Genomic DNA, 72,089 nt, shown 5'->3' on the forward strand with positions numbered 1-72,089 from the left:
TTCTAGAAGGTTTCCAAAACCGGAAAAAACCAGCTGGAAACCTCTAGAAGGTTCCCAAAACCGGAAACCGGGAGCGCTGGAACGGGCCGGCCCGTTGCGTCGTTGCTCGGTCGCTCGCGGGTGCGAAGCGCCGGCAGTTTGACGGAACGAGCGGCAAATAGGAAATTCCGGCTCTAACATTACATGTACTTCCTCTATTCCTACGGAGGTAGTACGTCTTAGACTCGAATCTCTTCCTACACCCAAATTTTTGAAATTATTTTCTCTCTATCATATACTGACATGTGGGACCTACACTTATACTGTGCACTGACGTGCCAACAGGTTGGGTTATAGGGAGTTGTGTTAATATGCATGATTATCTGTAAATAACTCCCATATGAGTCACAGTGTCAGTCCAGTCATAAGCAGGCAGTTATGTGATTTTTTGGAGGCAAAATTATGTGTATATACTTAAAGTAATATTACTAGATTCGGGAGGTTCTTTTTCCTTTTAAAAATTATTTTTAAAATCCTCGTGATGTTTCTTGTGTTCCCCTTGTATGGTCCATATGTCACTCCGAATCGAACCATTTTACCGTAAGTATATACACATAACTTGTGGGCGAGATTAAGGCTCTTTTTTTCTTTTTAAAATTATTTTTTATTACTGCATTCGTTTTATTTTTATTTTTTATTACTGCATCAGACTGACATATGGGCCATACAAGGGGAATACAAGACACATCAGCAAAAGTCATCCATGATGGTTCGGACATTGTATATATAAAAAGAAAGGCTAGACACAGCTCCCCAATTCGTGACGGTTTCCGTGACAATCCCTTTCGGCCTGTCATAAGTGGGCTACCGTTTTGGGGCCTAATCTCGCCTTGCTCATCCATGACGATTTATGTAGTTTCCTTAAAGGTCAATCCTTCTTCTCAACTGGAAGCACTGGGGCTGCCCAAGGCGATGAGATCGGTCGAATATAACCTTTCTCTAGTAACTCCTTAATCTGTTAATATGCAACGGGATGAGATCATTTGCGGCCATCCGATACGGTCTCTTGGATATTGGTCCAGTGCCTGGCAATAACTTAATCAAAAACTCAATATCTCGATCTCGTGGCATGCCTCGCAACTCCTCCGGAAATACATCGGGATAGTTCTTCACCATTGGTACTTCCTCCTGAACAACTCCAGATAGTGAATTCACCTGTGTCATCCTTGGTGCATGCCTAGACACGTACTTGATCCTCTTTCCTTCTGGGGTGGTGAGTATAATTGATTTACTGGTGCAATCAATGTTCCCTTCAAACTTGGATAGCCAATCCATGCCTAGTATCACATTCAATCCTTGTGACTCCAGGACAATAAGGTCGGTGGGGAAAACATGTCTACCTATGGTTATCGGCAACTGATAACATCCCCTATTAGCCATATACTCTGCTCCTGGGGAACTTACCAACATAGGTGACTTAAGGGCTACGGTTGGCAACTTAAACTTGTCCACAAATCCCTTTGATATGAATGAATGCGATGCACCAATATCGAAAAGAACAACTGAGTTAAATGCATTAATCAAAAACTTACCGACAACTGCGTCGGGCTGCTCCTCAATCTCCTCCACACTGACGTGGTTCACCTGACCTTTGGTGAAGGGGTTAGGCTTCTTTGCAGAACTTCCATTGCCATTTCCATTATTTGCTTTAGGACATTCAGTGGCATAGTGTTTGGTCTTCCCGCACTTGAAACAAGTAATGTGATCAGATCCCTCTTGGCTGGTGTTGCGGGGTTGGAACGGTTCTGACTGTTGCTTCCTCCATTCCCATTGCCATTCTTAGGTCCACTGTGATTGTGTGAACTTCCTCCAGGGTGTGAATGTCCTTCATGGTTGTGAGTGTGTCCTCCCGAGTATGGGGCATAGCGAGGCTTCTGCTGAGCTCCAGAGGTGTATCTCCTCTGTCCGTACTTCCTCTTGCGGTTGTCAATCTGCTATTGCTTGCCTGCTATCATGAGGGCCCTGTCTACGAACTCCTAGTAGTTGTTGAAGGTTGCTACCATCAACTGCATGCTTAGCTCATCATTGAGTCCCTCAAGAAACTTCTCCTGCTTCGCGGCATCTGTGGCCACATCATCCGGGGCATAGCGTCCTAACTTGCTGAACTCATCCACATACTGTCCCACTGTGCGACTCCCTTGGCACAAGTTGCGAAACTCACGCTTCTTCAAACTCACGGCTCCAGCTTAAACATGTGCAGCGCGGAAGGGATGCTAAAACTGATCCCATGTAACTATAGCAATGGGGTAAGTGGCGGTGAAATTCTCCCACCAAGATGTTGCGGGTCCATCCAGCTGATGTGCGGCAAAGCGCACTCTCTCCACATCTGTGCATCCAACAATGGTCAGCTCTCTTCCAATCTTGCGGAGCTAATCATCTACAACTATTGGCTCGGTGCTGCTAGAGAACGCCGGCGGATTCAACCTCAGAAAACGGGCTAGGTTGTCAACAGGGGGTGGTGGTGGATTGTTGTTGTTGTTGCTGCCTTGGTTTTGGTTCTAGACTAACAACTGCATCAAGGCATTCTGCTACTGGATCAACTGGGTGAGCTCCGGTGGGAAAATGAATCCGATGTCACGTCTCGGAGGCATCTGATGGGTTTAGAGGGGGTGAGAAAAACAGAATAGAATAAGGTCTAAGAGAGATTTCACTACCCATATGCACATGAGGCAAATACAATCAATTCACTTCATTCAATAACAAACAAGGTTCACACAAACGATCTAACTAAGATTACAAACCGATCGATGCTAACTACTTGGGAGAATACTACTAGTAACATGGTGGTCGTCTAGAAATTTTGATCGGTGGAAGACTCCATAATGTCTCCTCCAGCTTCGTCTACGTAGTCGTCATTGCTGTCATCATCTGCATCACTGTCCGTGTCGGTATCGCCCAATATGATGTAGTCCTCTAAACGAATCTCCACTTCAGGCTCTTGCTTCGGGTTCACCATGGGTATTCCTAGCTTCTTCTTAAGTTCTTCTTGCTTCTCTTGTAGTACAACAATTTCTTCTTCATATCCATCGCGTGTTGACTTCAGTTCCTCTTCTAGCATGATATTCCTCTTCATCACCTTCCTGGTCTTCTTCATGATGGCGATCATCTGGTTCTCATATCGGCGAATGTGTTGATCCATCTCCTGAATGTATGCTGCAATTGATCCATCCTTCCTGGTACGAATCATCTCCCGGTGCTTGTCTCGACGTCCACATAGCTGATAGATGGTGTCTTCAAGATCCTTGTGGTACTCTTCACAAATGCGTCCAAATGAAATTTGGGCTGCCATGCTCTTTCCCAAGTTCCAAGTTGGTGCATCCAAGGTAAACTCCATGGGCTCGGTTGTCGGCGCAATTGTTCTTCCAGGTACACAAACTTTTATCCTCCAGCGCTCCTCTTCTTTAATGTTGCAGTGAAGGTTCCGGTGAAGCTTGGTAGTCCGATGTTCAGGTATTTGGTGACTTCCTTCATGTGTCGTCCGAAAGGGGTGTCGTCACCTGGCTGAGTGAACTTGTTCCTAGGATCCGCCATCTATAGAGTAGAAATAGAGGAGAATTAGAAATGAGCAAAGAAGAGAATCATGTGGCTTTTCCTAGTGGTTGCGTCCTACAGTCAGCGTGTGCTCTGATACTATCTTCTAGCGACCACGATCCCAATGGACCGAAGTCTTTGTGCTTAAGTGTCATCCCTGGATCGGTAATGCTGACACACACAGTACTCAAGGAATTATAACAAAGTTCAATCACACACTTATTACATCGAGGTCCTCATAAAGAGTATGATTACACAAATAATATGGCTGAAGGCCATCTAAGCAAAATAATTGTGGAAGTTTCGAAGGTAAATGAGTCCATCAACTCCAACGGCATAGCTGAGTGCATGACAACGACCTATCGCACCTTATTATTTGTCCGTAAAGTCTGCCGCATGAGACATTGCAGTCGTGTAGGTCAGCACATGTAATATGCTGGTAGTAATTGTAGAGCAAATGAATGCAAAGAACTATATCCACATGCATATTTGGCTGGTGGAGGCTCTAAGTTTAAATGTTTTGCATAAACCTATATCTTTCCTACAACAAAGGAATAAAATTTATTTACTACTCCCAAGTTGTACCAATATTCGAGAAGGTTCCTCCAACTCAAATCCCAATTAATTATAATCATTAACCCAATTCATTAATTAAAGAGTGATGAGATCAACAATAATATCCAATTCCAGATACTCAAGATGTCCATAACCGGAGACACGGCTAACCATGATTAGTTTATACACTCTACAGAGGTTGTGCACTTTTCCCCACAAGACTCGACCGCATCCATGATCGTAAGATCAAGACATAGTCTTTCTAAAGCATTAACTCTCTACTCTAGGTGGACTGGTAAACCTACTTTCCCCTACATCTGCTAGTCCACCTCTTCAAGAGCTCACACAACTTACTCAACTATGCCAGAGCCCATAATGGTTTGTGGCTACACACGGAAGTTTTTAGTCATGAAATATCATATGATACCTTTGAGCCTGGGTGGCGAACCAAGGAAAAATCACGGGTACTCCGAGATTTCCCTAATGGGCAAGCACTGGGTTCCCTAGGTGCCCCAACCAATCCACCCAGATGTGTATTAAAATTGCCACCTTAATGTTATTCCAAAATTATTAACTCTCACAACTTACATGTACAATCATGATCAATTCCCCGTCTACAACATGGCGAAGCAATAATTGAGCATAACGTATATTCCTGGGGTGATCAAAGGTAATAGGTTCCTACCTCAAGTACTACAACCAAACCACAATCCTTCCCAATCATACTCATGCAAATATTTGAGGGGCAAAACTAACGCATAGTAAAAACTAGGTATAAAAGAGTATGATCAAAGTGTAACTTGCCTTGCTGATGATCTACAAACTCTAGGGATTTGTGGTAATAAGCTTCGCACTCTGGAAAATCTAGAGTCGACAAACAATAGCATACATAAGAAATCAAGCAAACAATGCAAAGAAAAATCGAGAAAAGATCCAAATAAAACTCTAAACAAGCATATAGCTAACCTAAACGGAAAACCGTATCTAACAATTATTTTTATGTTGATTAGATCTGAACAGTAGGTACATGTGATTAGCTACGATTTGCAAAAAGAATCAACTCAAATGGAGTTATGAAACTCAAGATACAAACAAAACAAGATCGGATACTAATCTGAACTAAACTCAAATTTTAAATTGTCAAATCATGTTCAAGTTGGTTAACTAGAAAGAAGATATTGTTACGAAGATCTAGGCGTTGGTTTCATCTAATTTGGATAAACGATCTAAAAGTTACGCTAGTTTTAAGATCAGGGGATAAATCACGATAAAAAATATTTGCGGATAGGTCCCTGGCGAAAATAGACAGAAAAAGAAAAAAACTATCGGACGAACATTAGCTAACAGAAACTAAAGAACGAATTCGTTTGTTAACAGATTCTAACGGGTGAACGTTCGCTATTTAACAGACCTAAAAAAATAAACTGATCTAACCTAATAAACCGAAACAAAAAAACCAGAAACTAAACCGTGGGAAAAACTGATCTGTTTTTACCGGTTTTGACGGCGGCGGCTCGGGTCAACAGCGGGATCGGCGGCGTCGGGTAGGGCGGCGGCTCCGGCGAGGTGAGGCGCAGGCGGCGGCGTGGGCCACGGCAGCAGCGATGGCGCGGCTCAACAACAGCGGCAGCGGCAAGTAGCAGCGGCTTTAGGCGAGGGCGGCGACAGCTGTGAGTTGGGGAAGGAGAGGGGCGGCAGCGGCAGCTTATAAAGGCCTCGGGGGGATTCCGACTTGGGGAATGAGGCGGCGACGACGCGGCTCCGATCGAGACTCCACCGGAATCCGGCGGGACTACGGCGGCGAGGCGGTTTGGCGCTTGGGCTTCGGCCTGGCTCTTAGCTGGGTCGGCCCAGTTCAGCGCGCGACTTTTTAAAAAAATAGTGCCGCGTCAAAAAATCCTAATAAAATAAAATAAAAATTCTAAAAATTCCAGAAACTATTTTCGCCATCTCTACCTAATGTTTGGGACAAAGTGAACATTTTTCTGGACTAAATGCAATTTTTAAAAATGCATGTTTTTCTCTAATTCAACCGAATAAAATAATAAATAAATTAATTTGACTTCAAAACTTCTTTCCAACATTTCTCCTCTATTTTGAAGAAGTCATTTTATCTTCTCTCATTATTTTTATTATCTAAAATTATTGGAAAGAATTTGTTGAAATCAAATTGATCCACTTTTCAAATTTGAAATAAATTCAAAAACAAAATTTAAATGAAACCTCCAACTCTCTCCTTGGGTCCTTGAGTTGCTTAAGATTTCTGGATCACAACCAAATAAAATTGAAAATGCAAATAAAATACGTGCATATGAATGATCTATGTATAACATCCAAATTGAAAATTGGGATGTTACAAAAATGTTTGGCACGAAATTTTTGAATGATGAGCATGATTGCAATGTTGTTAGTATGAATTCTTTGAATATCTATGATGCTAATGATATGCAAAGCCACAAGCTTGAGGATGCTATGTTTGATGAATATGATATTTTTAGTCCCCCAAGTTTTGACGAACAAATTTATTATGATGAGCATGTCTCCTATTTAAGATGATTATGTTGATGAAAGTGGCTTTGGAAGAGTGTCAACTTTAAGAAGTAGTGATCCCACTATTTTGGAGGGTGTTGAATCTTATTGTGATAATTATGAAAGTGGATTTGGAGAGGTCATGACTTTATTTAGTGATGAATCCAGTATTTCGGAAGAAGTTCCAATTGATTATAAGAACAAAGTTGCTATATATGATGATTAGTGACGGCATTTATGCTATAAAGAATAATGATAACCATAAAACTTGTCATCATGATTTTAATTTTCAATTGGATTATGCCTCACATGATAGTTGTTTTGTTGACTTTGCTCCCACTACTATTCATGAGAAGAAATTTTCTTATGTGAAGAGTAATACAATTTCTACGCTTGTGCATCATGAAAATAATGCTTTATGTGATTGTTATATTGTTTAATTAATTCATGATGCTACTGAAAATTATTATGAGGGAGTAGTATATGCTTGTAGGAATTGCAATAATATCAAGTTTCCTCTCTATGTGCTTAGAATTTTGAAGTTATGCTTGTTTTGTCTTCCTATGCTAGTTGATTCTTGTTCCCATAAGTTATTTTCTCACAAAATCCCTAGGCATATGAAGTGGGTTAGACTTAAATGTGTTAGTCATATGCTTCATGATGCTCCCATTATGTTTCAATTCTTATCTTTTATATGAGCATTATTGAAATCATCATGCCTAGCTAAAAGGCATTAAAGAAAAGCGCTTGTTGGGAGACAACCCAATATTTAACCCAACTGTTTTTGTGTGTTCACATGATTAAGATACTGTAGTAATCATGTTTGATAGCTTTTGTTTCAATAAAGTGCCAAGTAAAGCCTTTGGGATAGTGTGGATGATAGTTCAGTTGATTCTGTGCAAAAATGGAAACTTTTGCGCTCAGTCCAGGAAATTTGAAAATTCACTGGAACATGATTTTGATCTGAATTTTTTACACAAGATTGATATAAAAATTTCCTAGATTTTCTTATTTTTTCAGAATTTTTGGAGTTATAGAAGTATGGAAAGCTTCTATATTACTACAAACTGTTCTATTTTTTGAGAGATTCCATTTTCTATGTGTTGTTTGCTTATTTTGATGAATCTATGAGTAGTATCAGAGGGTATGAACCATGGAGAAGTTGGAATACAGTAGATATAACACTAATATGAATTTAGAATGAATTCACAATAGTACCTAAGTGGTGATTTATTTTCTTATACTAACGGAGCTTACGAGTTATCTGTTGAGTTTTGTGTTGTAAAGTTTTCAAGTTTTGGGTAAAGATTCGATGGACTATGGAATAGGGAGTGGTAAGAGCCTAAGCTTGTAGTTGCCCAAGGCACCCAAGGAAATATTCAAGGACAACCAAGAGCCTAAGCTTGTGGATGCCCCGGATGGCATCCACTCTTTCGTCTTCGTTCATCGGTAACTTTACTTGAGGCTATATGTTTATTCACCACATGATACGTGTTTTGCTTGGAGCATCATTTTATTTTATTTATATTTGCTTGTTGTTATTCAGAGAAATGTTTTATATCTTTTAGTTCAATAAAAAAGTCAAGTATAGCCTTTAACATGCTTATTTTACAAGCCTATACGTTGTTGTTTTGAAAACATAAAGTTTGCTGTTTTGTTTTGAATATTGGTGAATAGTCAGAACAGCACTACTCGGGAAAACCCTAGCAGTAGCGCGGGTATTTTGCCTATCAGTAGTGAGGGATGCCGCGCTACTGATTAGGCACTACAGCTAATATATACTAGTAGCGCATGTCATCCACGCTACTGCTATACATGGCTAGCAGTAGCGAGCTTTAGTGCAGAGCGCTGCTGCTAATATCTATAGCGCTTTTTAGCAGGAAGCGCTACTGGTAAGGGAGCGCTACTGCTTACTTTATTCCCCTCGCTACTGCTAGTTTTTTATTAGTTTCTGCTTTTTTTGCATATTTGTTTTGTATTTGAATAGGTTTTATACAATAATCTTTAGCATATCATACACATACAAATGTAATCATAGCATATACATACAAATAGTCTCATCAAATCATGTCATCATCATAATCATCATCCAACACAAAGTGGTCTCTCGTCATCATCTCGAAAATAGCGATACAAGTCTCACTTACTTGCAACTACATCGTCATCCATCTAAACAATGATATACGCGAGAAGAGCTATCACTATGAGTGAGGGTGGAACTATGCAGTACATGAGTTCGTATCCCTCTCTTACATTAGCGTGAACCTAAACTAACTAGTGGCTACCACTCGGAAACCGGAAACCGATACACCTGGGCCTGACACTCCGGTCACTCATCATGTACTCCTGGTGTAGCACTTCTTCGCCATCGATGATCTATGCACCTGTATCGTCACATGAGTCGATGATATGCAACATATATAGTTGAGCAACAGAAAGAGACAGACTTGGAAAAAATAGAAGCAACATATCATAAGCATAAATAACAAGCAGGGACAATTTTGTTTTTGCCACTCTAGATTTTGCCAATTTTTCTTATGCCACTCTAGATTTTGACATTTCACTTTTGCCACTCTTAGATTTTGACAATTATCACAATTGCCATTCCTATGGCAAAAGCAAAATTTTCAGAGTGGCAATTGTGATAATTTTCAAAATCTAAGAGTAGCAAAAATGAAATAAAATTATTTTGCTTTTGACACAGAATGGCAATTGTGATAATTATCAAAAGCTAAGAGTGGCAGAAGTGAAATGTCAAAATCTAGAGTGGCATAAGGAAAATTCGCAAAATCTAGAGTGGCAAAAACAAAATTTTCCCAAATAACAAAGTTCATCGTACCCAAAATGCCCTAACTAAGTGATCTTCGCTAGTCGAGGAGGACGGTTTAATTACATCACAAATAAAGTTTCGTCGTGCATAACTCAAAGTTTTGTCATGAAGAAAGTATGGACTAAACAGACACATTGGCATATATCGACAATCACTCCAACATGTTGTGCCATCCATCCAAGTCAGGGAGATAGTCCCCGAGCTTAGTGAATGGCTTCAGGTTGAGATGCTGAGCGGCTACACGTGTTTGGACGTCTTCCCGCGACATTTGTCCTTCTTCGTAGAACATCCGTGTTTTTTCGACGACCCCCTTCATGATGATTTTGGCAAGTTCGCGCTGGATGTGATAGAACCCAGCTCGAAGTCGATGATCCTCGATATCTCCTAAGTTCTTTTCCCATTGCAGAATATGGGCATCGCCGGATCTAGGTGACATGCATAGGTTCTGGTGATCCCGTCTGTACTCCAGCATGTGGTGTTGGACATAGAATCCATCATTAAGAGAATCACTCGGTTGCTGGATGCAGCAGAAGTCGGTCTTATGGCTGAAGGCGGGCCTGCCTTCCCTTTTCTTCTTGTCCTTGACCTCTCCACTCCGTGTGCCATAGTAAAACATAGCACTGTCGAGAACAGACTTGATGGGGGTGTAATCATTTTTGTTAATGTTCTTTGACGAGTCCAAGTAAAGAGTGTGGGAGTATCGGGGGTAGAGGCTGATGAGGACGGATATCCGCGCAAAATAAGTACACCTGAAATTAATTAGCCTCCACCGTGCAAATGAATGATTGAAACTGAAGGAAGGATATCCGCGCTGATGACTTACAGGGGATGATAAGGCACGACAATTGGGTAGGTGGGGTGTTGTTGTTCATACCTAACTGCAAGCTCGTGGGTGTGCTCTCAGTCGCCTCCAGACGAAGTAGACTCTTTGGCCACAACAGGACCCACATCTTGCAATCGCCAGGCCGCCGCGGGGTCTCATCGTCATCTTCCCCTAGTAACGGAGGAACCAAATTCTCGGGGCCCAGTTTGACACTGGCCACGGAAACCTTGAAGACATACGAGGGGATCGGCCGGCCATGGAACAATGGTTCCTCAGCTTCATTATCATTGCCTTCCCCACGTCCACCTTCTGGTCGTCGATGTTGTACAATATGGTGCACGGTGTTACGTCGGCCAACAAAGACATGTCTGCGACGTGAGAAATCCAAAAGGCAATGGAAACGGGAGATTATACATTTATTGAAGAGGGCCGCTATGATAGATACCGTGAGGGTGTCGAGCTCATCCAAAGACGAAGCACCGCCGAGCACGTCCGGTGCTGAAGCCGGTGCCGGAGCAGGTGCGGGAACCGGTGCCGGAGCAGGTGCAGGTGCAGGTACTGGTGCAACGCTAGTCGAGCTGCTCCTGAAGAAGTCAGCAAGGGGAAAGTCCGCTGCATTTTTTTCTGGATTTTGCCTGCTCTAATTGAAAACAGCCGGAACCAAGACAGTAGACATATCTTCAACCACCTATTTTGCGGCAGCTACCGCTGTTGCGACTGTCTCAGATGATTTCTTCTCAACCGCAGTCTCAACCTTCTTGTCGATGTTTTCTTCAGTTAACCTTCATCTTTCCTTTCTCTCCTCCATGGTCTCACTGTAGTACTTCTTCCACGTGGCGCCATCTCCGACATCGTGCACGCATCCGTGCAACGATTTAGTCTCCACCGGGAGTCCTTTCAATGTGTTCAACCCTGGTTCAATAGATTGTCCCACTTGGGCCTCACCAACGCCTCAGACGGCGAGTCGCTTTTGGCCGCAATCCTGTGATGCTCTCTCTGCAAAAGGCACAACGATCCTTTACAAATATGACTAACATGCAGTCGAATTGCTCAGAACATAAAATTACAAGTAGTCTCATGAACTCCTCGTGACCGGGTCCGTCTTGAAAACCTTCTTGACTGAGTCCCAATGGTGTCGTGCCCTGAGGACGTCACGCTCCCGCGGGACGGTGACGCCAAGGGGTCTGGGATGCCTAGACTCTCGCGTTCCGCATCCTCCTTGGCCCATATGGACCTCTTCCTGCCGTTACCACGGCATCCGAGGTGGTGGCACCCCATGTTCCTCTGTTGAAGCCCCTTCATGTACTTTGACTTTTTTTTGGCAGCTTCGGCCTCACAAGCCGCCTTGAATATTTCAAAGTGCTCTTCCGTGATTGTCAGATTATCCTTTACAATATCGGCGTAGGGTTCCTTTTTGTTGACGATCCGATGTTTCACCCTTGCTTTCCAGGCAGCCAATGCGTCGCTAAACTTGGTCATGGCGTGTTTGTTTATCTTCTTCATTGTCGGGTCCTTATATGGATCTTTATAATCCTTTTCATTCCAGCCCGAAACAAGAATATCTGGTGCAGCTTCTTTAGGTTGGAGGGCCTCATATTATCTATCTTATGTAGTTTCTCATCATTGATGGTGGCAGTTGTCCGTACGATGCAACCTATTTGATTGTCATAGCACGCGCGCGCTTCCGCGGGCGCGTTTGGATCAAAAATGTCGTCGTCCACCTCCGTGATCACCAGTCTAGTAGTCCTGAGCTTATTAGAAAGTTGTTGCCTATTTGCTTTCGGTTCTATACCGGCTCCGCCACTCTCGATGCCGATCTCAGTCTCAGCGCCTGTCTCGATGCCGGTCTCAGTCTCAGCGCCGGTCTCAGTCTTAGCACCGGTCTCGATGTCAGTCTCAGTCTCCGATGTGACAGGTGGACCCAGCAACATCAACCGTTGATCGTCGGCTTTCCTCAAAAATTCGGTTGCCGTCAGGTAGACATTGTCCCAGTCACTAGAACCCTGTCCTTCATTGTTGCTAGCCATGTTTCCTATGATTAAATCTAGTCAATTAATTCTAGACCTAATAAATGAATAATGACATAAAAAGGCTTATGCTTTGCAGGAACGTGGACTCCTTATCAGTGCGGCAAATCCCGTGCACTCGATATGTCCTAGTTTGTAGCACAAGTCATGCCGAAATTCACGGAAAATTTCGGCATGACCTTTGCTAAAAAGTGGAAAAATCAAGAACCTGAAATTTTCCAGAACGGAAATGTATCAACATTCCGGCAAAATATAGGCCACTCGGCTTCATTCCATAGGAACAACAGAAGGACACTTGGGCACAATCGAACCACTTCTATGTTGCATATAACAGGACCACTTAAGAATATGTACATGAGAAACTACAATAGTAGATAAACATGTGCTAACACAATTGAGGAATTTGCATATATCCTGACAACTTCAAATTTGCATCTCCTAGCGTTTGACACTTCAAGAAAATCTACACAAATCTCATGCTCTCTCAAACTCAATTCAAAAACCAAATATAGATTATATTTAGTTAATTACTGAACTAAACTTTACTCTAAACGAAACCCTACTGCCCTAACTAACATCTAGTCAAACAAACTCAATTCAAAAACTAAACCCTACTGAACTAGTTAACATCTACATTATCTGCTACTTAACATCTATTATTACCCTAACTAAAAAACATCTACTATTAACCATACTGCCCTACTTAACTAGTACCATCACTACTACTAATTAACATCTACTACTACTACTAAAAATCATTATCTATGAACCCTAGTACTAATTAACATCTACTACTACTGCTAATTAACATGGCAGAGGAAGAAAAAGCAGAGAGAGGGCGTGGGGGGCTTACAGAGAAGGGAGAGACGATGGCGGGGAGGTGCTCGACAATGGAGGTAGGGGCGGCGAGGGTGGGCTCGGGATCGGGAGGCCGCGGTCCTGGGCGGGCTCGGGCGGCGGCGGTGAGGTCGAGGGCGGCGACGGTGAGGTGGAGGGCGGCGGCGGGTGGCAGCGGTGAGGTTGAGGGCGGCCTCGGGCGGCGGCGGTGAGGGCAGGCTCGGGCAGCGACAGTGAGGTCGAGAACGGCGGCGGGCGGTGGCGGTGAGGTTGAGGGCGGCCTCGAGCGGCGACGGTGAGGGCAGGCTCGGGCAGCGACAAAGGACTTGGGGGAACAGGGGGAGAGGGGAGAAAGGAGGACTTCACAAAAATTTGAGCCCACGGGTGGTTAAGGCGAACTAGCAGTAGCGTTGTTCGAGAAACGCGCTATAGCTAAGTTAGCTATAGCGCGTTTTATCAAAACACGCTACTGCTATATGAAGAAGTTATTTCTTTTGTTTACCCTTACATTTTCTTTTTTTCATTTCTCTGTTTTCTACTTCTTTCATTTTCATTTACTTTTATATTTCTTTTTCATTTTTCCTTTCTTTCTTATCAGTAGCGCTCTACGCAAAAAAATGCGCTGCAACAATACCATAGTGGTAGCACGCTTTACGCGGAATTGCTACTACTATTCCTAGCCTACCGCCAACACGGTGGGAATTATAGTGGTAGCGCTATTTTGTGCACATGCGCTACTGCTATAGTTGTAGCTATAGTGCGCTTTTATAGAACGCGCTACTACAAAGTAGCAGTAGCGCCATGTTTTAACCAGCGCTACTACTATACCTCTGTGTATAGGCTTTTCCCTAGTAGTGCATGATAAAATCTTGAAATTTTGACACAATGAGTAACAACAAATTTTCTACAGTGTGGTAATTTTTCAGAATTTTTGGAGTTAGGGAAGTATGATTCCTCTTGCATTCTTTACAGACTGCTCTATTTAGATAGATTGCTGTTATGTTTGCATTGTTTGCATATGTTTGCCTGTTTAATGATTCTATTTGAGGATAGGAGTGTTAAATATGCAGAGGCATTTAGTACGCAATATTAAATAATAATTTTAGTGATTTTCTACAGTAGAGAATGATAAGGTTATTTCGTTGATTTATACTAACTTATCTCACGAGTTCTTGTTGAGTTTTGTGTGGATGAAGTTTTTAAGATTTAGGGAAACCGTGATATTAGGGGAATTAAGGAGACACAAAATCTCAAGATTGTGGATGCCCAAGGCATCCCTAGTTAATATTTCAAGAAGTCTCAAGCATCTAAGCTTGGGGATGCCTCGATTGGCATCCCACCTTTCTTATTCAACAACTATCGGACAGTTTTGGTTGAGCCTAAGTTTTTTGCTTCTTCACATGATATGTGCTATCCTTGCAATGTCATTTTGTTTTATTTTGCTTGCTGCTTGAATAAAATATTAAGATCTGAAATTCTTAAATGTTAGAGAGTCTTCACATAGATGCACAATTATTCGACTACTCATTGATCTTCACTTATATCTTTTGGAGTAGTTTGTCATTTGCTCTAGTGCTTCAGTTATATCCTTTTAGAGCACGGCGGTGGCTTTATTTTATAGAAATAGATGAACTCTCATGCTTCACTTATAGAGAATCTTTTAGAACAGCATGGTAATTTGCTTAGGTTATGAATTTAGTCCTAATATGATAGGCATCCAAGAGGGATAAAATAAAAACTTTCATATAAAGTGCATTGAATACTATGAGAAGTTTGATTCCTTATGATTGTTTTGAGATATAAAGATGGTGATATTAGAGTCATGCTAGTGAGTAGTTGTGAATTTGAGAAATACTTGTGTTAAGGTTTGTGAGTCCCGTAGCATGCACGTATGGTGAACCATTATGTAACAAAGTTGGAGCATCAGATATTTTTTGATTATCTTCCTTATGAGTGGCGGTCGGGGACGAGCAATGGTCTTTTACTAACAATCTATCCCCCTAGGAGCATGCGCATAGTACTTTGTTTTGATGACTAATAGATTCTTGCAATAAGTATGTGAGTTCTTTATGACTAATGTTGAGTCCATGGATTATACACACTCTCACCCTTCCACCAGTGCTAGCCTCTCTAGTACCGCGCAACTTTTGCCGGTACCTTACACCCACCATATACCTTCCTCAAAACAGCCACCGTACCTACCTATTATGGCATTTCCATAGCCATTCTGAGATATATTGCCATGCAACTTTCCACCATTCCATTTATTATGACACGCTTCATCATTGTCATATTGCTTTGCATGATCACGTAGTTGACACCGTATTTGTGGCAAAGCCACCATTCATAATTCTTTCATACATGTCACTCTTGATTCGTTTCACATCCCGGTACACCGCCGGAGGCATTCACATAGAGTCATATTTTGTTCTAAGCATTGAGTTGTAATTTTTTGAGTTGTAAGTAAAAAAGAAGTGTGATGATCATCATTATTAGAGCATTATCCCATGTGAGGAAATAAAAAAAATAAAAAAGGAGGCCAACGAAGCCAAGAAAAAAAGGGAGAAAAAGGAAAAAAGAAAAAAAAATAAACAAAGAGAGAAAAAGAGAGAAGGGGCAATGTTACTATCCTTTTTCCACACTTGTGCTTCAAAGTAGCACCGTGATCTTCATGATAGAGAGTCTCCTATTTTGTCACTTTCATATACTAGTGGGAATTTTTTATTATAGAACTTGGCTTGTATATTCCAACGATGGGCTTCCTCAAATTCCCTAGGTCTTCGTGAGCAAGCAAGTTGGATGCACACCCACTTACTTCCTTTTTGAGCTTTCATAAACTTATAACTCTAGTGCATCTATAGAATGGCAATCCCTACTCACTCACATTGATATCTATTGATGGGCATCTCCATAGCCTGCTGATACGCCTAGTCGATGTGAGACTATCTCCTTCCTTTCGTCTTCTACACAACCACCATATTGTATTCCACCTATAGTTCTATGCCCATGGCTCACGCCCATGTATTGCGTGAAAGTTGAAAAAGTTTGAGAACATCAAAAGTATGAAACAATTGCTTGGCCTATCATGGGGTTGTACATGATTTTAATACTTTGTGTGATGAAGATGGAGCATAGACAAACTATATGATTTTGTAGGGATAACCTTCTTTGGCCATGTTATTTTGAGAAGGCATGATTGCTTTATTAGTATGCTTGAAGTATTATTGTTTTTATGTCAAATATTAAAATTTTGTTTTGAATCTTATGGATCTGAATATTCTTGCCACAATGGATAAGATTACATTGATAAATATGTTAGGTAGCATTCCACATCAGAAATTCTATTTTTATCATTTACCTACTTGAGGACGAGCAGAAATTAAGCTTGGGGATGCTTGATACGTCTCCAATGTATCTATAATTTTTTATTGTTCCATGCTATTATATTATCCATCTTGGATGTTTTATATGCATTTATATGCTATTTTATATGATTTTTGGGACTAACCTATTAACCTAGAGCCCAGTGCCAGTTTCTATTTTTTCCTTGTTTTGAGTTTCGCAGAAAAGGAATATCAAAGGAAGTCCAATTGACCTGAAAATTTACGGAGATTATTTTTGGACCGGAAGAAGCCACCGAGCATAGGAGATGGACCAGAAGAGTCCGAGTCAACCACGAGGGTGGAGGGTGCGCCCTACCCCCTAGGCGTGCCCCCTCCCTCGTGGCTGACTCGGGGACCACCCTGACTTGTTCCCTATGCCAACACCTCTTATATATCCCCAAACTTCCAGAACAGAACCAAGATCAGGAGTTTCGCCACCACAAGCCTCCAGAGCCACGAAAACCAATCCGGACCCTGTTTCGGCACCCTGTCGGAGGGGGGATCCATCACCGATGGCCATCTTCAACATCTCGGCGCTCTCCATGACGAGGAGGGAGTAGTTTGCCCTCGGGGCTGAGGGTATGTACCAGTAGGTATGTGTTTGGTCTCTCTCTCTCTCTCTCTCTCTCTCGTGTTCTTGATTTTCCACGATCTTGATGTACCGCGGGCTTTGTATTATAGTTGGATCTTATGATGTTTCTCCCCCTCTACCTTCTTGTAATGGATTGAGTTTTTCCTTTGAAGTTATCTTATCGGATTGAGTCTTTAAGGATTTGAGAACACTTGATGTATGTCTTGCATGTGCTTATCTATGGTGACAATGGGATATTCACGTGATCCACTTGATGTATGTTTTGGTGATCAACTTGCGGGTTCGGTGACCTTGTCAACTTATGCATAGGGGTTGGCACACGTTTTCGTCTTGACTCTCTGGTAGAAACTTTAGGGCAGTCTTTCAAGTTCTTTGTGTTGGTTGAATAGATGAATCTGAGATTGTGTGATGCATATCGTATAATGAAACCCATAGATACTTGAGGTGACATTGGAGTATCTAGGTGACATTAGGGTTTTGATTGATGTGTGTCTTAAGGTGTTATTTTACTACGAACTTTAGGGTTGTTTGTGACACTTATAGGAATAGCCCGATGGATTGATCCGAAAGAATAACTTTGAGGTGGTTTTGTACCCTACAATAATCTCTTTGTTTGTTCTCCACTATTAGTGACTTTGGAGTGAGTCTTTGTTGCATGTTTGGAGTGACTCTTTGTTGCATGTTGAGCGATTTTTATATGATCCAGTTATGTTATTCTTGTTGATAGAACCTATGCTAGTGAAAGTATGAACCCTAGGCCTTATTTCCAAGCATTGCAATACCGTTTTTGCTCACTTTTGTTATGAGTTACCTTGCTGTTTTTATATTTTCAGATTACAAAAACCTATATCTACCATCCATATTGCACTTGTTGTTGGGGAACGTAGGAGAAATTCAAAATTTTCTACGCATCACCAAGATCAATCTATGGAGAGACTAATAACGAGAGAGAGAGGGAGTGCATCTTCATACCCTTGAAGATCGCTAAGCGGAAGCGTTACAAGAACGCGGATGAAGGAGTCGTACTCGTAGCGATTCAGATCGCGGTTGATTTCGATCTAAGCACCGAACAACGGCGCCTCCGCGTTCAACACACGTACAGCCCGGGGACATCTCCTCCTTCTTGATCCAGCAAGGGGAGAGGAGAAGTTGAGGGAGAGCTCCCGCAGCACGGCGGCGTGGTGGTGGAGCTTGCAGTTCTCCGGCAGGGCTTCGCCAAGAACTACCGAGGAGGAGGTGGAGTTAGAGAGGGGGAGGGCTGCGCCAGGGGCAAGTGTGAAGCTCCCATCTGCCTCCCCACTATATATAGGGGTGGAGGGGCTGGTCTCTTTCCCGCCAAGTCCATTGGGGCGTTGGCAAAGGTGGGAGGAAAGAAATCCCATCATTTCCTTCCCCACCGATTGTTATCCCCCCTTTTTAGGGATCTTGATCTTATCCCTTCGGGATATGATCTTATTCCTTCTAAGGGGGGATCTTGGTGCTCCTTGACCAGGGGTGTGGGCCTTGCCCCCACTACCCACGTTCATGTGCGTCCCCCCATGTAGGTGGACCCTACTCCGGAACCTTCTAGAACCTTCCCGGTATAATACCGAAAAATCCCGAACATTTTCCGGTGGCCAAAATAGAAATTCACATATATAAATCTTTATCTTTGGACCATTCCGGAACTCCTCGTGACGTCCGGGATCTCATCCGGGACTCCGAACAACATTCGGTAACTACACACTAATTCCCATAACAACTCTAGCGTCACCGAACCTTAAGTGTGTAGACCCTACAGGTTCGGGAATTATGCAGACATGACTGAGACAGCTCTCTGGCCAATAACCAACAACGGGATCTGGATACCCATGTTGGCTCCCACATGTTCCACGATGATCTCATCGGATGAACCATGATGTCTAGGATTCAAGCAATCCCATATACAATTCCCTTTGTCAATCGGTATGTTACTTGCCCGAGATTCGATCGTCGGTATCCCAATACCTCGTTCAATCTCGTTACTAGCAAGTCACTTTACTCGTTCCATAATGCATGATCCCGTGACTAACTACTTAGTCACATTGAGCTCATTATTATGATGCATTACCGAGTGGGCCCAGAGATACCTCTCCATCATACGGAGTGACAAATCCCAGTCCCGATTCATGCCAACCCAACAGACACTTTCGGAGATACCCGTAGTGCACCTTTATAGCCACCCAGTTACGTTGTGACGTTTGGCACACCCAAAGCATTCCTACGGTATCCGGGAGTTGCACAATCTCATGGTCTAAGGAAATGATACTTGACATTAGAAAAGCTTTAGCAAACGAACTACACGATCTTGTGCTATGCTTAGGATTGGGTCTTGTCCATCACATCATTCCCCTAATTTTGTGATCTCGTTATCAATGACATCTAATGTCCATGGTCAGGAAACCATAACCATCTATTGATCAACGAGCTAGTCAACTAGAGGCTCACTAGGGACATGTTGTGGTCTATGTATTCACACATGTATTACGGTTTCAAGTTAATACAATTATAGCATGAACAATAGACAATTATCATGAACAAGGAAATACAATAATGACCATTTTATTATTGCCTCTAGGGCATATTTCCAACAGTCTCCCACTTGCACTAGAGTCAATAATCTAGTTCACATCACTATGGGATTGTAATGAATTCAACACCCATGGGGTTTGATCATATCTCGCTTGTGAGAGAGGTTATTAGTCAACAGGTCTGAACCTTTCAGATCCCTGTGTGTTTTACAAATCTCTATGTCATCTTGTAGATCCAGCTACCACGCGCTATTTGGAACTATTCCAAATAACTGTTCTACTATATGAATCCGGTTTACTACTCATAGTCATCCAGATTAGTATCAAAGTTTGCATCGACGTAACCCTTTACGTCAAACTCTTTTACCACCTCCATAATCGAGAAAATTCCTTAGTCCACTAGTTACTAAGGATAAGTTTGACCGCTGTCCTGTGATCCATTCCTGGATCACTCTTGTACCCCTTGACTGACTCATGGCAAGGCACACTTCAGGTGCGGTACACAGCATAGCATAATGTAGAGCCTACGTCTGAAGCACAGGGGACGACCTTCGTCCTTTCTTCTCTTCTGCCGTGGTCATGTTTTGAGTCTTACCCAATACTCACACCTTATAACGCAGCCAAGAACTCCTTCTTTGCCGATCTATTTTGAACTCCTTCAAAATCTTGTCACGGTATGTGTTTATTTGAAAGTACTATTAAGCGTTGTTGAGCTATCCTTATAGATCTTGATGCTCAATGTTCAAGTAGCTTAATCCAGGGTTTCCATTGAAAAACACTTTTCAAATAACCCTTTATGCTTTCCAGAAATTCTACATCATTTCTGATCAACAATATGTCAACAACATATACTCATCAGAAATTCTATAGTGCTCCCACTCACTTCTTTGGAAATACAAGTTTCTCATAAACATTGTATAAACCCAAAATCTTTGATCATCTCATCAAAGCGTATATTCCAACTCCGAGATGCTTACTCCAGTCCTTAGAAGGATTGCTGGAGCTTTGCATACTTGTTAGCATCTTTCAGGATTGACAAAACCTTCTGGTTGTATCACATACAACCTTTCCTCAAGAATATCGTCGAGGAAACAATGTTTTGACATCCTATCTGCAAGATTTCATAAATCATGCAGTAATTGCTAATATAATTCCAACAGACTCTTAGCATATCATAGTCAATTCCTTGAACTTGTCGAGAAACATCTTAACGACAAGTCGAGCTTTCTTAATGGTGATACTTACCATCATTGTCCGTCTTCCTTTTAAAATCCATCTGTACCCAATGGCCTTACGACCATCAAGTAGTTCTTCCAAAGTCTACACTTTGTTTTCATACATGGATCCTCTCTCGGATTTTATGGCCTCGAGCCATTTGTCAGAATCCGGGCCCACCATCGCTTCTCCATAGCTCGTAGGTTCATTGTTGTCTAGCAACATGACCTCCAAGACAGGATTACCGTACCACTCTGAAGCAGTACGCATCCTTGTCGTCCTACGAGGTTTGGTAGTGACTTGATCCGAAGTTTCATGATCACTATCATCAACTTCCACATCAATTGGTGTAGGTGCCACAGGAACAACTTCCTGTGCCCTACTACACACTGGTTGAAGTGATGGTTCAATAACCTCATCAAGTCTCCACCATCCTCCCACTCAATTCTTTCGAGAGAAACTTTTTCTCTAGAAAGGACCCGTTTCTAGAAACAATTACTTTTGCTTCCGGGTATGAATTAGGAGGTATACCCAACTGTTTTGGGTGTCCTATGAAGATGTATTTATCTGCTTTGGGTTCGAGCTTATCAGGATGAAACTTTTTCACATAAGCGTCACAGCCCCAAACTTTCAAGAAACGACATCCTAGGTTTCTCTAAACCATAGTTCATACATTGTCATCTCAACAAAATTATGTGGTGCCCTATTTGAAGTGAATGTGGTTGTCTCTAATGCCTAACCCATAAAAGATAGTGGTAATTCGATAAGAGACATCATGGTATGCCCCATATCCAATAGGGTGCATCTATGATGTTCGGACACACCATCACACTATGGTGTTCCAGGCGGTATTAGTTGTGAAACAATTTCCACAATGTCTTAATTGTATACCAAACTCATAACTCAGATATTCATCTCTATGATCATATCATAGACATTTTATCCTCTTGTCACGATGATCTTCAACTTCACTCTGAAATTACTTGAACCTTTCAATAATTCAGACTTTTGTTTCATCAAGTAAATATACTCAGCATCTACTCAAATCATTTGTGAAGTAAGAACATAACGACATCCACTGCGTGCCTCAGCACTCATTGGACTGCACACATCAAAATGTATTACTTCCAACAAGTTGCTTTCTTGTTCCATTTCACTGAAAACGAGGCCTTTCAGTCATCTTGCCCATGTGGTATGATTTGCATGACTCAAGTGATTCAAAATCAAGTGAGTCCAAACGATCCATCTGCATGGAGTTTCTTCATGCGTATATACCAATAGACATGGTTCGCATGTCTGAATCTTTTCAAAAACGAGTGAGTCCAAAGATCCATCAACATGGAGCTTCTTCATGCGTTTTATACCAATATGAATCAAATGGCAGTGCCACAAGTATGTGGTATTATCATTACTATCTTATATCTTTTGGCATGAACATGTGTATCACTATGATTGAGATTCAATAAACCATTCATTTTAGGTGCAAGACCATTGAAGGTATTATTCAAATAAACAGAGTAACCATTATTCTCCTTAAATGAATAACCGTATTGCGATAGACATAATCCAATCATGTCTATGCTCAACTCAAACACCAAATAACAATTATTTAGTTTTAACACCAATCTCGATGGTAGAGGGAGTATGCAATGCTTGATCACATCAAGTTTGGAAACACTTCCAACACATATCGTCATCTCACCTTTAGCTAGTCTCCCTTTATTCCGTAGCCTTTTATTTTGAGTTACTAACACTTAGCAACTGAACCGGTATCTATTACCATGGTGCTACTAGGAGTACTAGTAAAGTACACATCAATATAATGTATATCCAATATACTTCTGTCGACCTTGCCAGCCTTCTCATCTACTAAGTATCTAGGGTAATTCTGCTCCAGTGACTGTTCTCCTTATTACAAAAGCACTTAGTCTCGGGTATGGGTTCAACCTTGGGTTTCTTCACTAGAGCAGCAGCTGATTTGCCGTTTCATGAAGTATCCCTTCTTGCCCTTGCCCTTCTTGAAACTAGTGGTTTCATTAACCATCAACAATTGATGCTACTTCTTGATTTCTACTTTCACGGTGTCAAACATTGCGAATATTTCAAGGATCATCATATCTATCCCTGATATGTTATAGTTCATCACGAAGCTCTAGTAGCTTGGTGGCAATGACTTTGGAGAAACATCACTATCTCATCTGGAAGATTAACTCCCACTCGATTCAAGTGATTGTTGTACCCAGACAATATGAGTACAAACTCAACGATTGAGCTTTTCTCCCTTAGTTTGTAGGCTAAGAAACTCGTCGAAGGTCTCATACCTCTTGACGTGGGCACGAGCCTGAAATCCCAATTTCAGCCCTTGGAACATCTCATATGTTCCGCGACATTTCAAAAAACGTCTTCGGCGCCACAATTCTAAACCGTTTAACATTACTAAACTATCATGTAGTCATCAAAACGTGTATGTCAGATGTTCGCAACATCCACAGACGATGTTTGAGGTTCTGCACACCGAGCGGTGCATTAAGGACATAAGCCTTCTGCGCAGCAATGAGGACAATCCTCATTTTACGAACCCAGTCCGCATAATTGCTATTATCAACTTTCAACTATATTTTCTCTAGGAACATATCTTAACAGTAGAACTAAAGCGCGAGCTTACGACATAATTTGTAAAGACCTTTTTGACTATGTTCATGATAATTAAGTTCATCTAATCACATTATTTGATGAACTCACACTCAGATAGACATCCCTCTAGTCATCTAAGTGATACATGATCCGAGTCAACTAGGCCGTGTCTGATCATCACGTGAGACGGACTAGTCATCATCGGTGAACATCTTCATGTTGATTGTATCTACTATACGACTCATGTTCAACCTTTCGGTCTCTTGTGTTCTGAGGCCATGTCTGTACATGCTAGGATCGTCAAGTCAACCTAAGTGTTTCGCGTGTGTAAATCTGGCTTACACCCGTTGTATGTGAACGTTAGAATCTATCACACCCAATCACCACGTGGTGCTTCGAAGCAACGATCTTTCACAACCGTGCACAGTTAGGGGGAACACTTTCTTGAAATTATTATGAGGGATCATCTTATTTACTACCGTCGTGCTAAGAAAATAAGATGCATAAACATGATAAACATCACATGCAATCAAATAGTGACATGATATGGCCAATATCATTTTGCTCCTTTTGATCTCCATCTTCGGGGCTCCATGATCATCATCGTCACCGGCATGACACCATGATCTCCATCATCATGATCTCCATCATCGTGTCTCCATGAAGTTGTCTCGCCAACTATTACTTCTACTACTATGGCTAACGGTTTAGCAAAAGTAAAGTAATTACATGGCGTTATTCAGTGACACGCAGGTCATACAATAAATAAAGACAACTCCTATGGCTCATGCCGGTTGTCATACTCATCGACATGCAAGTCGTGATTCCTATTGCAAGAATATGATCAATCTCATACATCACATATATTTCATTCATCATATCCTTCTTGGCCATATCACATCACACGGCATATGCTGCAAAAACAAGTTAGACGTCCTCTAATTGTTGTTGCAAGTTTTTACGTGGCTGCTATAGGTTTCTAGCAAGAACGTTTTTTACCTACGCCAAAACCACAACGTGATATGCCAATTGCTATTTACCCTTCATAAGGACCCTTTTCATCGAATCCGATCCGACTAATGTGGGAGAGACTGGCACCCGCTAGCCACCTTATGCAACAAGTGCAAGTCAGTCGGTGGAACCTGTCTCACGTAAGTGTACGTGTAAGATCGGTTCGGGCCGCTTCATCCCACAATACCGTTGAAACAAGATAGGACTAGTAACGGTAAGCATATTGAACAAAATCAATGCCCACAACAACTTGTGTTCTACTCGTGCATAGAATCTACACAATAGACCTAGCTCATGATGCCACTGTTGGGGAACGTAGCAGAAATTCAAAATTTTCTACGCATCACCAAGATCAATCTATGAAGAGACTAGCAACGAGAGAGAGAGAGGGAGTGCATCTTCATACCCTTGAAGATCGCTAAGTGGAAGCGTTACAAGAACGCAGATGAAGGAGTCGTACTCGTAGCGATTCAGATCGCGGTTGATTCCGATCTAAGCACCGAACAATGGCGCCTCTGCGTTCAACACACGTACAGCCCGGGGACGTGTCCTCCTTCTTGATCCAGCAAGGGGAGAGGAGAAGTTGAGGGAGAGCTCAGCACGGCGGTGTGTTGGTGGAGTTTGCAGTTCTCCGGCAGGGCTTTGCCAAGCACTACCGAGGAGGAGGTGGAGTTAGAGAGGGGGAGGGCTGCGCCAGGGGCAAGGGTGAAGCTCCCATGCGCTTCCCCACAATATATAGGGGTGGAGGGGGCTGGTTTCTTTCCCTCCAAGTCCATTGGGGCGTTGGCAAAGGTGGGAGGAAAGAAATTCCATCATTTCCTTCCCCACCGATTGTTATCCCCCCTTTTTAGGGATCTTGATCTTATCCCTTCGGGATATGATCTTATTCCTTCTAAGGGGGGATCTTGGTGCGCCTTGACCAGTGGTGTGGGCCTCGCCCCCACTACCCACGTTCATGTGGGTCCCCCCATGTAGGTGGACCCCACTCTGGAACCTTCTAGAACCTTCCCAGTACAATACCGAAAAATCCCGAACATTTTCCGGTGGCCAAAATAGGACTTCTCATATATAAATTCTTATCTCCGGACCATTCCGGAACTCCTCGTGATGTCCGGGATCTCATCCAGGACTCCGAACAATATTCGGTAACTGCACACTAATTCCCGTAACAACTCTAGCTTCATCGAACCTTAAGTGTGTAGACCCTACAGGTTCGGGAATCATGCAGACATGACCGAGACAGCTCTCTGGCCAATAACCAACAACGGGATCTGGATACCCATGTTGGCTCCCACATGTTCCACGATGATCTCATTGGATGAACCACGATGTCAAGGATTCAAGCAATCCCATATACAATTCCCTTTGTCAATTGGTATGTTACTTGCCCAAGATTCGATCGTCGGTATCCCAATACCTCGTTCAATCTTGTTACCGTCAAGTCACTTTACTTGTTCAATAATGCATGATCCCGTGACTAACTACTTAGTCATATTGAGCTCATTATGATGATGCATTACCGAGTGGGCCCAGAGATACCTCTCCGTCATACGGAGTGACAAATCTCAGTCTCGATTCGTGCCAACCCAACAGACACTTTTGGATATACCCATAGTGCACCTTTATAGCCACCCAGTTACGTTGTGACGTTTGGCACACCCAAAGCATTCCTACGGTATCCGGGAGTTGCACAATCTCATGGTCGAAGGAAATGATACTTGACATTAGAAAAGCTTTAGCAAACGAACTACACGATCTTGTGCTATGCATAGGATTGGGTCTTGTCCATCACATCATTCTCCTAATGATGTGATCCCCTTATCAATGACATCTAATGTCCATGGTCAGGAAACCATAACCATCTACTGATCAACGAGCTAGTCAACTAGAGGCTCACTAGGGACATGTTGTGGTCTATGTATTCACACATGTATTACGGTTTCAAGTTAATGCAATTATAGCATGAACAATAGACAATTATCATGAACAAGAAAATACAATAATAACCATTTTATTATTGCCTCTAGGGCATATTTCCAACACTTGTATCACCATCTCTTCGCCGAACTAGTGCACCTATACAATTTACCATTGTATTGGGTGTGTTGGGGACACAAGAGACTCTTTGTTATTTGGTTGCAGGGTTGTTTGAGAGAGACCATCTTCATCCTACGCCTCCCATGGATTGATAAACCTTAGGTGATCCACTTGAGGGAAATTTGCTACTGTCCTACAAACCTCTGCACTTGGAGGCCCAACAATGTCTACAAGAAGAAGGTTGTGTAGTAGACATCATGGACCATATGAGATGTTCCAGGAGTTGAAGTTAGTATTTCAAGAAAATGTCCGAGTTGAGAGATATGAAGTCTCCAACAAGTTCTATAGATGCAAAATGGAGGAGAACAATTCTGTTAGCGAGCACATACTCAGAATATTTGGGTACCATAATCACTTGAATCAGTTCGGAGTTAATCTTCCAGATGATTGTGTCATTGACAGAGTTCTTCAATCACTATCACCAAGCTACAAAGGCTTCATGATGAACTACAATATGCAAGGGATGGAAAAAACTATTCCCGAGCTCTTCGAAATGCTAAAGGCTACAGAGGTAGAAATCGAGAAGGAGAATCAAGTGTTGATTGTTAACAAGACCACTAGTTTCAAGAAGAAGGGCAAGGGTAAGAAGGGGAACTTCAAGAAGAATGGCAAGCAAGTTGTCCCTCCTGGGAAGAAACCCAAAGCTGGACCCAAGCTTGAAACTGAGTGCTCTACTACAAAGGAACCGATCACTAGAAGTGGAACTGCCCCAAGTATTTGGCGGATAAGAAGGACGGCAAAGTGAACAAAGGTATATTTGATATATATGTTATAGATGTGTGCCTTACTAATTATCGTAGTAATGCCTGAGTATTTGATACCGGTTCGGTTGCTCATATGAGTAACCCGAAACAGGGACTATAGATTTAATGAAGATTGGCGAAGGACGAGGTGGCGATGCGCATTGGGAATGGTTCCAAGGTTGATTTGATCACCGTCGGCACACTACCTCTACATCTACCTTCGGGATTAGTTTTTGACCTGAATAATTGTTATTTGGTGCCAGTGTTGAGCATGAACATTATATCTGGATCTTGTTTAGTGCGAGACGGTTATTCATTTAAATAAGAGAATAATGGTTGTTCTATTTATATGAGTAATATCTTTTATGGTCATGCACCCTTGAAGAGTGGTCTATTTCGGTTGAATCTCAATCATAGTGATACACATATTCATAATATTGATGCCAAAAGATGCAAAGTTGATAATGATAGTTCAACTTATTTGTGGCACTGTCGTTTGGGTCATATCGGTGTAAAGCGCATGAAGAAACTCCATGTAAATGGAATTTTGGAATAACTTGATTATGAATCATTTGACACTTGTGAACCATGCCTTATGGGCAAGATGACTAAAACTCCGTTCTCCGGAACAATGGAACGAGCTAATGACTTTTTGGAAATAATACATACCGATGTATGCGGTCCGATGAGTGTTGAGGCTCGTGGCGGGTATCGTTATTTTCTGACCTTCACATATGATTTGAGAAGATATGGGTATATCTACTTAATGAAACACAAGTCTGAAACATATGAAAAGTTCAAAGAATTTCAGAGTGAAGTGGAGAATCATCGTAACAAGAAAATAAAGTTTCTACGATCTGATCGTGGAGGTGAATATTTGAGTTACGAGTTTGGCTTTCATTTAAAACAATGTGGAATAGTTTCACAGCTCACGGCACCTGGAACACCACATCGTAATGATGTGTCCGAGGGTCGTAACCGCACTTTATTATATATGGTGCGATCTATGATGACACCGTCAAAATCCGTTGAGATGACACTGTATGAACCGTGGTTTGGTAATAAACCTAAGTTGTAGTTTCTTAAAGTTTGGGAATGCGATGCTTATGTCAAAATGCTTCAGCCTGATAAGTTCGAACCCAAATTGGAGAAGTGCATCTTCATAGGTTACCCTAAGGAAACAATTGGGTACACCTTCTACCACAGATCCGAAGGCAAGATCTTTGTTGCCAAGAATGGAACCTTTCTAGAGAAGGTGTTTCTCTCGAAAGAAGTGAGTGGGAGGAAAGTACAACTTGATGAGGTGATTGTACCGTCTCTCAATTTGGAAAGTATCTCATTCGAGAAATCTATTCATGTGATGCCTACACCAACTGGAGTGGAAGCTAATGATAATGATCATGAAACTTCAGATCAAGTTGCTACAGAACCTCGTAGGTCAACCAGAGCATGATCTGCACTAGAGTGGTACGGTAATACTATTTTGGAAGTCATGTTACTTGACCATGACGAACCTACGAACTATGAAGAAGCTATGATGAGCCCAGATGCCGATAAGTGGCTTGAGGCCATGAAATCTGAGATAGGATCCATGTATGAGAACAAAGTGTGGACTTTGGTGGATTTGCCCGATGATCAGCGACCCATAGAGAATAAAAGGATCTTCAAGAAGAACAAAAACGTTGATGGTAATGTTACTATCTATAAAGCTCGACTTGTCGCAAAAGGTTTTCGACAAGTTCAAGGAGTTGACTATGATGAGACTTTCTCAGCCATAGCGACGCTTAAGTCTATCCGAGTCATGTTAGCAATTGACACATTTTATGATTATGAAATCTGGCAAATGGATGTCAAAACTGCATTCCTTAATGGATTTTTAAAGAAGAGTTGTATATGATGCAACCAGAAGATTTTGTCGATCCTAAAGGTGCTAACAAAGTGTGCAAGCTCCAATGATCCATTTATGGACTGGTGCAAGCATCTCAGAGTTGGAATATACACTTTGATGAGGTGATCAAAGCATATGGTTTTATACAGACTTTTGGAGAAGCTTGTATTTACAAGAAAGTGAGTGGGATCTCTATAGCATTTCTAATATTATATGTGGATGATATATTGTTAACTAGAAATGATGTAGAATTTCTGGATAGCATAAAAGGATACTTGAGTAAAAGTTTTTCAATGAAAGACCTCGATGAAGCTACTTATATATTGGGCATCAAGATCTATAGAGATAGATCAAGACGCTTGATAGGACTTTCACAAAGCACATACCTTGATAAAGTTTTGAAGAAGTTCAAAATGGATCAGTCAAAGAAAGGGTTCTTTCCTGTGTGATAAGTTGTGAAGTTGAGTTAGACTCAATGCCTGACCACTGCAGAAGATAGAGAGAAAATGATAGTCATTCCCTATGCCTCAGCCATAGGTTCTATCATGTATGCTAGTGTACCAGACCTGATGTGTGCCTTGCTATAAGTTTAGCAGGGAGGTACCAAAGTAATCCAGGAGTGGATCACTGGACAACGGTCAAGAACATCCTGAAGTACCTGAAAAGGACTAGGGATATGTTTCTCGTTTATGGAGGTGACGAAGAGCTTTCCGTAAGTGGTTACATCTATGCTAGCTCTGACACTGATCCACATGACTCTAAGTCACAAACCGGATACGTATTTTTATTGAATGGTGGAGTTGTTAGTTGGTACAGTTCCCAGCAGAGCGTCGTGGCGGGATCTACATGTGCATCGGAGTACATAGCTGCTTGGGAAGCAGCAAATGAAGGTGTCTGGATGAAGGAGTTCATATCGGATCTAGGTGTAATACCTAGTGCATCGGGTCCAATGAAAATCTTTTGTGACAATACTGGAGCAATTGCCTTGGCGAACGAATCCAAATTTCACAAAAACACCAAACACATCAAGAGACACTTCAACTCCATCCGAGATTTGGTCAAGGAGGGAGACATAGAGATTTACAAAATACATACAGATCTGAATGTGGCAGACGCGTTGACTAAGCCTCTTCCACGAGCAAAACAAGATCAGCACCAGGACTCCGTGGGTATTAGATTCATTACAATGTAATCTAGATTATTGACTCTAGTGCAAGTGGGAGACTAAAGGAAATATGCCCTAGAGGCAATAATAAAGTTGTTATTTTATATTTCCTTATTCATGATAAATGTTTATTATTCATGATATAATTGTATTAACCGGAAACTTGATACATGTGTGAATGCATAGACAAAACACCATGTCCCTAGTATACCTCTACTTGACTAGCTCGTTGATCAAAGATGGTTAAGTTTCCTAGCCATGGACATGTGTTGTCATTTGATCAATGGGATCACATCATTAGGAGAATGATGTGATGGACAAGACCCATCCGTTAGCTTAGCATAATGATCATTCAGTTTTATTGTCGGGTGGTAGGTGCGACATATGCCAACGGATGGCTTCTCATTGTGGGAGCCAATAAGACATCGCCGGTGCCTGGAAACAGGATGAGGCGAAGATATGCACGCCGGCGGATCTTACCTAGGTTGGGGGCTCTCCCTGGAGATAATATTCATACTCCTTCTCTATAGGGTCTCCGCATGATCACTAGATCAACAAGAAGCTACAAGAGGGTTTGAGATGTTCGGTGGAAGGAGCAAGAAGGGCAAGGCTAGCTCTCTTCCCTCCCTATGGTACTGTCTAAACCTCTATGAGATCAACCCTTTGCATGGGTGCCCTGGGGGGTTTATATAGGCCTACCCCCCAGGGGTACAATGGTAATCCGACTGGGCGCGGGCCCTAGCCGTTAGTGTCTATGGCCGCCGGCTTCTCCGCCGGCCGCTGGGGCCCGCCGACTGGTGGGTCCCGCTGGCCGCCGGCTCATTGGTCGATAGGCCGACCCCACCACTTGGGGGTCTTGTCGGGGGCTGGTTACTGTTGCCTTGCCTCTGATGATGAGGGCTTTGTCGAGGTAAGCATGGCTACAGTGCCGCCGCCTTGCGGGCTTTCACTGTAGCCTAACCTCGTCTTGTCTCCTTAATGGTGCGCGTGCCCCGAGGAGGGGAGCAAGCCGGCCATAGGAAGTCGGCCATGCCTCAGGCCGGCTGGGGGAGGCCAGGCCGCCTTCGGGCGTCTCTTTGACCGAAGGGGCCCACCGCCTGCGGGCCGTATTGGCAACCCGTCGTGGAGGGCGTCATGATCAACATGGAAACAGTGCCACGCCGGACAGGTGATGGCTGTCATGTACAGTGTACTGTAGCCATGTGTGCTCCGGGATTCAGGGATGGCAGGGTCCACCATTGCCACGCCCTGTCCCATCATCGTTATGGGGGTGCAGACTTTTAGGGCACGACCCCTGGCCGCCGTCCTGGGGCCGGCCTCTCGGAGTCGATCTTCTTGGGCCGGCTTCTTGGAGTCGGCCCCATCATGGCTTCCTCCAAGAGAGTTTAGGGCCGGGCCGCCTTCAATTAGCCGGCTTGTGAGACAGCCGGCCGGAGGAAGACGGCACCGCGTCCTGGGTGCTTCAAGGCTCGACCGGCCTGTTGTTTTTTCTAAGGGCCAAAGGGAGCCGGCTAGGCTACCCGTGGTCATTTACTCCGACATTTATTGTTACAACTTTCTTCATGTCAAATACATATTCCTCCGACTGTGAGATTATGCAACTCCCGGACACCGGAGGAATGCCTTGTGTGCTATCAAACGTCACAACATAACTGGGTGATTATAAATACGCTCTACAGGTATCTCCGAAGGTGTTTGTTGGGTTGGCATAGATCGAGATTAGGATTTGTCACTCCGAGTATCGGAGAGGTATCTCTGGGCCCTCTCGGTAATGCACATCATATGAAGCCTTGCAAGCAATGTGACTAATGAGTTAGTTGCGGGACGATGCATTACGGAACGAGTAAAGAGACTTGTCGGTAACGAGATTTGACTAGGTATGAAGATACTGACGATCGAATCTCGGGCAAGTAACATACCGATGACAACAGGAATAACGTATGTTGACATAGCGATTCGACCGATAAAGACCTTCGTAGAATATGTGGGAACCAATATGAGCATCCAGGTTCCGCTATTGGTTAGTGACCGGAGAGGTGTCTGGGCCATGTCTACATAGTTCTCGAACCCGTAGGGTCCGCACGCTTAACGTTCGATGACGATATGCATTATATGAGTTATGTGTTTTGGTGATCAAAGGTTGTCTGAAGTCCTGGATGAGATCATGGACATGACGAGGAGTCTTGAAATGGTCGAGAGGTAAATATTGATATACTGTAAGGTGGTATTCAGACACCGTAAGTGTTCCAGAATGTATCACGTACATACCGGAGTACCGGAGTGGTTACTGGAACCCCGGGGAAAGATATGGGCCATATGGGCCATAGGAGGGAGGCTAACCAGCCGACAAGGGGTTGGCTCGCCCCCCACAACAGGGAGAATCCAAATTGGACCCGAGAAGGGGGTGTTGCCCCCCTTTCCTTCTCCCACTTCCTCTCCTTCCCCCTTTCCCCTCCGGTAAAAGGAAGGGGGCGAATCCTACTAGGAGCCTGATACGTCCATTTTGCATCATGCTTTTATATCAATATTTATTGCATTATGGGCTGTTATTACACAATATATCTCAATACTTATGGCTATTCTCTCTTATTTTACAAGGTTTACCATGAAGAGGGGGAATGCCGGCAGCTGGAATTCTGGCTGGAAAAGGAGCAAATGTTGGAAACCTATTCTGCACAGCTGCAAAAGTCCTGAAACTCCACGAAACAACTTTTTGGAATTAATAAGAATTTCTGAGCTAAAGAAATAGGCCAGGGGGGCCACACCCTTTCCAAGAGACAGGGGGCGCCCCCCCCTATAGGGCGCGCCCCCTATCTCCTGGGGTCTCCGCATGATCACTAGATCAACAAGAAGCTACAAGAGGCTCCTTGAGCCGTTCGGTGGAAGGAGGAAGAAGGGCAAGGCTAGCTATCTCCCTTCCTATGGTAGTGTCTAAACCTCTATGAGATCAACCCTTTGCATGGGTGCCCTGGGGGGGTTTATATAGGCCTACCCCCCGGGGGTACAATGGTAATCTGGCTGGGCGCGGGCCCTAGCCGTCAGTGTATATGGCCGCCGGCTTCTCCGCCAGCCGCTGGGGCCCGCCGACTGGTGGGTCCTGCCGGTCGCCGGCTCATTGGTCGACAGGCCGGCCCCACCACTTGGGGGTCTTGTCGGGGCTGGTTACTATTGCCTCGCCTCTGATGACGAGGGCTTTGTCGAGGTAAGCATGGCTACAGTGCCGCCGCCTTGCGGGCTCTCACTGTAGCCTTACCTCGTCTTGTCTCCTTAATGGTGCGCATGCCCCGAGGAGGGGAGCAAGCCGGCCATAGGAAGCCGGCCATTCCTCAGGCCGGCTCGGGGAGGCCAGGCCGCCTTCGGGCATCTCTCTGACCTAAGGGGCCTGCAGCCTGCGGGCCGTACTGGCATCCCGTCGTGGAGGGCGTCATGATCAACATGGCAACAGTGCCATGCCGGACAGGTGATGGCTGTCCTGTATGGCGTACTGTAGCCATGTGTGCTCCGGGATTCAGGGGTGACAGGGTCCACTGTTGCCACGCCCCGTCCCATCATCGTTATGGGGGTGCAGACTTTTATTGCACGGCCCCTGGCCGCTTGCCTGGGGCCGGCCTCTCGGAATCGATCTTCTTGGGCCGGCTTCTTGGAGTCGGCCTCTTTATGGCCGGCTTCTTGGAGTCAGCCCCATCATGGCTTCCTCCAAGAGAGTTTAGGGCCGGGTCGCCTTTCGTTAGCCGGCTTGTGAGATAGCCGGCCGGAGGAAGACGGCCTCACGTCCTGGGTGCTTCAAGGCTCGACCGGCCTGTTGTTTTTTCTAAGGGCCAAAGGGAGCCGGCTAGGCTACCCGTGGTCATTTACTCCGACAGTAGTCCCTGAAGCTGGCCGGGCTTCGTGGATGAAAGGGGAATCGAGAAGCTCAGTCAGCTTCCTATCCCGAAGAGCCGACAGCTAGGAGCCGGCTTCTCTTATGCATGCCTTCTCGGCGAAGTTTCTTCGAAATTCGAAGGCGGGAACCAGCTGGCGCGCTAGCCAGGCTGCGGGCTGGCCGCCCGCCGCCTGCGCGCCACGTGGCTCCCTTCGGCTGGGTGGGCCTGCCATCACACGCGCGTGACAGGATGCCGCTGTAGACCGGGGCCCGCCACTTCCACGCCTCGGCCCGGGCGCAGATCTTTTGCGGCCTGAACTGACCGCACGTCTTCCGACGACGGTTTCCACTCATCGTAAAGGGGAGTAATCATGGGATGTGGGGGAGTGGGCGCAATTAATCCCCCCCCCCCCCGCACCTCGCCTCCTCAGCTTTGCCGCACGAGGCTATAAGTAGGGGTAGGGAGGGGGAGCGGCAGTCGCTCGCACGCTCGCCCTCGCTCCGCCACCACCTTCTTCTTCTTCCTCTCTGTCACCGTAGCGGCTCTCCGTGATGCCTCCGTTCCGCCATTCTTCTTAGCGCGCCGCAATCTTGCTGCCGCCGAACCAAGCACTCTTCGTCGTCGCGCTTTTCGTTGCTTTCCCGTCCTCATGGCTCCAACGTCGAGCTCATTGGATAGCTCCAACATCCGCGACGACCACATCGACTTCCTTCACAAAACACGGTGTTTGTCGGGTGAAGATCTCGTGCGGGTCTGTCTCGTGCTGGCGAGGGAGATTTCACCGGCGCCGGAGGAAGGTGAGTGAGTAATCTTCTACTCGCATTGCCTGCGCGGCGTCAGCCTTCCCATGAGCGGTTTCTTCCGCTCGTTTCTTTATTTTTACCATCTTCAGCCGCACCACCTCACGTCCAACACGGTGGTGCTGCTGTTGGCCTTCGTCACTCTATGCGAAGGTTTCCTTGGTGTCCTCCCCACCATAGAGCTTTGGGGGGAGTTCTTCCAGTCCAAGCTCGGTACGGTCATCGCGGGCATGCCGGCTCCATGCGGCGCCTCAATCGCTATTTGGAGATCGGTAGTCGACAACCCGTTTCCGCCCATCGCGCTGATCCAATCGGTGAAACTCTGGCAGAAGCCCTATTGTTATGTGAAGAACGTCGCTCCGCACGGCGACTACGTCAACTTGCCGGCTTACGTAGCCGGCCCGCCGCCTGGGAGGCAGCCCTCATGGTCCTACCGGGCCAGGTCGCTGACGCCGGCTGGGGCTGGTGCCGTCGCCAGGCTTCAGGTGCTGATCCAGCCGGAGCGCCTGACTGGGCCCGACTTGATAGCCGCCATCGTGGAGCGCCGGGTGCTCCTGCTCCAAGGTCGCCCTCATCTGATCTGCCAGATGAGCGGCCGCTTCGACCCGAGCCAGCTGAGAACCAAGGAGATGCCTCACGACGAGGTACCTTACATGGTGAACTACATCGCCAACTGCAAGCTCACCGAGGAGTGGCAGTACGGCAAGGAGCCGTACTCTCGCGCCAACCCCCCGCCTATGGTAAGCCTTCCTTCTTTTCTTCTTTTCTTGTTGCCGAGCTCTCTCTGGCCGGCTTCTGACCAGTCGGCTTGTTTTTAATCAGAACCCCCTCCTTCATCCTTCGGCCGGGACTGCAGGGCCGGAACGCGAGTTCGCCCCCGACCGCGAGGCAGATGACCTTGACGACCGTGACTTGGGGGCGGCCGCCTTAGACAACGACGCCGTGGGGGGAGGCGGCGATGCAGGCGGCTCCGGGTTCACCGCCGGCTTCGATGACTGGCCTGATGATGACGAGGCCGAACCTATTCCGCGCCGCCAGCCGGCTTCCGACCATCAAGGAGCGGGCCCTTCTGGTGGGCCGGCTGCACGAGGCGGCGAGCACAAGCGCCGGGCGGCGCCGACTCTCTTCGGCGGTCGGCCGAAGAAGCCCAAGGGTTCTGCGATGGTGACCAAGCGGGACGAGGCGGCCGCAAAGGCGGCCTGCTTCCGCTAGGTGGTGAAGCAGCCGCAGGCAGTTTTGGCGTAAGTATTGACTCTTGCACGCCTTTCTTTGTTTTTCTTCAGTAGGCGCTCTTCTAAGCCTTTCCTTGTTTTATCAACCAGGGCTCCGCTCTCTCTTGAGCGGACTACTGCCACCTCCATAGTCGGAGGGGCGGGAGGATGTTCAAGTTCCCGCCGCGTAGACCCCCGCGCCGAGCTCTAGGCGGAGGCGGAGCGGAACGCGCGGGAGGCGTGGGAGGAGCGGGAGGTGGAGGAGCAGAGGGCTGCCGCCGCCGAGGAGCAGCTTCTGGCGATCCAAGCCCGCCTCCAGCCAGCCTACCGCATGCTCCGCCGGCTTCAGCGTGCCGGAGCACAGGTGCTAGCCGCCCTCCGGCCTGGCGAGGTGATTCCTCGCACCCCCAGCTGGACTGCCGACTAGCTGGAGGTAGCAGTCGGCCGCCTCGAGACTTGGAAGGCTTCGGCAGCCCAGTCCGGCGCTCGACGGGCGCTAGAGTTCGTCCGGGCTTGGTATCCTGGGCTGAACTTGGACCAGCTGCGCACCTGGCGGCAGGAGGCTGACGACGAGCTGGAGGCGGTGCGACCAGCTATCATCCAGCGCGCCTCGGTGATTGCCGACTTCACCGACACCAGCACCTTTGCTCCTAAGGTAAATGAAGACGGCGTCTCTCAGCTGGAGGAATGGTTCGGGCTGAACCCGGCCGACGGTGAAGACTCGGCGGAGGAGATCGACTCCAGCGACGAAGGAGAAGAGGAGGAGGAGGAAGACGGCAAAGACGTTGTGCCGGAGGGTGAAGCAGCCAGCCAGCCTCATCCTGATCGTGCCTCCAGCAACGAGGCGTGTGTGAATGCACCGCCTGCCGCAGGTGATGATCAAGCCGAGACTTGCCAGCCGGCCACTCCTCCAGCCGCCGCCGTCTCCACCGATCTGCCCGACGCCCCAGTTGCTCCCGTGGCCTGACTCGTCGTCTTTGCTTTCCTGCTCGTTACTCCTTGAACAACTTTTTATTAACTTTGCGCAGTTCCACCCACTGGGGGTATATTCAAACTATGTTGAATGCCGGCCTTTCGAAGGCCTTTTGTGTAAATATAAATATGCATGTGCTTGGCTTCCATTCCTACTTGCTTTTTATCTTTTGGTTGTTTTCCTTTGCCGCCCTCCCTTGGTTGCCGCCTTCCCAGCCGAACAGCTGCTCTGCAGTCTATGGCCGCGTAAGGACTTGGCCGTCTGGGAGGGCAAGTACTCGAGCTTTCTTAGATTGTAGTAGTGTAAGGAGGGAAGCCGGCCAGCCGACTGTTCTGACAGCCGGTTGGCGGGGGGGGGGGGGGGGGGGGGGAAGCCGGCTTGTGTTATGTAAGTTCGTTATTCCTTAGCCGTTTTTCATGTGGGCCTCCTTTTCCGCCTTTGGCTCTTACCAGTTGGACAACCGATTCTTCGAGCTGCGGCTTTCACAAGAGAGGGCTTGGAGCCGGCACATTACTTGTCTGGCTGCAGGTAGAACTTGGACATAACTCAAGGCGGGAAGTCCCCGGGCCGACTAGTCGAACCCGGTGCCGGACAAAGAAAAAATGAATGTAGTGGCATAACCATGGGTATGATACCCATCATTCATAGATAAAAGAGGGTAGTCCCCGAGTACTCCTTGGGGGGGCCATTGTCTTGTACTTAATACAAAGGGTAGCATGGTACATACTGCATTTTTAACTGTAAAATCTTCAGAGAAGGTTGGCGTTCCATGGTCGCTCCGAGTCCTTGTCGAAATCATCTCTCTTGCGTGCCTTCGGCTTCTGCGCGTCGATCAAGTAGTAGGAGTCGTTGCCTAGAGCCTGGCTGATGACGAAGGGGCCTTCCCAAGGGGCCGAGAGCTTGTGCTGGCCGGCTGTTCGCTGGATCAGCCGGAGCACAAGGTCACCCTCTTGGAAGGATCTTGGCTTGACCTTCCGACTGTGGTAACGGCGTAGACCCTGCTGGTAGATGGCGGACCGGCTGAGGGCTAACAGCCGGCTTTCTTCCAGCAAGTCTACGCCGTCTTCTCGTGCTTCCTTGGCCTCCGCCTCCGTGTACATGGAGACCTGAGGTGAGTCGAACTCGATGTCAATTGGGATGACAGCCTCGGCACCATATACAAGGAAGAAAGGGGTGAACCCGGTTGACTTGTTCGGAGTAGTGCGCAGACTCCCGAGGACGGTCGGCATCTCATCCAGCCAACAGCCGGCCGAACGCTCCAGCGGCGCGACTAATCGAGGCTTGATGCTAGAGAGGATGAGGCCGTTTGCTCGCTCGACCTGGCCGTTTGACTGCGGATGGGCAACGGACGCTAAGTCCAGTCGGATGCCCTGTGTCGCGCAGAAATGTGTCAGTGCCCCCTTGGCAAAATTCGTGCCATTGTCGGTGATGATGCTGTGTGGTACTCCATACCGGGTTGTAATATCTGCAATGAATGTCACGGCAGTCGGCCCATTTAGTTTCTTGATCGGCTTCGCTTCAATCCACTTGGTAAATTTGTCGACGGCGACAAGAAGATGTGTCATGCCGCCACGCGCCGTCTTGAATGGGCCCACCATGTCCAGCCCCCAGACGGCAAAAGGCCAAGTGAGGGGGATAGTCTTGAGTGCAGAAGCCGGCAGGTGCTGTTTGGAGCCGAAAATTTGGCACCCTTTGCAGTGTTTGACTAACTCCTTGGCGTCCTCCAAAGCAGTCGGCCAGAAGAATCCATGGCGGAAAGCTTTGGCGATGAGTGCCCTTGAGGCTGCATGGTGGCCGCATTCGCCCTGGTGGATGTCCTCGAGGATTGCTATGCCTTTCTCTGGCTCGACGCGGCACTGGAAGACTCCAGTAACACTGCGCCTAACAAGCTCTCGGTTCATTATCGTGTATGCTCCGGCTTGGCGTTCGACTTGTCTTGCCGAGATCTCATCAGTTGGCAGTTCTCCGTTTATTAGGAAGTGGAGGATGGGCTGGGCCCATGATGGAGCTGTGACTTCTTGTATCGCCAAGACGGCTACTGCAACCAGGGCAAGTGGGCTGGGCTCCGAAGAGTTGGAGTGGGCCTCCACCTGATGTGTCGGTGCAGTCCCCGGGCCGGCTGTAGTAGTCCCCGGGCCGGGTTCGACTATGGCAGTCACCGAGCCGCCTTCTTGATTCCCGAAGTCGGATCCGACTGTGTCGGGATCAGGCGTCACGAAGATGGAACTGGATTTCGGAGATGGCTTGTCAGACAGCTTGAGGAGGCGTTGGAGGGCGACGCCGGTTGGTATAGCTTGTCGGGTGGAGCCTATTCATGCCAGGGCATCTGCTTGCTCATTATCGGCCCATAGCACGTGGAGGAACTCACACCCCTCAAAGTATCCGCTGATTTGCTGAACGAGGAAGCGGTAGCTTGCCATGTTTGTGTCCTTGGCGTCCCAGTCGCCGGATGATTGCTCGACCACCAAATCTGAGTCGCCACAGCACAGTATCCGGTGGATGCCGAGTTCCTTGGCTAGCCGAAGCCCGTGTATGAGTGCCTTGTACTCGGCCACATTGTTGGAGGCGGCAAAGTGGATTTTCTATGTGTATCTGAGTTTGCCGCCTTTCGGAGAGGTGAGGACAATGCTGGCTCCCAACCCGGTGCGCATCTTGGATCCTTCAAAGTGCATCCGCCAATGAGTGGAGTCGGGGGCCGGTGGCAGGTATTGGGTCTCGGCCCAGTCGACGAGGAAGTCGGCCAATGCCTGGGACTTGATGGCGGTGCAGGGCTGGTAGTAGATCGTGTAAGGAGCCAGCACGATGGCCCATTTAGCCACTCGGCCGGATGCATCCCGGCTGGCTATGATCTCGGCGAGCGGGGCGGTGCATACGACCGTGATGGGATGCTCTTGAAAGTAGGGCTTGAGTTTCTTGGAGGCCAAGTACACACCATAGCACATCTTTTGATAGTGCGGGTAGTTCTTCTTTGAAGTGGATAGTACGTTCCTCAAATAATATACCGACCTCTGGACTAGCTGAGCTCGGCCTTCTTCTACGCGCTGAACCACGATAACTGTGCTGACCACCCGGCTAGTGGCGGCAATGTAGAGGAACATGGGCTCTTTCTCAGTCAGTGCCACCAAGATAGGCGGCGTGGACAACATCTTCTTTAGCTCGTGGAAAGCTTGGTCCGCATGGTCATTCCACTCGAAGTGAGTGGACTTCTTCATGAGTCGGTAGAGGGGGAGAGCCTTCTCTCCGAGCCGGCTAATGAAGCGATTCAGAGATGCCAAGCATCCGGTGAACTTTTGGACGTTTCGCAGCTTGGTAGGAATTTTCATTCTCTCTATGGCCTTGATCTTTACCGGGTTGCATTCGATGCCGCGTTCGGAGACCAGGAAGCCTAGAAGCTGGCCGGCTGGTACCCCGAACACGCATTTCTCCGGGTTGAGCTTGATCTGAAACCGGCGCAAATTCTCAAAGGTCTCCTTGAGGTCTTCCAGCAAGGTGCCGCGTTTCTCCGTCTTCACCACAACATCGTCTACATAGACGTGGGCATTTATGCAGAGTTGCTTGAGGAGGCATTTCTGCATGAAACGCTGAAAAGTGGCACCGGCATTTCTGAAGCCGAATGTCATAGTCAGGTAAAAGAAAACTCCGAATGGGGTGATGAAGGAGGTCTTCAGGCGGTCAGCTGGGTCCAATTTTATGTGGTGGTAGCCTGAGTAAGCATCCAAGAAACTCAATAGCTCGCATCCGGCTGTAGAGTCTATCACTTGATCAATCCTTGGCAGAGCAAAGGGATCTTTAGGGCAGGCTTTGTTGAGGCTGGTATAGTCAATGCACATGCGCCGCTGCTTGTTCTTCTTCAACACCAGGACCGGGTTGGCAAGCCATTCCAGAAAGAATACTTCCATAATGAAGCCGGCTGCCAAAAGTTGGGCTATTTCTTCTCCGACTACTCTTCTCTTTTCTTCTGACAGGCGGCACAAGGGCTGCCTGACCGGCTTGGCGTCAGATCGGACGTGTAGCTTGTGCTCGGCGAAATCCGTCGGGACACCCGACATGTCCTTGGGAGACCACGCGAAGATGTCCCGATTCTCACGGAGGAAATCGACGAGCTTGCCTTCCTATTTGCTATCGAGGCCGGAGCCCACAACAGCGTACCTCTCCGGGTGCTCCGGGTCTAGGGGTATCTTCTTTGTCTCTTTGGTCGGCTGGAAAGAACCTTGGGCATCACATTCCTTAGGGTCAGGGGACAGGGCCGGCTGCTTGCCAGCCATGGCCACGACTCGATTCAGCATCTTCTTCTCTTCAGGAATCACAAGGGACTCGGCCAGCCGGCTGCTAGCTGCTGCACACTCAGAAGACTTCTTGTAGTCTCCGGCTATGGTGATGATGCCCTTGGAACTCGGCATCTTCATCTTGAGGTAGGCGTAGTGAGGCACATCCATAAACTTGGCCAAAGCGGGTCGGCCAAGCAATGCGTGGTACAGGCTCTCCAGATCCACTACCTCAAACCATATTGCTTCTCAGCGGAAATGGTCCTTACCCCCAAAGAGGACATCCATCTTGATCTTGCCAATTGGTGAGCAGGATAGGTCAGGTAGGAGGCCATGGAACACAGTCTGACTTGGCATGAGCTGCTTCGGCTTGATGTTGAGCTTCTCCATGGTATCTCGGTACAGTATGTTGATGCTGCTCCTGCCGTCTATCAGCATGCTGGAGAATCGGGCGGCCCACCTTTCTGTCGCGAGGGTCGCGTCCAACACCAATGCATAGGAGCCAGGAGACGGCATCACCACTGGGTGATCATCCTGGCTCCAGCTGATAGGCTTCTTCGACCAGTGCATAAACTCGGGTTTGTTGGAGGCGACCGCGTTGACTTCTTACTGCTGTCGGCGCCGGCTGCGCCGATCTTCTGTCTGGCTTGTAAAGACGATGTAGGCGGCATGTTCATCGGGGAACTTGTCTTGAATAGCTCCGACTGCTGGCCGAGCGGCCGGCTGCTGCGGGGCTGGAGGTGGCTGGCCTGCTGGCGGAGGCAGCAACTGCCCCTCGCCCTTGGAGATTCGTGTGAGCTAATGGCACTTCCGAGTTGTGTGGTTGGACGGCTTCGCGCCGTTGTGGAACTTGCAGGGGGCATCAAGGGTCTGCTCGTAGGAGAAAGCCAGCTGCCAAGCCGGCCTGCTACCCTTTTGCTTCTCGGGTGTCGGCCGCCCTCCAGGTTTCTCATCTTCGACTGTGGCCACCTGCCGGCTAGTGGAAGACGGCATAGGGGCCTTGCGCTTGTGGTCGCTCTGGTACGAGCATCGGCTGGATTCTCCAGCCGGCGTCTTGGGAGCCAGAGCCAGTACTTTCCTGAGGCGTCTACTCGGAGCTCGGTATTCATCGAGGAGTCAGCCGTGGCGTACTTGTCTGCTATGATCAGCAGCTCGTCGAGGGTAGTCGGCTCGTCGCAAAGGAGTCAGTTCTTGAGGAGGGTGCCTTCTCTGCACCCGGTGGTGAAGTACTGTATAGCTTGAACCTCGTGCACCCCTTCGCAGGAGTTGCGGAGCTCGGCCCAACGCGTGTGGTAGTCGCACGTCGATTCGTTGGGCTTTTGAACACACAAGGAAAGCTGGCAAGGCTTGGGAGGCCGCGTGTATGTGCTGGTGAAGTTGTGGATGAAGACTTCCGTGAAGTCTAGCCAGCTGTTGACACTGTAAGGCTTGACGTTGTTGAGCCAGGTGCGCACCATGCCTTGGAGCATGAGGGGGACATATTTCACGGCGACACGCCTGTTGCCACTTGCAATGCGGACTGCAGTGGAGTAGTCGATCAACAAATCTTCCGGCTTCACGGAGCCATTGTACTTGGGCGTGTTTCTTGGGAGCGAGAACCCTTTGGGGAAGGGATCGTCGCGGATGCGGGGGCCGAAATAAGGCGGGACGACATCATCTTCTTCTTCCAGGGCCAGGGATCGTGCCAAGCGGTCGATCCAGTGGCAGGCATCATTCTCGCCGACTCCTTCTCGGTGGCCAAGTCGGCCACTAAGAGTCGGATGCGTGACAGGTGGCAGGGTGGGATATCTCTCCCCACGATGCGGAGGAGGAGGCGGGTCGCCTCGCCATTCCACACCTCGAGGGCGGCCTTCTGCGTCACGCTCGATGGTGATTCGAGTCCGGCTGCGGCTAGCAGCCGGCTCGTTTTCTTGTCTCGCGCTGACGCCGCCTGCCGTCGGCGCACGCGATGTCGCGCCGTGCTCTCAGCGAGGGGGGCTTCCAGCTCGGACGCCGGCTTCGTGCCGCTCTGCGGCCACGTCGATTAGCTGCTGGATGCGTCTGGTCATGTAGGGGAGTTCATCGGCCCCCAGTCCATTCAGCTCCTCTATGATCGACTGAGCGGCGTGTAGGTTCTCGAGAGGCGTGAGGTAGACTAGGCGGTCCGCTCCCAGCATGCTGACGATGGCCGCGCCGCGTTTCTTGACGACGCTGGCTCGGCTTGGCCCTTCAGGAGGCGGCGTGCCGAAGGCACCACGGTCGACTTTGCGCTGATGAGCTTCTGTGAGGCGTCTCATGGAGGCTATCTTCTGGCCCTCCGCGAGGAGAGCAAGGCGGCGTGCCTCCAGCGTCTCGGTGTCAGCACCGGCCGGGATGGGGGGTGGACAGATCATGCAGCATCGCTTGGAGGGCATCGTGGGCGTTTTTGTCAGAGGTGACGCCATGGCTGACGACAAGCACTTCAGTGATGGTGCTGCCGCCACTGTCAGCTTGAGGAAGAGGGTTGTCGAAGATGATCACGTTGGTGGGGAAGGCATCGAGCGACGCCGTGTCGTAGTCGACAAGCATCGGGTCAGTGGAGCCAACCGATTCCAAGTCCGCGGTCGAGGAGGCTGATGAGGCGGCTCTTGGGGCAGCCTGTGCCCGCGTCGGATGCGGGCTCATTGGAGATGTGAGCCTCGCCAAGAAGATCGGCGAGGCAGCTCGCTGCGCAGGCGTCGTCGACACTTTGCAGCTCGTTGGGGCAAGCGCCATCGGGCGTGCCAGGCTGGCTACGCTCGCTGGGGAGGAAAAGGGTTCCCGTCCAGAGCAGGTCTCCGGACGACGGTGCACCTGGCTCCATGGTGGGCGCCAAATGTCGGGTGGTAGGTGCGACATATGCCAAAGGATGGCTTATCATTGTGGGAGCCAATAAGACATCTCCCGTGCCTGGAAACGGGACGAGGCGAAGACATGCACGCCGACGGATCTTACCTAGGTTGGGGGCTCACCGTGGAGATAATACCCCTACTCCTGCTCTGCAGGGTCTCCGCATGATCACTAGATCAACAAGAAGCTACAAGAGGCTCCTTGAGCTGTTCGGTGGAAGGAGGAAGAAGGGCAAGGCTAGCTCTCTTCCCTCCCTATGGTAGTTTCTAAACCTCTATGAGATCAACCCTTTGCATGGTGCCCTGGGGGGTTTATATAGGCCTACCCACCGGGGGTACAATGGTAATCCGGCTGGGCGCGGGCCCTAGCCATCAGTGTCTATGGCCGCCGGCTTCTCCACCGGCCGCTGGGGCCTGCCGACTGGTGGGTCGCGCCGGCCACCGGCTCATTAGTCGACAGGCCGGCCCCACCACTTGGGGGTCTTGTCGGGGGCTGGTTACTGTTGCCTCGCCTCTGATGACGAGGGCTTTGTCGAGGTAAGCATGGCTGCAATGTCGCAGCCTTGCGGGCTCTCACTGTAGCCTTACCTCGTCTTGTCTCCTTAATGGTGCGCGTGCCCCGAGGAGGGGAGCAAGCCGGCCATAGGAAGCCAGCCATGCCTCAGGCCGTCTGGGGGAGGCCAGGCCGCCTTCGGGCGTCTCTCTGACCGATGGGGCCCGCCGCCTGCGGGCCGTATTGGCAGCCCATCATGGAGGGCGTCATGGTCAACATGGCAACTGTGCCACGCCGGACAAGTGATGGTTGTCCTGTACGGCGTATTGTAGCCATGTGTGCTCTAGGATTCGGGGGTGGTAGGGTCCACTGTTGCCACGCCCTGTCCCATTGTCGTTATGGGGGTGCAGACTTTTAGGGCACGGCCCCTGGCCGCTTGCCTAGGGCTGGCCTCTCGGAATCGATCTTCTTGGGCCGGCTTCTTGGAGTCGGCCTCTTTATGGCCGGCTTCTTGGAGTCAGCCCCACCACGGCTTCCTCCAAGAGAGTTTAGGGCCGGGCCGCCTTTTGATAGCTGGCTTGTGAGACAGCCGGCCGAAGGAAGACGGCCCCGCGTCCTGGGTGCTTCAAGGCTCGACCGGCCTATTGTTTTTTCTAAGGACCAAAGGGAGCCGGCTAGGCTACCCGTGGTCATTTACTCTGACATTTATTGTTACAACTTTCTTCATGTCAAATACATATTCCTCCAACTGTGAGATTATGCAACTCCCGGACACCGGAGGAATGCCTTGTGTGCTATCAAACGTCACAACATAACTGGGTGATTATAAACATGCTCCACAGGTATCTCTGAAGGTGTTTGTTGGGTTGGCATAGATCGAGATTAGGATTTGTCACTCCGAGTATCAAAGAGGTATCTTTGGGCCCTCTCGGTAATGCACATCATATGAAGCCATGCAAGCAATGTGACTAATGAGTTAGTTGCGGGACGATGCATTACGAAACGAGTAAAGAGACTTGCCGGTAACGAGATTGAACTAGGTATGAAGATACTGACGAACGAATTTCGGGCAAGTAACATACCGATGACAACCGGAATAACGTATGTTGACATAGAGATTCGACCGATAAAGTCCTTCGTAGAATATGTGGGAATCAATATGAGCATCCAGGTTCCGCTATTGGTTATTGACCGGAGAGGTGTCTGGGCCATGTCTACATATTTCTCGAACCCGTAGGGTCCGCACGCTTAACGTTCGATGACAATATGCATTATATGAGTTATGTGTTTTGGTGACGGAAGGTTGTCTGAAGTCCTGGATGAGATCACGGACATGACGAGGAGTCTTGAAATGGTCGAGAGGTAAATATTGATATACTGGAAGGTGGTATTCAGACACCGGAAGTGTTCTAGAATATATCACATACATACCGGAGTACCGGAGTGGTTACTGGAACCCCGAGGAAAGATATCGGCCATATGGGTCATAGGAGGGAGGCTAACCAGCCCACAAGGGGTTGGCGCGCCGCCCACAACGGGGGGAGTCCGAATTGGACCCGGGAAGGGCGCGTTGCCCCGCTTTCCTTCTCCCACCTCATCTCCTTCCCCCTTTCCCCTCCGGTAAAAGGAAGGGGGCGAATCCTAATAGGAGCCTGATACGTCCATTTTGCATCATGCTTTTATATCAATATTTATTGCATTATGGGCTGTGATTACACAATATATCTCAATACTTATGGCTATTCTCTCGTATTTTACAAGGTTTACCATGAAGAGGGGGAATGCCGGCAGCTAGAATTCTGGCTGGAAAAGGAGCAAACGTTGGAAACCTATTATGCACAGCTGCAAAAGTCCTGAAACTCCACGAAACAACTTTTTCGAATTAATAAGAATTTCTGAACGAAAGAAATAGGCCAGGGGGGCCACACCCTTTCCAGGAGACAGGGGGTGCCCCCCCCCTATAGGGCGCGCCCCCTATCTCCTGGCCCCCCTGGTGGGCCTCCGGTGTCCATCTTCTGCTATATCATCACTTTTACGCTAGAAAAAATCGGGGGCAAGCTTACGGGACGAAACTCCGCCGCCACGAGGTGGAACTTTGGCGGAATCAATCTAGGGCTCTGGCAGAGCTGTTCTGCCGGGGACACTTCCCTCCGGGAGGGGGAAATCATCACCAACGATCCTCTCATCCGGAGGGGGTCAATCTCCATCAACATATTCACAGCACCATCTCCTCTCAAACCCTAGTTCATTTCTTGTATCCAATCTTGTATCTAGAACCACAAATTGGTACCTGTGGGTTGCTAGTAGTGTTGATTACTCCTTGTAGTTGATACTTATTGGTTTACTTGGTGGAAGATCATAAATTCAGATCCTTAATGCATATTATTACACCTCTAATTATGAACATGAATATGCTTTGTGAGTAGTTACTTTAGTTCCTGAGGACATGGGTGAAGTCTTGCTATTAGTAGTCATGTGAATTTGGTATTCGTTCGATATTTTGATGAGATGTATTCTGTCTTCTCCTCTAGTGGTGTCATGTGAATGTCGACTACATGACACTTCACCATTATTGGGCCTAGAGGAGGGCATAGGGAAGTAATAAGTAGATGATGGGTTGTTAGAGTGACAGAAGCTTAAACCCTAGTTTATGTGTTGCTTCGTTAGGGGCTAATTTGGATCCACATGTTTCATGCTATGGTTAGGTTTACCTTGATACTTTTGTTGTAGTTGCGGATTCTTGCAATAGGGGTTAATGATAAGTGGGATGCTTGTACAAGTAAGGGCGGTACCCAAGCACCGGTCCACCAACATATCAAATTATCAATGTACCGAACCAGAAACATATGAGCGTGATGAAAACTAGCTTAACGATAATTCCCAATGTGTCCTCGGGAGCTCCTTTCTCATCATTAGAAATTGTCCAGGCTTATCCTTTGCTACATAAAGGATTGGGGCACCTTGCTGCACCTTATTTACTTTGTTTACTTGTTACTCGTTACTATTTATCTTATCACAAAACTATCTATCACCTACAATTTTAGTGCTTGCAGAAAACCTTACTGAAAACCGCTTATCATTTCCTTCTGCTCCTCGTTGGGTTCGACGCTCTTACTTATCGAAAGGACTACGATAGATCCCCTATACTTGTGGGTCATCAAGACTCTTTTCTGGCGCCATTGCCGGGGAGTGTAGCGCTTTTGGTGAGTGGAACTTGGTAAGGAAACATTTATATAGTGTGCTGAAATTTTTGTTACCTGTTACTATGGAAACTAATCCTTTGAGGGGCTTGTTTGCGGCATCTTCGCCCCAACCATAAGAGCAAAGAGGTGCTCCTCAACCTACTGAACTTTATGAAAATATTTACTTTGAGATTCCTTCGGGTATGATAGAGAAACTGCTAGCTAATCCATTTGCACGAGATGGAACATTGCATCCTGATTTACACCTTATCTTGGTGGATGATATTTGTGGATTATTTAAGCTTGCAAGTATTCCTGATGATGTTGTCAAAAGGAAGATCTTCCCTTTATCTTTGAAGGAGATGCATTGACATGGTATAGGCTATATGATGATACGAGATCTTGGAATTTCACCAGAAGTTCTATCCTATGCATCTTGTTCATCGTGATCTTAATTAGATATATAATTTCTGGCCTCGCAAAGGAGAAAGCATCGCTCAAGCTTGGGGGAGGCTTAAGTCAATGTTATATTCATGCCCCAATCATGAGCTCTCTCGGGAAATGATTATTCAAAAATTTTATGCTCGGCTTTCTCTTGATAATCGCAACATGCTCAATACTTCCTGTGTTGGTTCTTATATGCTGAAGACTATTGATTTCAAATGGGACTTATTGGAAAGAATTAAATGCAACTCTGAAGATTGTGGTTCCGACGATGGTAAGGAGTCAGGTATGACACCTAAGTTCGATTGTGTTAAATCTTTTATGGACACCGATGTTTTTCGTGGATTTAGTGCTAAGTATGGACTTGACTCTGAGATAGTAGCTACTTTTTATGAACCTTTTGCTACCCACATTGATCTCCCTAAAGAGAAGTGGTTTAAATATAATCCTCCTGTTGAAGTTAAAGTAGTTGCACCTATTACAGTCGAAGAAAAGACTATTACCTATAGTGATCCTATTGTTCCTACTGCTTATGTTGAGAACCTCCTTTCCCTGTTAGGATAAAGGATCATGCTAAAGCTTCGACTGTTGTTCGTAAGAGTAATACTAGGACTTATACACCTCCTGAGCAAATTAATGTTGAACCTAGTATTGCTATGGTTAAAGATCTCTTGGATGAGGATTTAGATGGGCATGTTATTTCTTTCTTGGGCGAGACTGCTAATATTGCTAGAACTGGTACTAAGACACATAGACATGTTGTAGGCATGCCTGTTATTTCTGTTAAAATAGGTGATCATTGTTAACATGGCTTATGTGATATGGGTGCTTGTCGGTGTCAAAACCGGCGGATCTCGGGTAGGGGGTCCCAAACTGTGCGTCTAGGCGGATGGTAACAGGAGACAAGGGACACGATGTTTTACCCAGGTTCGGGCCCTCTTGATGGAGGTAAAACCCTACGTCCTGCTTGATTGATATTGATATTGTAGATGTTTACAAGAGTGGATCTACCACGAGATCAAGGAGGCTAAACCCTAGAAGCTAGCCTATGGTATGATTGTAATGGTTGTTGTTCTACGGACTAGAGCCATCCGGTTTATATAGACACCGGAGAGGGCTAGGGTTACATAGAGTCGGTTACAATGGTAGGACATCTACATATCCGTATTGCCAAGCTTGCCTTCCGGACACGGGACGAAGTCTTCAATCTTGTATCTTCATAGTCTTGGAGTCCGGTCGATGATGATAGTCCGGCCGATGATAGTTCGGCCGATGATGGTAGTCCGGCTATCCGGACACCCCCTAATCCGGGACTCCCTTAGTAGCCCCCGAACCAGGCTTCAATGACAATAAGTCCAGCATGTGTGTAGTCTTCGGTGTTGCAAGGTAGGTTCTCCTTCAAGTTCTACGTACCTGCCGAACAGTGTCCGGCTTCCTCATCAATGTTGCGCGTCTTGGCTTTCACACCCAATAATGGCCCTCTTCCACACGTCGCGTGAATGTTAAAAGCCAGGGTGTCTTTTATGTTTTACCCCCTAGTTGTGCGAATAATCTGCCTATAAGGGAGGCAAGAATCCAGATCCAAATCATCATCTTCCTCCCGCAAATACTCATCGGAGCGCTTTCGACCAAGAATCCATTCCATCATGGACCGTCAACGCGGCTCCTCTTCTCGCGCTCCCAGCCCTTCGCCAGGAGATTGGAGGAGATGCTCTGTTCCGCACAACAAGCTGGTGAAGCTCCAAGCGGGGGGATATCTCCCTCCGACCTTCATGGTTCCGGTTCGAGCCGGGCTGGCCACCTACAAAGGTGGGAAGCAAGCGGAGGTTACCCCAAATCCCAACAAAGGGGAGCGGGTATGCTTCGTCCCCTATCTGATATGGGGGCTCGGATTTCCTGTACATCCATTCCTCCGCGGGCTCCTGGAGTTCTACGGACTCCAGCTTCATCACCTCACGCCCGTCTCAATACTGCATATTGCGGGTTGCGTAGCTCTTTGCGAGCTATTCCTGGGCATCGAGCCCCATTTCGCGCTCTGGAAGAGGTTGTTCTGCCTTGTACCCCGTTCTCACGAGGGGTCCATATATCAAGTGGGCGGCACCGAAATATGGCGCATTGCCGGGACCGAATATCCATCCGGAACCCCTAAGAAGGCGTCCGAAGACTGGCCTTCAGAATGGTTTTATATAGAAGACGCTCCGCTGTCGGACCCTGTTCGGATCGGCCTCCCGGAGTTCAGCAATGTTCCTCTGAAGAAACGCCTTAGTTGGCGTCCGTGGAGCCCCCAACTGGAGGAAGACAAGAGCGTCCATTATTTGATGGGCCGAATAAGGTTACTGGCCCATGCCGGGTTGACCATGATTGGAGTCATGGCGACATGCATTATGCGGGGGGTGCAGCCACTACAATACAGGGGCCACCCCATGTGGGATTTCAACGGGGAGGACGATGCCACCCGTCATGGCCGCAAAGGGCCGGATTCGGTCGAAGATCTGGTGACGATCCTGTCCGGCCTGTATAAGGGGGAGAAGGAGGATTTCCTTCGGACGAACCCGTTAAATGGGTTATCCATGAATAATCCCCGGCCTTGGGTAAGAGAACACTCTGCGTGCCCGGCCCATGCTTTTTGAAACTTATGTTTCTTATATTGTGTTCTTCTTCCGACGCAGGAGCTGCGCCGGATCGTGGAGGACATGCTAAGTCCAGCTCCGCAACCCGAGGATCCAGAGAGATCCCGGGATCCAGCCTCCGAAGAGGATCCGGACATAATGGTGGAGCTAATCGACGGGGTGTTCCATCAGCTCAGCATGGACAATGCTTTAGTTGCCATCATGGCCAACTATCCCGGACTATATCCGTCTTCCCAGGTGATTGCAACCGAAGTCCTGACACCGTCATTCCTTCCTTGCTTATTTCTGACCACCGTATACGATGGCGCTGTGCAGGAGGCGCCCCTAGGGCGAGAAGCCGAGCCCGCGGCGGCTGGCCAACAAAGGCCAGTCCGGACCAGTAGGCGGAAGAGGAGCGCGGCGCGGACTGAAACGTCACCGCAAAGGTGTAGCTCACAATTCATTATTTAGAGCAATGTTCCTAGGAAGCGTTTGAGTGCTCATGACTTTTGTAGGGAAAAAAGCGTCCGCCGGACTGCGGGCGTGGAGGTTGCCAATCCAACCTCTACCAGCCAGGCTCCAGCACCTGGTCTGGAGGGGGAGGCGAGCGCAAGGCGCGAGCCGGACATTCCTCCGCGGAGGATGCCGACAGACTGTCCGCCACCAAGTCTGAGGTGGAGAGTGCCCTGAATCACGGGCGCCGCCGGACAGTATTTCGTGACGCGTGCTTCTCCCCCGAGGCGTTGAATGCCTTTAACGCGGGGGACGCGCACCTTCGTGCTGCTCAAGATGGTTTTACCAGAGCCACGGAGCAGTATGTAAAAGACATACGGGTAAGAGAATTTAATAGTTGTATATGCCAGTAGCCCCCGAGACTTAAAGTAGTTATATTAACTGATTTAAGGATCATATGAAACGTAGGATCTTACCAAGAAGAATACCCAACTGTCTCAGGAGCTGCAAGAGTGCAAGGCCCAACTTGAGGCCGCACTCTCTGGCGCAGGAGGAAACACAGGGACCTCTCCTGGTAACGCATTATTTTAGAAAGATAAGTAGCGTTTGGCCTTTGCGCAAGTCTAAAAAATGCCGTTGCAGGTGCTGCCGGACAAGATCCGGACAGGCAAGAAGTTCTGCACCAACTAAAGGCCGGCGAGAGGGTGCTGCATAAGGTGCAGCATGAAAGGAACAAACTCCAGGATGCCCATGCCCAGCTTGGGGAAGAGCTGAAAGGCGTTCGGGCCGAGCTGTCGGGCTCCGTTAAGGAGAATCAGCGGCTTCTTCGCGGCATCTATAGTAAGTGCTTGAGCGAACTCCTTTGAAAAGAAGAGTTCGGCGAGGAAGTCAATTTGACAGAATATGTCTGCAGGTATGCTCATAGGTCGCCCTGCGGAGGAGATGCTCGTATCAACGGGTGATCAACTTCCCGAATTGTTGCAACTGATCGAACGAGTTTGGCAGGCAATGAGCGGCGCCATCCAGGCTTTATGGCCAGCCTTCTCCTTACCCGAGGGTCTTGGGAGCTTGCGGAGAAGCTTCAGGGAGTGCGGCAGCGCTTCCATTTATGGAAGATTTCGGCCTGCCGCCAAGGTGCCAGGGAGGCCTGTGCCATGGTAAAGACGCGGTACAAGAAGGCGGATCCCAACCACATGGCCGAAGTCAGACCTGTGGGACCCGATGGGAAGGAGATCCCTGTGAGTTTAGTATACGGCCAAGTAGAGCTGGCCGCTAAATTTTCCCAACAGAACTGTAAATTAGACAACCTATTAGACGGGATTGAGGAAGAATACAATCAGTCGATGTGACAATGTATTATAAAATGACATATAAAATGCCTTCTAGTCGGATTGTAGATCATTTGTCTTTGCCGACCTTTTCGCTTCGACCTCGGGACCCTAGAGTCCGGAGTGTGTCCGAATACCTTCTCGGTTATGAGACAACCGGGGTATGCATGGAGACCAGGCGTAGGGGTCATTAGTGCTTTATCAGACAAGTGCCCAACTAGTTATGTTATATTACATGGGTAGTAAGAAACATCTTCCAGGGAGAATAGTTCCGTTAAGGGTTCCTTTCCTCTAGGGGTGGCATGCCCTAAAGTGCATGTCCGGACTGCGAAAAAAGCAGAAAAACATCTGGGGGCAGATAAATAAGTGGATAAAAAATCATCTTTTAAGTCACCGACCGAATATTCCCTTAAGAACGCTAGCTTTCGGCTTCACCCAGTCTGAGGTACACATCCGGCTGACCCGGCAGTAACAATCACAGAGGTGCTCCCTTTACCTCCTAGCCGAACAATCGGGAACGTAGGGGTAAGCACAGGAGCCAGGCAACCCAGCTTGGCCAAAACTTAAGTCATATCGATGCATATAATGGTGAATAAAAGGTACATGTGGAGGCTTGACACATGTGCTGGGCATGAAGCCCTTATAGTTAAGCTTCTGGTAAAGAAGCCCCTAGGTATAATGAGTGCGGATAGCACATCAATTGCGTGCGAACGTTGTGCAAGTAGGCCCTTTAAGGCTTGGATGAATAGGGTTGAGAAGAAAAAGATAAACAAAAGGCAGCTGAAGTAAAAAAAAATTGGACGGGGGTAAAGGGACGAACTCTTAGTCCGGCGCTAGGCATAGAATCTTCGGAGGCGGGCTGCGTTCCATGGGTTCGGCTCGAGTCGGTTATCCGATGCATTTCGTAGACGGTACGCTCCGCCGGTCAGGACTTGATCGATGATGAAGGGGCCTTCCCATTTGGGCTTGAGCTTGTCCTTTTTCTTGTCCGACAGGCGTAGAACCAGTTCGCCAACATTGTAAGTCTTGGCCCGTACTTCTTTGCTTTGGTATCTTCGAGCCTGCTGCTGATAGAATGCGGAACGAGCCTTGGTGACGTCGCGTTCTTCCTCCAATGCGTCCAAGCTGTCCTGCCGATCCAACTCGGCTTCTCTTTCTTCGTACATGCGCACTCGAGGTGAGTCATGAATTATGTCGCAGGGCAAAACTGCTTCTGTGCCGTATACCATAAAAAATGGTGTGAATCCGGTAGTACAGTTAGGCATTGTCCGCAGCCCCCAGAGTACGTAGTCGAGCTCCTCTACCCAGTGCGTGTTAGATTTCGTAAGGGACCGCACTAGTCTGGGTTTGATGCCGCTCATTATTAGACCATTTGCTCGTTCCACTTGACTGTTGGTTTGACGATGATAGACTGAAGCGTAATCGAGCTTGATGCCCATATTTTTGCACCATGATTTAACCTCATCAGCCGTGAAGTTCGTGCAGTTATCGGTGATGATGCTGTGGTGGACACCATAACGGTGTACTACCCCGGATATAAAGTCTATCACTGGTGCGAACTCTGCCGTTTTAACTGGCTTGGCCTCTATCCATTTGGTGAATTTATCCACCATGACCAATAGGTACCTTTGCTTGTGGGTTCCCCCTTTAAGTGGTCCTACCATGTCAAGCCCCCAGACCGTGAACGGCCAGGTAATGGGTATAGTTTTGAGGGCGGTGGGTGGCATATGGCTCTGATTAGCAAAGAGCTGACAACCGACGCATCTTTGGACTAAGTCCTGAGCATCTGCTCGGGCCGTCGGCCAATAAAATCCTGTATGGAATGCCTTTCCTACAAGGGCCCGAGCTGCGGCGTGGTGTCCGCCTAGTCCGGCATGAATTTCAGCCAAGAGGTTTCGCCCTCCCTCTTCGGAGATACACCTTTGCAGGACTCCGGTTGTGCTTTTCTTATAATGTTCTCCCTCATAGACCTTGTAGGCTTTAGATCGCCGGACAATGCAGCGGGCCTCATTTTGGTCTTCGGGAAGCTCCTGCCTAAGCAAGTAGGCGAGGAATGGTTCTGTCCACGGGGCAATTACTGCCATTTTGTCGTGGGCTGAAGGTGTTATGTCATCGGCTGAATCGCCGGTTGGTGCGGCTTGTTAGGTTTGTTATTTCCGGACTCCTCTTCCCATAGTACGGATGGCTTGAAGAGCCGTTCCAGGAAGATGTTAGGAGGGACAGCGTCGCGTTTTGCGCCGATGCGTGCCAATACGTCGGCTGCTTGGTTATTATCCCGGGCTACGTGATGGAATTCAAGTCCTTCAAACTGGGCTGACATTTTTAGGACAGCGTTGCGGTATGCTGCCATTTTCGGATCTTTGGCGTCAAAGTCTCCGTTTATTTGGGATATTGCGAGGTTTGAATCCCCGCGCACCTCTAGGCGTTGAATGCCCATGGAGATTGCCATCCGGAGACCATGTAAAAGGGCCTCGTATTCGGCTGCGTTGTTGGAGTCCGTGTACATTATCTGAAGTACGTATTGGACCGTGTCTCCGATCGGGGATGTCAATACGACGCCAGCCCCCAATCCGGCTAACATTTTAGAGCCGTCGAAGTGCATAATCCAATTGGAGTACACGCCGTACTCTTTAGGGATTTCGGCTTCGGTCCATTCAGCGACAAAGTCAGCCAAAACTTGTGACTTTATAGCTCGCCGAGGTTTGTAAGTTATATCAAATGGTAAGATGTAACACCCACGATGCGGCTATATCTCCCACGTGTCGAAGCACGACTTAGAGGCATAACCGCATTGTGGTTTTGTCGCAAGAAGGGTCATCTTTACACAATCCCATGTAATGAACAAGACTAGGATAAAGAGTTGGCTTACAATCGCCACTTCACACAATGAACACAAATAAATCATACATCATTCAGAGTACACACATAGTCCGACTACGGACGAAGCCAAAAGAAAATAAGATAACCCAACTGCTAGATCCCCGATCGTCCCGACTGGGCTCCACTACTGATCAACATGAAACGAAACATAGCAACAACTAAGATCTTCGTTGAGCTCCCATCTGAGCTCGGTTGCATCACCTGTACTGGTATCATCGGCACCTGCAACTGTTGTGATAGTATCTGGTGAGTCACGAGGACTCAGCAATCTCAAAACCCACGAGATCAAGACTATTTAAGCTTATGGGAAAGGAAGGGGTAAAGTGGTGAGGTTGCAGCAGCGGCTAAGCATATATGGTGGCTAACATACGCAAATAAGAGCGAGAAGAGAAGCAATGGAACAGTCGTGAAGCTAGCAATGATCAAGAAGTGATCCTGAACTCCTACTTACGTCAAACATAACCCAAAACCGTGTTCACTTCCCGAACTCCGCCGAGAAGAGACCATCATGGCTACACACGCTGTTGATGCGTTTTAATTCGGATCTGGTGTCAAGTTATCTACAACCGGACATTAACAAATTCCCATCTGCCTATAACCGCAGGCACAGCTTTCCAAAGATTATATACCCTGCAGGGGTGTCCCAACTTAGCCCATGACAAGCTCTCGCGATCAACGAAGGAATAGACCTTCTCCCAGGAAGACCCGATTAGACTCAGAATCCCGGTTTACAAGACATTTCGACAATGGTAAAACAAGACCAGCAAAGCCGCCCGATGCGCCGACAAATCCCGATAGGAGCTGCACATATCTCGTTCTCAGGGCAACACTGGATGAGACTAGCTATGAGTAAAACCAGCCCTCAAGTTTCCCCGAGGTGGCCCCGCAGGCAGCTCAGTTCGGACCAACACTCGAAGGAGCACTGGCCCGGGGGGGGGGGGTTAAAATAAAGATGACCCTTGAGTCTGCAGAACCCAAGGGAAAAAGGCTTAGGTGGCAAATGGTAAAACCAAGGTTGGGCCTTGCTGGAGGAGTTTTATTCAAAGCAAACTGTCAAGGGGGTCCCATAAATCACCCAACCGCGTAAGGAACGCAAAATCCGGGAACATAACACCGGTATGACGGAAACTAGGGCGGCAAGAGTGGAACAAAACACCAGGCATAAGGCCGAGTCTTCCATCCTTTACCAAGTATATAGGTGCATTAATAATATATAAGAGATATTGTGATATCCCAACATAATCCTGTCCATCATGGAGCAATCTTCAACTTCACCTGCAACTAACAATGCTATAAGAGGGGCTGAGCAAAAGCGGTAACATAGCCAAGCAACGGTTTGCTAGGAAGGGTGAAAAGGTTAGAGGCTGACATGGCAATATGGGAGTCATGGTAAACAAGGGATAGGTAGCGCAGCATAGCGATAGAACGGAGCAACTAGCAAGCAAAGATAGAAGTGATATCAAGGGTAATGGTCATCTTGCCTGAAATTCCGCTAGGAAGAAGAACGAGTCCATGAAGAAGACAAGCGGACGTAGTCGAACGAATCCTCACAACTCCGGAACGAAACCGAAGCTAACGAGAGAAGCAACCCGGAAAGAAGCAAACAATATGGTAAACAACCAGCACATAAGCATGGCATGATGCACAACCAAATATGATGCATGTCCGGTTTAAAGAGGCATGGCATGGCAAAGTGCAACAAACAATACTACAAGTTAAGTGGAGCTCAATATGCAACGAGTTGCATATTGACAAAACACCATATCAATTATTTAGTTTACCCCCGGTTATGCTAACCAACAATATTAAATGTTGTTAAACATGGCAAGAGGTGAGGCATAAGCAAACCACCTATTTAGGCAAGTTTAAATGAGGCCGGAAACAACAAATAACAATTCCGGAAAAACCTCATGTCATTTAGCAATTAAAGCAAACAACAATTTTAAGCATTTTAATTGTTGTTATCATGATGCAGATGTCATACACAAGTTTTATGCAATTTTATGAAAACGATAACATGAGCATGATACGAGGCATTTGGCCACCATGGCGGAACAAAAGGGGTGCCACGGTAATGATAACGAAAATGGTTCCACGGCAACATTTCCGGTCCTGATAACTCGAGTGAGATATCGATGCAAATGAGAAGTGAACGTGAGCGAGTCATGCAAGATGGTGGGGTGATCCCGGCTTCCGGGTTCCCACAGGTTAGTGGCATGGAAACGAGTGACAATTCAGACACGGGGCGCACACGAGCATAAACATACAACACACATTCATTCGGTCCACGGTTGATCGTCTCGGGGCTTATACCTTCGAAGCGTTCAAACGGGACGGTTCGCGTTTCGTAGAGGGAAGTAGTCGTTCACGGGCCGACGGTAGTGGTACATCTCGTAGACGTTCACGGGCCGTAGTGGAGGTAGACGTTCACGGGTCGTCGTGGGAATTAGTCGTACACGGCGTAGTGGAAGTCGTTGTTCACGTGGCGACGGTAGTTGTACACGTTTTTGTAGATGTTCAGGTCGACGGTAGTGGTACACGCGACGTCGGGGTACTTGTCGGTCCGGTCTTGGCGGTGTAGATGTACACGTTCCGTAGACGAACATGGATGTCGTGGTACTTGGCGTTCGGAGTCCGGGTCTTGTCGGTCCAAAACGAAGGAACACCAGGGCCTCGTTTGGCAGCAGCAAGGAGGCGATGGAACAACAGGCTGAGGAAGATGCGGCGCTGGGCTGGCCTGTGGTGGAGGTCAACTCCGACGGGGACGGGCCACCGGAGTCAGTTCCGGACAGGAATGGCAAGGGCGGCGGAGGCCATCCGGATCTGGACGATGTTGGAGGAGGACTGCGGTCCCGCGGTTGAAGATGAACGGCGACCGTGTGGCACCCTAGGAGGCAGCAGGGCGCGGGGACGACGGAGCACACGGCGCTGGCGACCATGGACGGGCGACGGTGCGGCCGCTGGCAACGGCTCCGAAGGCCGGCGTGGTGGAGCGGAGGGAGGCGAGGCGAAGAAGCAGCGCGCGGGGGCTCTGCTCCCTGGTGGTTGGGGCGGATCCAGGTGGAGGCGACCCGGAACAGGGCGCGGCGGCCATGGGAGCTCCAAGGAGGGCGGTGGCTGGTCGTGGTCGTCGACGATGGAGGCGGAGCAAAGGACGGGTGAAGAAGAGGAGCCGATGGCGGACGCGGGAGGCCGGGCGCGGCGCCATGGGGAGGCGACGACGCGGAGGAGGGAAGGCTGCAGGGGCAACGACGGAGGTCCTGGCACGGCCGCAGGCGACGGAGGAGGGAAGGCGTCGCGGCGGAGAGGATGGGAGACGAGGCAGGGGCGCCGGAGTTGGCCTCCAGTGGCGGCGCGGGAGAAGGAAGGGCGAGGAGGAGGCCGCAGGGAGATGGGGATCGAGGGGAGCGGCCGCGATAGCGAGGGAGGTGACGGCGCTGAGGGGAAACGAGGGGGGGAGATTGGATTGGGGGACTTGGGGCTAGGGTTACAGTGGGGGGCGGCTGGGCCTTGGGCCGGCTTAGCCTTGGGTCAAATGGGCTGCGGGGAAGCGGCCCTCTTCTCTCTCTCTTATATTTTCTTAGCAGAAAACAATTAAAGAGAAGAAAAAGAAAGAGAGGGTTAGGGAAAAGATTTGCGCATGGGGATAATTTTCCCGGACTCGCAAAAATGAACTTGAACCAAGAAAACTAGAAAGAGGCATGATTGAAAGATGTAAATTAAAACTCATTTGAATTTAATTCAAATGGGTTTGAACTACGACTTGATAAAAGGAAGGTCCAAAAATGTTGAGATTTTGGTGGAGCTCCGGAAAATGATGAAAGAATTTATGGACAAAGTTGGAGACCAAGAATTGAGATAACAACGGCATTGGGATATTTGCAAGTGTGTTATGGTGATTTCCGAAATAAAGAAATATTTAATATATAGCTCCCTAATATTGGAGGATATGCTATAAAGAGAAGTCACCATGTGAATATCCCTCGATTTAAATGGATCGAAAAATCCATACAATTTTATTTAGTTGATTTTTAAAAAATAAATGGCATGATGGCTTGATGACATGATGCAATGCACATGATGCAGAGATGAATGCACGAACCAAACAAAATCACACAACGAATCTCGGAAACCCTGGAAGGCATCTGAAGCTCCGGTCTCGGGGCGTTACAACACTCCACCACTATGAGAGGATCTCGTCCCGAGATCTAGAATGGCACCGGAGAGAAACGGAAGAGGAAGATAAGATGTAAAACTAAGTTGCTTCTTCGACAAAAGAGTGAAACCAAAGAACCTTGAGAGGTTGAAAATTTGAAAGAGAGAACACAATGGAGTTGAACACAATTGAGAGCACTGCGGTAGAAAATAGAAAGAAGGAACACCATGTGAACCTTGGAGGTTGCAAAGCTATGAATGACGAGTAGAATGGACAAGAAGGAATTGAACCACTCTGGTTGAAACGAGATAAACAAGGAACAAAGGAAGAACAAATTCGGACAGCACTCCGACTGTAAATGGAAGGAATTGAACATGAACTTGAGAAGATGGGATGATACGTGATGAAATCAACAACATACTGGCTCCGGAACTATTGAAAGAATGGCACAAGGGGTAAGAAGGATTTCAGACAGCACGCCGGTTGAGAAGGGAGGCAAAACTTGATAAGATGAAAAGAACTTGAATGAGAACACAGCACTCAGGTTAAATGGATAAGCACAAAAAGAAACATGATCTTGACAAAACGAGGTGATGGGTGAAGAGAGCAACATCACAATGTGTCTGGAACGAAAGATAGAAGCTAGATTGTTGGGAAGAAAAGAACGGAGAAAAAAATGCCAACTTCTGCCACAAAAGCGCATGGAAAGCACCCTTCCAAGAAGGTTAGAGTGGAGTTGTTGGAAAACCAACAACGAAACGAATAAGCTTGCAGTGGGCTTATAGAAAACATCTCAAAATTATGAGGTGACAACCGGCCACTAATGGAAACAATTGCTTGCTTGAGATCAATGAAGAGAAAACTTGGATCATTGATAAGCACCACAATACAACATTCCTTAGGGAAGGCTTTAGGTGAAATATGACACAAGATAACTCCAACGAAGAGATATGGATTTAAAATACCTCATTCTTGACAACATGTGAATCATGAAACATGAAGGAAAATGTCAAGAGTGACATAACACCATCTCAAAAGATAAGGTAGAAAGAATTGCACTTTGGAATGCAAGATGAAAAATGCTTGAGCTTTTCCAAGAACAATCTTGAAGAACACTTGAAGAATGAAAGGAATACTTGATGAACTACCATCTAGAGTCTCCATGAAGAACTCCGGTAATAAAAGGATGATAAAAAGAAAGGGAAGTTGAAAACACAAAGTGAAGCCTTGCGGTGATTTAGATGAAGCTTCGCGACGATATAACCGAGAAAACTTGGAACTCCGGAAAGAAAAGATGAACACTAGAACCGAGAATTACTTCATCATGAACAATCTCCGGAAGAAAAGAATTAATCACTTGGATGAAACAAGAATAAGAATTATGTCATGCCTATCCTTCACCAATTTAAATTGATGACAAGCAACGGATTTGTCATCCTACTTATTCTCGTAGAACGAATTAAGAGATATATAGCGCCAACTAGAGGAAGTATAGATGGGACCACCGGTGGGATTTGGAAACAACGAATATTTTGATATGATAACGAAGGAAGTGAAATCTTGAACGAACCACCGTAAGAATTTGAAAATGAAAGTAGCAATGGCACAATTCACCGGGAAGAATTGGAAAATGAATGAAGATACTTGAGGGGGTTTAGATACATGAGAACAAAGAGATCATGAGCTGACTATAGTAAACTTGAACGATGCACCGGTAAGATTTGGAGAACGAGAACTGAAAGTTGGAATGAATAATTCTGAGAAGATGGGCTCGGGAGAATCAAACTGTAAAGACTCCTGAATTGCTCTGGATGGGTGAAAAGAATTCTCACAATCGAAAACAATTATGAGAGGATGGTATAAATCTAGAACCATGAATCTTCAAGAGAACGGACCAAGATTTAAGAGGAACTCTTCTTCGGTCTTCACATGCTGAGAGTGATGACGAGAACCACCAAAATTGTTGAGGCACTCCGGGATGAAAATTAGAAAGGTTGAACCAACGATGAAAAGAATTTGACAGATCTTGGAGAAGGACATTTGACTGATGATAACTCATTCTTATGTCAAACTTGGAAATGAATTTGAGAATCACTCGTGATAATTAGAAGAGTCAGGTAAGATCCTGGGAAAAGACCTGTGGGTTAGGGCCCACTCAAAAGGAAAACACCGTTGAACGATTGATTGAAAGAGGGGATTGCGCCGGTTGAATTAAATGGCTTGAATGAGATAATAATCTCCAAATAGCTTGAACGGATCTTGAATGAAAAGACGAGCCTTCTGAGAAATATTCAACACTCGAGAACGAAGGAATATCGAGAAGTGAATGATTAAGAGGTGCACCGGCATGGGATAGCATTTGAACAAGGATAAGGATATGATCAACACCGAAAGCTTGAGGTAAATCCACTGGAGAAGAAAAAACAACGAAAGATGATGAACTTGAAATTCCGTTAGTATCTTCTTGAGAATCACCGGATAAGAACATTGACGCAAAAGAATGGAGAGACTTCCCATCAATAAAATGGATACCCGATTAAGAAATCTGAGTCCTTGAAGAAAAAGGGTGGGAGGGCGGGAAAACAAAGGCAACTTGGGGCAGATGGAATGGATACCGTTGAGAAAACTTAGAATTGATCTTGCGAATGTTGAAATGTTCGGATCCACTTGAAGAGAAGCACACCGGTCGGAAAGAATTAACATGACAACCTCGATGATCAAGAAGGATTAGCACTCCCATAGAAATATGAGAACACCATTTATGAAAGGTATGGATTCAACCTTTGACTTCGAAGCAACTCGAATACCACAAATAAAACAAAACAAAGGATTTGGCTTGCAGAATAAGCCAGAACAAACATATGATAGAGATTCCGTCAGAAGTTTTCGTGGTGGGGCCCACACGGACTCGAGTGTACAGCACCATCATGTACAAGGCAGTGCACATGACATACGAAGTGTCCCCGAACCAGCATAGCCAAGGGTTCTTTAAGACACAACGGGACCACTGTAAAAATGACCGTGGAAAGGCGGACCACTAGGCGTCAAACCCCAATCTCATATCATGCATCCGTCGAAAAGATATTCTAGGAGCTACTTGAATTCCCACCTATAAAACTCCCGAAACTTTCCGGTTATGCAATCTGGTGTTGGGGATACAGGGGAAGCAATATATATCTCTCCCAAAACTAACAATACCTACATCCAAGCTGTATCCATCCGTCAACACATAACCAAGAAACCTTCGGAAATCGTGTACCTCAACCTTCGAAAAGCATCCGTTATACGAGTTATGGAAATACTCTCGAGATCGCCCCAGTACTGGGTTATCGAGGTTATCTCACCAACAACTGCATAAAAGAGATTTTTGATGTCGGCGAAACTCAGGTATTCCAGAACTGCAACGATTAAATTGTGACGACAACACCTCGGAGCTCAACTCCTCGGGTCAATGCCACATAATAGACATGAGGCACCAAGAACAATGTTCTCGTCACAAAACCATCGGAACGATTCCAAGATACCCGCGTGATCCTAAAAAAAATTAGTGAAATTTGAGGAGAGGAAAGTCAAAACATCTATGTCAGGAGACCTCACCAGAGCGACGAAGGGACTAAGGAGTAAAAAGAATCCTACTCTCCGATATATATAATCCTAAGACTCAAAACATTTTTGTTCTAGACTCAACAACGCCAGCAAACAATCAAGCAGGGGGCTCCTAAGTCGGGGATGGCTCTGATTACCAACTTGTAACACCCACGATGCGGCTATATTTCCCACGTGTCGAAGCACGACTTAGAGGCATAACCGCATTGTGGTTTTGTCGCAAGAAGGGTCATCTTCACACAATCCCATGTAATGAACAAGACTGGGATAAAGAGTTGGCTTACAATCGCCACTTCACACAATGAACATAAATAAATCATACATCATTCAGAGTACACACATAGTCCGACTACGGACGAAGCCAAAAGAAAAGAAGATAACCCAACTGCTAGATCCCCGATCGTCCCGGCTGGGCTCCACTACTGATCAACATGAAACGAAACATAGCAACAACTAAGATCTTCGTTGAGCTCCCATCTGAGCTCGGTTGCATCACCTGTACTGGTATCATCGGCACCTGCAACTGTTGTGATAGTATCTGGTGAGTCACGAGGACTCAGCAATCTCAAAACCCGCGAGATCAAGGCTATTTAAGCTTATGGTAAAGGAAGGGGTAAAGTGGTGAGGTTGCAGCAGCGACTAAGCATATATGGTGGCTAACATACGCAAATAAGAGCGAGAAGAGAAGCAATGGAACGGTCGTGAAGCTAGCAATGATCAAGAAGTGATCCTGAACTCCTACTTACGTCAAACATAACCCAAAACCGTGTTCACTTCCCAGACTCCGCCGAGAAGAGACCATCACGGCTACACACGCTGTTGATGCGTTTTAATTCGGATCTGGTGTCAAGTTATCTACAACCGGACATTAACAAATTCCCATCTGCCTATAACCGCAGGCACGGCTTTCGAAAGATTATATACCCTGCAGGGGTGTCCCAACTTAGCCCATGACAAGCTCTTGCGATCAACGAAGGAATAGACCTTCTCCCAGGAAGACCCGATCAGACTCGGAATCCCGGTTTACAAGACATTTCGACAATGGTAAAACAAGACCAACAAAGCCGCCCGATGCGCCGACAAATCCCGATAGGAGCTGCACATATCTCGTTCTCAGGGCAAGACCGGATGAGACTAGCTACGAGTAAAACCAGCCCTCAAGTTTCCCCGAGGTGGCCCCGCAGGCAGCTCAGTTCAGACCAACACTCGAAGGAGCACTGGCCCGGGGGGGGGGGGTTAAAATAAAGATGACCCTTGAGTCTACAGAACCCAAGGGAAAAAGGCTTAGGTGGAAAATGGTAAAACCAAGGTTGGGCCTTGCTGGAGGAGTTTTATTCAAAGCGAACTGTCAAGGGGGTCCCATAAATCACCCAACCGCGTAAGGAACGCAAAATCCGGGAACATAACACTGGTATGACGGAAACTAGGGCGGCAAGAGTGGAACAAAACACCAGGCATAAGGTCGAGTCTTCCACTCTTTACCAAGTATATAGGTGCATTAATAATATATAAGAGATATTGTGATATCCCAACATAATCCTGTTCATCATGGAGCAATCTTCAACTTCACCTGCAACTAACAATGCTATAAGAGGGGCTAAGCAAAAGTGGTAACATAGCCAAGCAACGGTTTGCTAGGAAGGGTGAAAAGGTTAGAGGCTGACATGGCAATATGGGAGTCATGGTAAACAAGGGATAGGTAACGCAGCATAGCGATAGAACGGAGCAACTAGCAAGCAAAGATAGAAGTGATATCAAGGGTAATGGTCATCTTGCCTGAAATTCCGCTAGGAAGAAGAACGAGTCCATGAAGAAGACAAACGGACGTAGTCGAACGAATCCTCACAACTCCAGAACGAAACCGAAGCTAACGAGAGAAGCAACCCGGAAAGAAGCAAACAATATGGTAAACAACCAGAACATAAGCATGGCATGATGCACAACCAAATATGATGCATGTCCGGTTTAAAGAGGCATGGCATGGCAAAGTGGAACAAACAATACTACAAGTTAAGTGGAGCTCAATATGCAACGAGTTGCATATTGATGAAACACCATATCAATTATTTAGTTTACCCTCGGTTATGCTAACCAACAATATTAAATGTTGTTAAACATGGCAAGAGGTGAGGCATAAGCAAACCACCTATTTAGGCAAGTTTAAATGAGGCCGGAAACAACAAATAACAATTCCGGAAAAACCTCATGTCATTTAGCAATTAAAGCAACCAACAATTTTAAGCATTTTAATTGTTGTTATCATGATGCGGATGACATACACAAGTTTTATGCAATTTTATGAAAATGTTAACATGAGCATGATACGAGGCATTTGGCCACCATGGCGGGACAAAAGGGGTGCCACGGCAACGATAACGAAAATGGTGCCACGGCAACATTTTCGGTCCCGATAACTCGAGTGAGATACCGATGCAAACGAGAAGTGAGCGTGAGCGAGTCATGCAAGATGGTGGGGTGATCCCGGCTTCCGGGTTCCCACAGGTTAGTGGCATGGAAACGAGTGACAATTCGGACATGGGGCGCACACGAGCATAAACATACAACACACATTCATTCGGTCCACGGTTGATCGTCTCGGGGCATATACCTTCGAAGCGTTCAAACGGGGCGGTTCGCGTTTCGTAGAGGGAAGTAGTCGTTCACGGGCCGACGGTAGTGGTACATCTCGTAGACGTTCACGGGCCGTAGTGGAGGTAGACGTTCATGGGTCGTCGTGGGAAGTAGTCGTACACGGCGTAGTGGAAGTCGTTGTTCACGTCGCGACGGTAGTTGTACACGTTTTCGTAGATGTTCAGGTCGACGTTAGTGGTACACGCAACGTCGGGGTACTTGTCGGTCCGGTCTTGGCGGTGTAGATGTACACGTTCCGTAGACGAACATGGATGTCGTGGTACTTGGCGTTCGGAGTCCGGGTCTTGTCGGTCCAAAACGAAGGAACACCAGGGCCTCGTTTGGCAGCAGCAAGGAGGCGATGGAACAACAGGCTGAGGAAGATGCGGCGCTGGGCTGGCCTGTGGTGGAGGTCAACTCCGACGGGGACGGGCCACCGGAGTCATTTCCGGCCAGGAACGGCAAGGGCGGTTGAGGCCATCCGGATCTGGATGATGTTGGAGGAGGATTGCGGTCCCGCGGTTGAAGATGAACGGCGACTGTGCGGCACCCTAGGAGGCAGCAGGGCGCGGGGACGGCGGAGCACACGGCACTGGCGACCATGGACGGGTGACGGTGCGGCCGCCGACAACGGCTCCGAAGGCCGGCGTGGTGGAGCGGAGGGAGGCGAGGCGAATAAGTAGCGCGCGGGGGCTCTGCTCCCTGGTGGTTGGGGCGGATCCAGGTGGAGGCAACCCGGAACAGGGCGCGGCGGCCATGGGAGCTCCAAGGAGGGCGGTGGCTGGTCGTGGTCGCCGGCGATGGAGGCGAAGCAAAGGACGGGTGAAGCAGAGGAGCCGATGGCGGACGCGGGAGGCCGGGCGCGGCGCTATGAGGAGGCAACGACGCGGAGGAGGGAAGGCTGCAGGGGCAACGACGGAGGTCCTGGCACGGCCGCAGGCGACGGAGGAGGGAAGGCGTCGCGGAGGAGAGGATGGGAGACGAGGCAGGGGGCGCCGGAGTTGGCCTCTAGTGGCGGCGCGGGAGAAGGAAGGGTGAGGAGGAGGCCGCAGGGAGATGGGGATCGAGGGGAGCGGCCGCGGTAGCGAGGGAGGTGACGGCGCTGAGGGGAAACGAGGGGGAGAGATTGGATCGGGGGACTCGGGGCTAGGGTTACAGTGGGGGGCGGCTGGGCCTTGGGCCGGCTTAGCCTTGGGTCAAATGGGCTGCGGGGAAGCGGCCCTCTTCTCTCTCTCTCTCTTATATTTTCTTAGCAGAAAACAATTAAAGAGAAGAAAAAGAAAGAGAGGGTTAGGGAAAAGATTTGCACATGGGGATAATTTTCCCGGACTCGCAAAAATGAGCTTGAACCAAGAAAACTAGAAAGAGGCATGATTGAAAGATGTAAATTCAAACTCATTTGAATTTAATTCAAATGGGTTTGAACTAGGACTTGATAAAGGAAAGGTCCAAAAATGTTGAGATTTTTGGTGGAGCTCCGGAAAATGATGAAAGAATTTATGGACAAAGTTGGAGACCAAGAATTGAGATAACAACGACATTGGGATATTTGCAAGTGTGTTATGGTGAAATAAAGAAATATTTAATATATAGCTCCCTAATATTGGAGGATATGTTATAAAGAGAAGTCACCATGTGAATATCCCTCGATTCAAATGGATCAAAAAATCCATACAATTTTATTTAGTTGAGTTTTAAAAATTAAATGGCATGATGGCATGATGACATGATGCAATGCACATGATGCAGAGATGAATGCACGAACCAAACAAAATCACACAACGAATCTCAGAAACCCTGGAAGGCATCTGAAGCTCCGGTCTCGGGGCGTTACATAAGAGCTCAATGGCCCATTTTGCAATCCTGCCCGTCGCGTCGCGGTTGTTTATAATGTCGTTAAGTGGTACTTCAGAGGCCACTGTTATCGAACACTCTTAAAAGTAGTGTCGGAGCTTCCGGGATGCCATGAACACCGCGTATGCTATCTTCTGATAGTGCGGGTAACGGGACTTGCAGGGGGTTAACACAGTGGATACGTAGTATACTGGTTTTTGAAGAGGGAATTTATGCCCTTCTGTCTCTCGTTCCACGACGAGTACCGCGCTTACAACTTCATGCGTTGCTGCGATGTATAACAACATTGGTTCACCCAGGTTGGGCGCAGCCAGGACTGGATTTGTTGCCAATATGGCCTTTATTTCTTCGAGTCCGGCGGTGGCAGCATCCATCCACTCGAAGTGTTCGGTGCGCCTAAGGAGGCGATAGAGGGGCAATGCCTTTTCTCCTAGACGGGAGATAAAGCGGCTTAGAGTCGCCACGCATCTAGTCAATTTTTGCATTTGCTTGAGGTCTTTTGGGATATCTAGCTGTGACAGAGCTTGTATCTTGGCTGGGTTTGCTTCAATTCCTCTACCGGATACGATGAAGCCCAGCAGCTTTCCAGCTGGTATGCCGAAAACGCATTTTTCCGGATTTAGCTTGATGTCATATGCTCTGAGGTTGTCGAATGTGAGCCTCAAGTCGTCTACTAGAGTTTCGACGTGTTTAGTTTTGACGACTACGTCGTCTACATAGTCCGAAGGGCATCGTGTTGAAGCAGAATGGTCCATATGGAGTGATGAATTCTGTTGCGGCTTGATCCGCTTCTGCCATCTTGATTTGATGATAGCCGGAGTATGCATCCAGGAAGCACAATGAGTCGTGCCCTGCAGTGGCATCGATGATTTGGTCGATGCGGGGGAGGGGGAAGGGATCCTTTGGGCAGGCTTTATTTAGGTCTTTGAAATCGACACATAGGCGCCAGCATTTGTCCTTCTTTGGTACCATTACCAGGTTTGCTAGCCAATCCGGATGTTTGATGTCTCTGATGAATCCGGCTTCCAATAGTTTGGCTAGCTCTTCTCCCATTGCCTGTCTTTTGGGTTCAGAAAATCGTCGAAGAGCCTGTTTGACTGGCTTGAATCCTTTTAGGATGTTTAGGTTGTGTTCTACCAATCTGCATGGGATTCCGGGCATATCCGAGGGGTGCCAGGCAAAAATGTCCCAATTTTCCCGAAGGAATTCTCGCAGTGCGGCGTCTACATCAGGGTTCAATTGTGCCCCGATGGAGGCCGTCTTTGTCGGGTCCGTTGGGTGGACCTGGAATTTTACTATTTCATATGCTGGTTTAAAGGAGGTGGACTTGGATCTCTTATCGAGTATCACATCGTCCCATTCACCATAGAGCGCAGCGCGGTGAGTTCCTCTGCCGCTAGGGCTTCGGATAGTGCCTCTAAGGCTAATGCGGCTGTCTTGTTTTCGGCGCGGAGTGCTATGTCCGGATCACTAACGAGAGTGATTATTCCGCCGGGCCCGGGCATTTTGAGCTTCATGTACCCGTAATGGGGTACGGCTTGAAAAATTATGAATGCCTCTCGTCCTAATATAGCGTGATATCCGCTGTTGAACGGGGCCACTTGGAACGTGACTTCTTCGGATCTGTAATTGTCCAGCGAGCCGAATACCACATCGAGTGTGATTTTTCCTGTGCAGCGCGCCTCCCGGCTAGGGATTATTCCTCTAAAGGTTGTGCTGCTTCGCTCAATGCGGCTCCAGTCTATTTCCATTTTTTGAAGGGTTTCCTTGTAGATGAGGTTTAATCCGCTGCCGCCATCCATGAGGACTTTTGTAAGTCGAAAGCCGTCCACTATTGGACTAAGTACCAGTGCGGCTGGAGCTCAGGCTGTTCGGAATTTAGGTTTGTCGCTGGCGTTGAAGGTGATGGCTGTGTCGCTCCATGGATTGGTTGTTGCTACTTGGTAGACTTCGGTGAGGCTGCGGATTGTTCGTTTCCGCATATTATTTGATGCGAAAGTCTCGAAGACTGTTGATACCGTACCGATGTTGTTGGAGTGGTTTTCTGGGGCTAGAAGCTCCTCTCCACTTTTGGCCACCTGCCGTAATATCCAACATGCTCGAAGGCTATGTGTTGGGACGGAGCCTTCTGTACTGTGAATTTTACAGGGTCTGCTAAGCCATCCCTCCAGTACGGTTCCGTGCCCTTTATGGGGTTTTTGCTTTTTGGTTTTTGTATCTAGTGCCTGAGTGTAATGCACCCTTTTCTTGCGGACTAGGGTTGTATTCGGGGCTGGATTGTCCCAAAACTTATTTTCGGTTGTCCGGAAACTCTCCATCGCACAGTACTTTCGTACTATGGACGCCAGGTCGGCGAAGCGTGTAATTTCACGATGGCTGATGGCGTTCAAGATTCCCTCGTCCATGCAATTATTGCAAAAAATTGAGATTGCGTTTTCCTCTCGGCAGTCCTTTATCCTGTCCATAATCAGGAGGAATCTGGCCCAGTAGTGATGTACTGTCTCAGCGGGCTCTTGCCGGATTAGAGATAGATCGCATATGTCTGGGCGGGTGGGTGGAATCAAGTCCGGAACCCTACCCATCTCAAGGCTCGAAGGCCGAGAAGTTTCCAAATTTGGAAGCTTGGATTGCTGGACGTTGTCCAACGAGTCTGGTCCGATGCCTGACTTTAAGTTCAGTGCTTGATCGAAGTCCGTCCCTCCGCGGGAATCCGGCATGGGGGGTTCCGGAGCCCGGACCTGACTAGTTTTCAATACAGGAGAAGAGTCGCCGCATTGTTCCTCTACCACTGCAACGTGGTGGGTGACCTTGGGAGAGTTAATCTCTCTCAGATCGGTTTTAAGCCCAATCTGATTGTAGTCTGTAGCGACTCCCAGGGCAGCGATGCGATCCAAGAGCTCATTTACGGACGAGAGCTCTATTGGATCCAGCCGCTCGGCGAATTCCGAGCGGATGTGTAGATTGCTTTTGACGACTTGAGAGGTCATTGTCGAAGCGGTGGCCGGACAGGTGGTCATAAGAAAACCACCTAGCCGGATAGTTTGGCCGGAAGCCAAGGCTCCTTTGGCGAAAATACCGTCCTTGAAGATGGGAGGAGGCATCCTTCCTATCGGTGACGGCACAGAGGAACTCTCAATGAAAGCACCAATGTCGTTGTCAAAACCGGCGGATCTCGGGTAGGGGGTCCCGAACTGTGCATCTTGGCGGATGGTAACAGGAGACAAGGGACACGATGTTTTACCTAGGTTCGGGCCCTCTTGATGGAGGTAAAACCCTACGTCCTGCTTGATTGATATTGATATTGTAGATGTTTACAAGAGTGGATCTACCACGAGATCAAGGAGGCTAAACCCTAGAAGCTAGCCTATGGTATGATTGTAATGGTTGTTGTTCTACGGACTAGAGCCATCCGGTTTATATAGACACCGGAGAGGGCTAGGGTTACATAGAGTCGGTTACAATGGTAGGAGATCTACATATCCGTATCACCAAGCTTGCCTTCCACGCCAAGGAAAGTCCCATCCGGACACGGGACGAAGTCTTCAATCTTGTATATTCATAGTCTTGGAGTCCGGTCGGTGATGATAGTCCGGCCGATGATAGTTCGGCCGATGATGGTAGTCCGGCTATCCGGACACCCTCTAATCCGGGACTCCCTCAGTGCTAGTGCTAGTGCGATACCTTATGATCTTTATAAAGAAATTATGCACGACATTGCACCCGTTGAAATAGAAGACATTGATGTTACTATTAAGCTTGCTAATAGGGATACCATTAAACCTATTGGGATTGTTAGAGATGTTGAAGTTTTGTGTGGGAAGGTTAAATACCCTGCTGATTTCCTTGTTCTTGGTTCCCCACAAGATGATTTTTGTCCCATTATTTTTGGTAGACCCTTCTTGAATACTGCTAGTGCTAAGATTAATTGTGAAAATAATATTGTCACTGTTGGCATAGATGGTATGTCTCATGAGTTTAATTTCGCTAAGTTTAGTAGACAACCTCGTGAAAGGGAACCACCTAGCAAGGATGAGATTATTGGTCTTG

The sequence above is a fragment of the Triticum aestivum genome, chromosome 4B (assembly GCF_018294505.1).
Source record: "Triticum aestivum cultivar Chinese Spring chromosome 4B, IWGSC CS RefSeq v2.1, whole genome shotgun sequence".
NCBI lineage: Eukaryota > Viridiplantae > Streptophyta > Magnoliopsida > Poales > Poaceae > Triticum > Triticum aestivum.